The 72,089-nt window shown below is 39.7% G+C and overlaps 1 pseudogene; it reads right to left on the bottom strand.

The window, feature by feature from the left end:
- Window positions 49,758-57,388, bottom strand: SUMO1P5 (SUMO1 pseudogene 5; annotated as a pseudogene).

Below are 72,089 nucleotides of genomic sequence, written 5' to 3'. Positions count from 1 at the left end.
ACTCTCTCTCCGTTCAAGATGTGGGCTGTGAAGTTAGAACATAGTCTCAAAATAAGTCTCCTTGTGATAAGTACCAAAAGAGGAGTAGACAAGCCCTCTCTGCTTGTGGTAGATGGTGGAGAACTTTGTCATGGGTCAAGGAACATGGGGAAATTCATAATTACTCAGGTATGCTTCTCCCCCCTCCACCACGTCCAACATTTTGTTAATATATAAATAACTCTGAATGTATTTTTTCTTACCCTTCTGTCCTGTATTTGCTATTTTTCCTTCTAAAGGTTTGTTCTATAGTTTTATTGATAGAGGCAACTCAAATCATTTTCACAGTCTTAAAAATTTTCTTAGTCTTAACAAAATATCTTAACAATTGTAAATATAAAGAAGAGCTCTCATTGAAACAGTAAATGTTTTAATTAGTTCACATAAAATATATTCTTTTGGAAAAGAAATTAATATCTCCAAGAGATGTTTATACTCCCATGTTTATTACAGCATTATTCACAATAGCTAAGATATGAAATCAACCTAAGTGTCCATAAATAATATTACTATTATTCAGCTTTAAAAAGAAGGAAATCTTGCCGGGCATGGTGGCTCACGCCTGTAATCCCAGCACTTTGGGAGGCCGAGGCGGGCGGATCACAGGGTCAGGAGATGGAGACCATCCTGGCTAACACGGTGAAACCCCGTCTCCACTAAAAAATACAAAAAATTAGCAGGGCCTGGTGGTGGGCACCTGTAGTCCCAGATGCTCAGGAGGCTGAGGCAAGAGAATGGCGTGAACCTGGGAGGCGGATCTTGCAGTGAGCCTAGCTCCCGCCACTGCACTCCAGCCTGGGCGATAGGGCAAGACTCTGCCTCAAAAAAAAAAAAAAAGGAAAAAAAAAAGAAGGATATCTTGTCATTTGTGACAACATGGATGAACCTGGAGAACATTATGTTAAGTGAAATAAGTCAGGCACAGAAAGATAAATACTGCATGATTTCATTTCACTGAAGTGGAATTTTAAAATACTGCATGATTTCATTCGCTTAAGTGAAATCTTAAGTCAAACTTGTAGGAGCAGGGAGTAGAATGGTGGTGGCCAGGGGCTAGAGGAAATGGCAAGGTATTGGATAAAGGGTACATTTCAGTTATTCAGGATGAATAAGTTCTGGAGCCATGACATGGTGACTATAGTTAATAATACCGGATTGTATACTTAAAATTTGCTAAGAGAACAGCTCTTAGAAGAAATATTCTCACCACACACACAAACAAAAGGTAACTGGGAGGCTATAGGTACGTTAATTAGCTTATTGTGATAATCATTCCACAATGTACATACATATCATAACATCACATTGTATACCTTAAATATATACAATTTTATTTGTCAACTATACCTTAATAAAGGTAGAAAAAATAAAATGTATCCCTTTTGTTTTAAAGTAATTTGGTCTCTGTATTAGTGAATTACGATCATGCCATTGCACTCCAGCCTGGGCAGTAGAGTGAGACCCTGTCTCACACACACATGCAGTCATCATGCTGCCTACCCAGTGGCCTTCAGCCCTCTGTCTTCCTAGTTAGTAGAGCTCATCTCCCTAGAGAGGCCCCAAATGCCAAATAGTTTGATTCCCAGCCTGCCTTATAACACAGGCACAGGATTCAGGGGGGTGTGAGTAGAAGTCTGCTGAGTGGCTTCTGGGAAAGGCTTTTCTCCCTAATTACAAAATGATAATTAATAAACACATTTTTTTTTCTGCCTTGACATTGGTACTGAAGAATGTGAAGCCTAGAGCCATAGCAGCCGTCTTGGGACTCAAACATTAAAAACCAAATACTGAACATACTATAAAAGAAAGGAGGAAAGAATCTGGGCTTCTGATGACATCTCTAACTGCTACGCTCACCTTCTTGGTGTATGAGAAAATAAATGTGCTTGCTACTACCTACCCTTAATTGACTATTCTGTTACAAGCAGTCAAAACTATATGATGTATCAGGGTCGCTTGGCTGTCATACTGCAAGACCAAATAGTATCAACTAAGCAACTTATTTTCAAAATGGGCCTATGTGAACCAGTGAAACATTTAGAACAGGGCAATGGATTGGCCCATGGGAGTTAGGAATTCTGGTTTCTATCATTTCAGCTGTGGCATCAACTAGTTAAGTGATCGGTACTAGATAAGTCATATAACCTCTCTGGTGTGCAGTTTCTTTACCTGTAAAATGAGAGATTTGGATTGAGAAAGCACTTAGGTCCTCCCTTTCATCTCTAACATTCTCAGATGCTATGTTTAAAGTAGCATCTCAGATAGGGTTCCCGAAGAAACCAACTGAATCTGACATAAGCTTGAAGGAGGTTTATTAGGGAGAGCTCTTGGGATCAGCATCTGTGGAAGAGGTGGAGAAGGTACAAGATTGGCCAGAGGGAGAATATTAGCTGCAATGAAGTCTCAATGGAGGCCTCAGCCATGGGATTGCGGAGACTGGGATACGGGAGCAGGGAGGCTGGACCTTTGTTACTCTCACATCCATCAGTGGAGGAGGCTGCCCCAGGAGGAGGGGTGGGGTGGCTCTCTCTCCAGCAAGACCATCCACATGAGGGGTGGATGGCAGAGGGCTTTCTGCAGGGAGCACTCCCAGCAGCTGCAGAATGTGCTTCATTCCTGAATGGGGATCTGAGTAGTGCACCCACCATGAGTAGGAACCAAAGTTTACCTGTGTTAACAACACAAGGTTGACATCTTTCATTCCATTTTAATTGCTGAGTTTTTTTTCAGTATGGAAAATTTCAAGCCTCCACCAAAGTGGAGAGAATAGTATAATGAACACTCATCTATTTCTCTCCCATCCTCAATAAAGATCCACATTCTACCATTCTAGTTTCACATATTCCCCACCTCTATATTTTTCCCCTCTGCTGGAATATTTTTAAGCAAACTCAAAATATTCTAATAATCACTTAGGGTTGATGAAATTCAACAGGCCATAGATTGTTTAGGGTGTCCACATGTGTCTCCAGTCGTAAAGGTGTCATTGATTAGAATATTTTAAATCATAACAGATTGCTTTTCCCCCATCCACTATGAGTTTATTTCAAGGACTTCTCATGAAGCCCTGAAGGGACACTTTCAAGCCTCGGAGTTTTCACCTTCCCTTTCTTTCACCCAGTAGTAGGAAACTACAAAGTGTGGCACTGGGTTTTAAACTGGGAGCAGTATGTCTCATTATGAGCCAAGCCAATTAGGGGCTCCTAGTCAGTAGTATGTTTCACCACAGTATTTAGATGAGCAATGGCAAGCTGCAAAGCATTACTTGGTAAATGATGATTTTTAGGTTCCCAAGATCAGTAGATCCAGGTTTTAAAATAGTGTTTGTTTTTGCCATGCCCTCACTTTTCAAAAATTCTTCCACATAATGGCCCTGTTCAATCATTTCTATTTCCAAACATTCATGTCCACTGACACTTCTAATAAAATGGAGGGTCTCAGCCCTATTGCCATAAAAGGGATCCCAGACAAAAAGGGATCACTAACAAAGTGAAATGTTTAATTCCTTTCAAAAATCAACTGGGAGGTGTAGAAAGATAGACATTGAAGGAAAGTTCAGATTGAATGCATCTCCCAAGCCATGTGCTCTCAGGAGTTCCTCTGAGCTATCTGCTACTTACTTGCCACTTACATTGTTTTCTAGAGGACGCATCTTTAATTCAGTTTTGTTTTCTTCCTTATGGGAAGCCTGGCTACACAGACAGACAAAGAAGTTTTAATTCTTAAGTGATTGTTCAGAAGCATGAAAGCCTGAGGCAGTCTAGTTCATGTGTATTAATACTATAGAAGGACAGATGAGGACTAAAGACTGCAGTGCCTATCCTAAAAAAGCATATAATTCAATTGTGAGGAAAAGCCAGGCAAGCATGGAAATCCAATAAGAACAGTTAGTTGAAAGCACAAAAATAAATTGAGTGTAACTTATACATAGATACAACCACCTTCATGCAGTCTAAGAAATTTAGATGTTTCTCATGCTGCTTGAAAAGTTGGTCAAATAATGAATTCAAGGTTTAAAATTCAAAGAATACAGAATATACTTGGGAACTGAAATACCAACCTTACATGGTGCTTCCATGATGCTCATGAAAGAGGTTTTTATTTGGAAGTATATGTTTCAAGGTCACAAAGTGGAATATAATTTTAATAACTCTTCTAAGGCTCAGTATCACTGGGACTAGGCAAACACTACTGAAATTATTTTGCTTCTAAGAAACAAAGACTTGGGGCCGGGTGCGGTGGCTCACGCCTGTAATCCCAGTACTTTGGGAGGCCGAGGCAGGCAGATCATGAGGTCAGGAGATTGAGACAATCCTGGCTAACATGGTGAAACCCCGTCTCTACTAAAAATACAAAAAATTAGCCGGGCGTGGTGGCGGGTGCCTGTAGTCCCGGCTACTTGGGAGGCTGAGGCAGGAGAATGGCGTGAACCCAGGAGGCGGAGCTTGCAGTGAGCTGAGATCATGCCACTGCACTCCGGCCTGGGCGACAGAGCAAGACTCTGTCTCAAAAAAAAAAAAAAAGAAATAAACACTTGGAATATGAGATAGAATAGTACTAAGAGAAGCAGACAAAATCCAACAATATAAAATAAAATTATATATCACAATCAAGTGTTTCCTAGACTACATTAGAAAATCAGCTATAGAAAGTTACCACAGTAATAAACACATATGATTATCTCAATAATGAAAAACTGTTGACAAAATTGAATGTACATTTATAATAAAATATCTTATCAAGGAAGGCACAGAGCTATACTTACTGAACCTGATAACGTATATCCACAGGAAACATCATAATTAATGGTATTGTTGAGAGCCTTCCTTTTAAAGTCAGAAATGAGAGAAGATTGCCTATTATTAATTCTATTCAATCTTGTATTAGTGGTCTTCTCCAATGCAGTTACAGCAAAAATAAATAATAAGTAAAATGTGTAAGAATTGGATAATAACAAAACTATCTTATTCCCAAATAAAATCATTGTGTAGAAGAAAATCTACAGAAAAGATTTACAAGTTGCTGGATATAAAAATCAATGTATAAAAATCAATTACATTTCTATACTCCCAGCACTGAATAGTTAAGAAAATTTTAAATAGATCCCATTAATATATCATTAAAAACATAAAGATTCTATGAATAAATTTTTAAAAATATGTGTAAAACTTCTATGAATAAAATGACAAGGTTTTATTGAAATACAACAGAGAAGGCTTAATCACACCATATACCATGTTCATGGATTGGAAATTTCAATATTTTTAAGGACAGTGTTCCCCAAATTGGTATTTAGATTCAATATGATTTCATTAAAAATACCAAAGGTTTTTTTTTTTTTTCTGTGAAATGGACAAGCTGATTCTAATATTTATATGGACCAAGGGGAATTTAGTTTAACAGATATCACCACTTATAATAAATAATAATTGATTCAATATCTTATCAGTTTAGGGATGGTCAAATTGATCAAAGGAACAGAATAGAGAATGCAGGAAAAAATATGTACATAATATATTAGTCTGCTTGTGATGCCATAACAAAATATTATAGACTGGGGGGCTTACATAACATTTACTTCTCACAGTTCTAGAAACTGGAAATCCAAAATCAAGATGTGACTAAGTTGGTTTCTGGTAAGGGCCTTTTCCTGGCTTGCAGATGAGTGCCTTCTCATTGTATCCTCACATGGCAGAGAGACAGCAATCTCTCTCTTCCTCTTCTTATAAAGCCCTATCCTTATAACCTCATATAATTCTAATTGCCCCCTAAATGTCCTATCTTGAAACACCACCATACTGGGACTTAAGGCCTCAACACATGAATTTTTGGAAGACACCATTCAGCCTATAGCATATGGATAATTAGTTTATGACAGTAGCTATTAAGTTGCAGGGACTTTTCAATAAATGACGCTGGGATAACTGGATACCCACAGGATAAAAACCAAAAATTGGGTCTATACCTTATGCCACATATGACATCCATTCTAGTGGTTAAATGTGCAAGGTAAATTTATAAAACTCTTAGAAGACAATATAGACTGTCTTTATAACCTAGAATTAGAGAAGTTCTTAAGACACACAAAACCCACAAACCATATAGACAAAGATTAGTAAATTAAACTGACTTAAAACTAAGAACCGCAGTTCATCAAACTTCACCATAAAGATAGTGAAAGGAAAAGCCACAAATCAAGAGATAGTATTTGCAATATACATAACTAACAAACGGAAATAGGCAATGGAAAACAGACCCTTCATAGAAGAGGAAACCCAGATAGCCAATACACACACAGAAAGTTGTGCAACCTCTTTAGTTAACTGGAGAAATACAAGCTAAAATCCATAATGATTTGTTTTGTTACCACTAAATAGGCAAAAAAAATCTGGCAATATTAAATATTGGTGAGAGAATGCACAATTTCTATATGTATATTGCTAGTGAGAGAGTGAATCTGCAGATCCCGTAAAGAAAACAATTTGGCATTATCAGTGAAGATGCCCGTACCCGTGGCCCAGCAATTCCACTTCCAGCAAGACCTAGAGAAATTCTAGGGTATACATTTGGAGAATTCTTTATAAGTTAACAACAGCACTATCTGAATAGAAGATAATGGGAAGTAACCCAAATGTCTATCAGCAATAGAACACATGGATGCAGGAGTGAACATGAATGAACTTTAGACACATGTAGCAAAATGAATGACCCTTAAGAACATAACGTCACTTGGAAAAAAATAAGCCACAAAGAATATATCTAATATATATGTATATAAAGTTCTAAAACATGCAGAAATTTAAAGTCATATAATTTTTCAGATAGAAGCATGATAAAATTACACATTAAGGTAGTAAGTGATGGCTACTGGAAAATTCAGGATGGGAAAGGAGATGGGGATCAAGAAGGAATTCAAGGATATTAAAACGAAGTGGTTATATTATTTCCTTATGCTATCTATTCATTGTATCATTATTATTTATACCTCACATATATTTTAAATATTCTTTTGTATCAACTTAATAATCGATAAGTTTTTAAAAAGAGAAATACTGACCTGCAGCAATCTTTACATTGATTACATCTAATTTGTGGTTTTTAAGAGAATACTTTTCTATAGATATCATTTCCTGACAATATTGGAATAGAAGCAAAAAATAAATCCTCGTTATCCCAATAAACACGACAGAAAATCTTCAAAGACGAACTTCAGGCAGAGGGAGAGAGACAGAATAAAATCACCACCCGCCTACACGAAGCCAAAAGCCTCCCTTGAAAAAAGAGTCTTCGAGACGCACATCCCCCAGCCGACATCGCTTTCAATTCCAGTGATAAGGCTGTAAATTCCCTTCCCGGGCCTGGAGTTTAGTGTAAACACTCCAAGAGCCTGCAGGACCACAGAGAGAGAGAAATGGCTGGTCTCTGGCTGTTTTTCCTCTTGGGGGAATGCTCACTATCAACTGTTGAATCACAAAACCCAAACTCCCGGCATCTACCAAGGGCGGTGCGTCCCTGGCGTGGGGGAAGAGGGAGAGGGAGTCGGGGTAGAGGGAGTGGGGGGAGGGGCGGGAGGGTCGTAAGGGGGGAAGGGGAAGGGGAAGGGGAAGGGGAAGGGGAAGGGGAAGGGGAAGGGGTGGGTGGAGGGCAGGAGGGGCTGACAGCGCTGGGGCCCCGGGCAGTGGGTTCCTGCGCCTCAGGCCCTGGGATCCCGCTGCAGCGGCTAGGTTCTAGCTCCACACAACTGCCCACACCCCGCGCCGAGACCTTTCCAGCTTGCAGACTGCACATCATTTTAGGAGCTGGAACTGACCACGCGCACCTTTCTGCTCCGGGTCTAACTGGCCTCGGGGAATGGAAACATGGATAACAGTTCAGAACTGCCACTTGGGGAATGAAGCAAAAAAAAAAAAGACGCGCCAGGCACAAGGTTAATAGATCCTTATTTCCATGTTCATGTGGGAGATTAAAGCACATCTTGCAATTAATTTGGTTGCCCTGTGATCCATTACCGAGAATGCACACAGAGCAAGGCCAACTATGTGCAGCTCCGGGAGAGCGTGCGTCTCCGCCGGCAGAGCCTGCCTGAAACGTCTTCTCAGATAGCAGTTGCCAACAACAGCTCAGCCTGTCGGCTGCAGCACTTAAAGCTGATGGATATATATTATTTTTGTATGGAAAAAAAAATCCATTCTACTGTTAATGACTCCTGGAGTATTAGCTCAACTATTTTATGTTAAAATAAAGGATGATTTAGAGAAGTTTCCCATGGCACCTCAGTAACTTATGTCAGTATATTTTTAAAAATCAACTTTATTGAAGTACAATTTACATACAATAAAATGCAGTCATTTTAAGTGTACGGGTTGATGAGTTTGGTTTGTGCAACTAAGTACGATTAAGATGTAGAACATTTCCAACAGCCAGAAGTTCTGTGCTTCTTTTCTGTCCATCGTCCTCATCCCCTGCACTCCCGGCCCCAGAAAATCACTGATCTGCTTTCTGTCACTATACATAACGTTTTGCTGTTTCTAGAATTTCAAATAAATGGAGTCAGCTAATATATTTTAAATTCAGGGTCTCCCCCATTCTGAGAAACTTCAATTTTCTGAGGCGTTTTCTCTTGATTCTCATTGCTCAAAAGTGCAAGACTTCATTTTATTTCCCCTTACCCAATCTAAATTTAAACTTAAGAACCAGAAAAGTTGAAGATTTCTAAATTGAAGGGAAAATACATGCAACTCACACAGAACTTTAAAAAAAATGCTTTTATTTTACCTGTTTCATGTGAATTAACTGGACATGAGTTTCCCAACCTCATGGCTGACTGCAAGTGTCAGCTTCTGCGGGAATATGACAAAATCCATTTACGATAGCCACAAATAGAATAACAAAGAAAACTCTGAGAAGCCAGCCAATTATAAAATAGTAAAAAAATAAATAAATAAAATAAAAAATAAAAATAAAAATAAAGCTGTCTATCAGAATTACCTATGGAAATTTCTTCTGTGTCCAGTCACTGACTGGGGCCACGGAGTAAGGTGGTAACTCTCTTCACATTTCTGAAAAGCCTCTGAGAGGTCAGGGAACTTTGGGTGATGTAATGATATTCCACTGATTAACACCTGTGCCCAGTTCCAATAGAGCAGAAAGCTCTTCACGGTGAGCAACTCCGAGGTTCCCACTGTTCACAATCTTCCTAGGCACAAGGCTTCTTAGGAACTCAAGAATAGACTTGTCCCCAGGCACAATTTTAACTTATTCCCTACATCTTCTAGGCCATCACCTTTAGAGAGTTTTCAAGAGGCTGCAAGTCACAGGATTATAGAACTTCCATCTACCATGGCGGAAAATGAGAATACGGACTGTTTCCTGCCTTCTGTTTTTGTTACTCAACATATCTATTTTAATGGCAATTAAACTCTGGTACCCTCCCTTATCTCTGTTGGCTAATGTATTTAATTCCACCACTCCCATAGGGAATAATCCCAAATCTACAGCCTGTACTATATAAAAGACTCATGAATGCTTAATCAGAGCAAACAGAGGATTTGGTTTGTATAAACTGCAAAAGCTTGTGTCTTTTATGTCCAAAGAGCAGGACTGAAAGAAGAAAATGACAATAAATCATTTCAAGAAACAGCCTAACGTAAATGTTGTATGTTTATTTAAAACTTCATACAATCATTTGTCTAGAGCTACAGCCCAGTTTCAGAAAGTGACTTGCCATAATGAGATTCAGAGGAAAGCAGTATTCAAGAGCCAAAAAGACATATTACCTCCTTCCCAAACTGGCTTATGGAGAAAATAATAAGCTCTTAAATAGAAAGAACCACAGCATCCAAGAGAGTAATGCAACACTAACACAAACCTTTGATAATTTTAAAATAATTCTTAGTTAAGGGATTGGGATACACAAAATTAACATAGTTTTAAAGAGGGTGGAAGGAGGCGACTTCTTTTTTGTCTGAGTTGAAGCGAAAAAATCCAAGTTGATATCATCCTTAAGTTTGCTTCCAATAAAAAGAAACAAGAAGAATAGCGGCACGAGTCAGAGGTGGGGTGGGGATTTGGTTGTTTGTTAGGTATTTATTAAGTAAGAGGACGTGTTGTGCAGGGATTTAGAGCTTGAGCAGGCTCTGACTTCAGGGTGCCTCGGTTTGAATCTTGACTTTACCACTTCTCAGCTGAATAGCTTGTGCACGACCTTTCTTTTTCTCAGTCTCTTCATCTTTCACATTGGATGATGATAAAAACACCAGCCTCAGAGAATTGTTGTAAAGATTAAACATATATGGAGCGCTTTAATAGTGCCTGGCACCTAGTGAGTAAGTGTTGGGTTTTTGGAGAGATCTTCCATGTGTTTTAAATATAGCACGAGGGAAACTTTGGCAGTGGTTTCACTAGAAAGTGGAGATGGGTAGAGGTTGACAAAAAGTTACTTGCTCTGTGACCCAAAGACTAGATTTTTTGGAAAGAGTGAGCAAAATTATTCTCAAATTATTTTTCAGGCAAAGCGCAAATATAATTCTGTTCCTACATTGCCTCAAAACCAAGATATGTAAAAGCCAGCATCAATCCTTGTTTCATAGGTTTGCACTGTCTTTTAAAGTATGCATTGTTCTCTCTTTTATTGAGAACAGCATGGAATCAGCTGGCCATTATGTGCTTTCTCAATGCGCTATGGGCTTTCATAACTGGGTACACAGGATCACATAAATCCTGACTTCTCTAAGAGACAGTGCTGCCAACAAGTGCAACAAGGCTGACAAGTGCAAAGTCTGGCCCACAGCAATATCCTAAAATCTGGATTAATCTGTTTGTAATATCGTGCTGGCAGCTGATGTGGCGGTAGATTTTCTATTTTTTCTCATTGATTTGTTTGATTGGGAAGAAGGGAGGGGGAACCCTGATGAACTTTCAACTCTATAATAACCAAATAGAGAAGGTGGTAGGTAGTGGGGAGTTAATTTTATTATGTAGATGCTGATGTATAGTAATGCTTTCTGTCCTCACAGCTTCAAAGAGATACAAAAAATTTCTAAGGAATCAACCATAGAAATAGAAGACAGTTTATTTGTAGTTACATGAACTGATCCTGGGGAAGAAAACGGATATGAAGAATATATAATGCAACCTTACAAAAAAAAAAAACTTAAAATTTTGCAGTTTGTAAGGGTGTTAATAAAAATTTCAACATAACCATAAGGAAAAGTGCTATGTTTCATCAGTTTTACTGCCATCAAACACAGCTCTTCTAAATCAGAAAAAGTGAAGCTATTGTAATGCTAGGCTGCTGGCACTTATAGCTATGGATTTTCTTTTAATTTCCCCAAGAAAAGTCATAGCATATATGTGTGTGATTGTGCGTTGCTTGTCCAGATAAATAAGGACTATCCTGGTTTAAAAAAATCAATTATGTAATTCAATTGAGATTAGTGTGCTATAAATGATGAAACCGATTTAATCCAGCATATTCAAATCCCGTTTTTGAGACACACTGAAAGAGTAAGATAATGTACTTGGGGTCTTGATTTTTCCTTTCCCATTTAGTCTGCTTGAATATAAAAGTGAGAGTTTCTTATAAAATCCAATCAATATTTATATTTGTATGAAAAGCATTGAAGAAGCAAAGTTGTCAAGCCTCTACCTTTCTGACATTTATAATCCAGATGGGGAGATAAGATATAAACATATGGAACATTTTATGACAAAAGACAATATAACTAGCTTTTCAAAAAAACTTTCAAAGAGATTTCACTGTCTGTATATGATTAATTCTTCATAAAATTCCCTGTAGAAATTATATTGCTGGAGAATTTCAGAGGAGAAATTTACTTCCACTGGAGAGAACTGGTGGGAGAGAGAAGGTAGAAGGCTTGAGGGAGGAATGGGGATGCCAGAAAAGGGGGAGGTAAGAGCCTGGGGCATGCTCAGGAGCCTGCATTCATCCACCTAAGAAATACTGAGCTTTTACTACATGCCAGGCACTGTGCTCATGTATGAGTTGCAGGGGATACAAACAGGTTTAGTCCTTGCCTTCCTAGAACTTACAAAAATTTTTAAAAATATTTTTGTTATCGGACCCATTTGAACTTCTACTTTACATGTGCCAAATAGAAGGATACCTGCTGCTATTTACAATAGCAAAGAGTTGGAACCAACCCAAATGTCCATCAATGATAGACTGGATAAAGAAAATGTAGCACATATATACCATGGAATACTACACAGCCATAAAAAAGAATGAGTTCATGTCCTTTGCAGGGACATGGATGACACTGGAAACCATCATTCTCAGCAAACTAACACAAGAACAGAGAACCAAACACTGCATGTTCTCACTCATAAGTGGGAGTTGAACAGTGACAACACATGAACACAGGGAGGGGAACATCACACACCAGGGCCTGTCGGGGGGTTGGGGGCAAGGGGAGGGATAGCATTAGGAGAAATACCTAATGTAGATGATGGGTTGCTGGGTGCAGCAAACCTCCACGGGACATGTATACCTATGTAACAAAACTGCACGTTCTGCACATGTACCCCAGAACATAAATTATAATAATAATTAAAAAAAAGGACACCTGCTGGTTCACTTGCCTTCTCCCTCCTTTATAATCCCTGTCCTCACTCAGGAATGCAGGTCCTTATGGACTCCCTAATTATCTCCCTATTTTAAAAAAATGTTTTTATGAACACTTGGATATGTTCACATAGAAGCCTGAAGAGACTGAAGAGCTGTCTCTTTCAGAAAATGTATTTTAAAGGGACATAGTTAATGGTGTAATTCCAGGTGCCAGCAAGATGGCCCAGGAGGCAATTTTAGTGTGGGGAGAAGGGGGACAGTACAGAGAACCTTGACACCCCAATCCCCATATAAAATCACCTCTCCAGGCTAAAATACCTAGAATACTGATTTATCAAAGAGCTAATGTTTATTGAAAATAGCTTGAGTTTTTTCAACATGTCAACTAAGTTGTCCATCTCAAAGTATTTCTCAAAAGTCACTTAAGTAAAAAAAAAAAAAAAAAAAAAAAAAAAAAGATAATGATTTTAACAATAAAGTAAGAACCAAACTCTTTGGAGCAGATTTACTCTGGGCATATACCTTGTTTACCTTTTCTTTGTTTTCTTATTTGTGTTTCTTTAAACATTTTGAAGTACTATCCTTTTATTTGGGGAAACTTTTCACATGAAAAATATCAGTGGAAAATAACTTTAAATATTTTCCAAAAACAAGGGCAGTGCTGGAGTTATCTTTGCTAGAGACTCAGAGGAGGAGGGCCAGGAAGGTAATAGAATCTCAACGTGCAGCATAGCGTGGTGAGCCACGCAGGGCCTGTGGTTCGATTGCCCTAGATTGTATTTAGGTCTCGCCACTGAATAACTTGAATCACTTTGGGTAAGTTCTTTAACTTCTCTCGGCCTCAGCTTTCTCATTTGAAAAATGTGGATAATCCATCTCATTAGATTGGTATAAGAATTTGATGAACAAATTTATATCAAATTCGGAGCATAAATGAAGGGCTTTATAATTATTAGTTAGGATTCATTTATCTACGATGTGCCAGTTATTGTTTTAGGTATTGGGGATATTGCTGTGACCAAAAGTTTTTTCTCTCATGAAGATTGTGTTCTACAGGGAGTTCACAGACAATAAATGCATAAATATATAATAAGTAAAATGTCAGGGGTGATAAGTGCTATGAAGAAAACTAAAGCAGAAGAAGGGGACAGAGAATGGCTGTTGGGAAGAGGAATTACGGCAGATAGGAAGTTAGAGTAGGTCTTTCTGACATTTAGGCAGGGACCTGACTGAGGGGATGGAGGGAGCCATATGCACATCTGGAAGAAAACAAAGAGAGGCTGAAGTCACTGTTACAAGATTTTGCTTTCTTTTTGCCAGATCCGCTTTTGAGCTGTTCTGTGGCTTTTGGCATGTCTGTGGACACTTTTACATGTTTCCTTGGAATTACTGGGAGTGCTGAAGAGACAGAATCTGGGATGAGCTTTCAGGAATGAGCCCCAAAGTAACACCACAGCGCTACAGCCTGTGCTAGGAGGAGGAAGCAACCATGGGAACTAGGAGGCTTCCGCTAGTTGCTGGCTCCAGAACCATCCATGTCTGTAGAAATCTGCACCAGCAAAATGACTGTGCTGTTTCACATGCCTTGCTAACGTCGGGATACACCTCTCCATGACAGTAATCTTCCCCAGACCCTGAACCAGGAAACCCCTTGGCCATTTGGAATCTCAGTTAGCCTGAGTAAAAACAGGTGCTAGTAATAGCTTCCAAGAAAATTCGTTACCTAGCTGAATCCCAAATATGTTAAAACTAGTGTCAGTATCCAGCTTTGGGCCAAATATAAGCAATTTTTAAGCAAGAGGGTAAAGTTTCTCTTAGCCAGAGCATGATTCAATCCAGCTACCATTTATTATGTTTTTCTTATGCACCACTATGACTGTCGTAGAAGCTGGGGCTTAGGGGGACTTCACTAAAAGAGACCTTCCAAACACTCAGCGTGGTTAGTGGAAAGTACCTGATGCTTCGGGCAGGGATATCTGAGTATCAGGAAAAAGGTATAATTATTTTATACATGCTGCTCCCGCCTATTAGTGTCTATGACCTAGTTGACACCCTGCAATCTGTCCAGATTAATAGTTCCTCCTTCTGGGAAGAAATGAACCGGGAGATGGGAAGGGAAGAAAGGTGCGCAAGGTGTTGCAGAGTAGAGGAAGAGGGCTCTCTGTCCTGCTGCAATCGCAGTGTGGCAAGCCCTGGTTATGAGGCATGTATTGCATATGTCACGGCCCTCATGGAGTTATCCAAGTCCCTCAAAAGCCAAACTTGTGCAAGATGAGAGATGAGTCATTGTCACATTGTGTGCCAGGGCCTACAAGTGCGCCATAGCTTCCCACCTGCTGTTTTATCTTTACTTACAATGGTGTTCCCTGACTCCCCACCTGACAGGTGAGTTTCAAGGCTGCTCAGAATGTTTCCTCTTTCTGAGGCCCTACCCTGACCTCCCCAAGTCAGGGGGCTCCCCTGAACCACCTGCTTTCCCCGTTGGGCTTCTGAGGACTTAGGTCACATTTCTCTTAGAATGATCTTTCTGATCATTCCTGTAATTACTACTAATTGCTCCTGTAATTACTAGTCCACATGCCTGCCTTCCCAACTGGATTTGGATGTCCCAGAAGGGGGTGCCTATTCTAGAGTGAGGAGTCTCTGGTGTCAGGTGACTCACTTTATAATTTTCAGTCTTCACTTCAGTCTCTGAGGTAGGCCTTATAGCTACTAGCTTGTAGTGATAAGATTCACCCCCGGCCGGGCGCGGTGGCTCACGCCTGTAATCCCAGCACTTTGGGAGGCCGAGGCGGGTGGATCATGAGGTCAGGAGATCGAGACCATCCTGGCTAACAAGGTGAAACCCCGTCTCTACTAAAAATACAAAAAAAATTAGCCGGGCGCGGTGGCGGGCGCCTGTAGTCCCAGCTACTCGGGAGGCTGAGGCAGGAGAATGGCGTGAACCCGGGAAGCGGAGCTTGCAGTGAGCCGAGATTGCGCCACTGCAGTCCGCAGTCCCACCTGGGCGACAGAGCGAGACTCCGTCTCAAAAAAAAAAAAAAAAAAAAAAAAAAAAAAGATTCACCCCCAAGTCCACTCGGCTCCACCAGGAGCCTTATGTCATGACACTATGCTTATAGTGTCATAACACTTAGGAATATTCTGTATTAATTCTTTAACCCAAAGGAATGAATGAGGAATTTGATCAGCTAGTAGGGCAAAAAATTGCAGGAAGGTTTCCAAGTCCCACCGTCAAGATGTTCGCATAGTTGGGAAGGGGATAGGATGGGCTGAGGTATTAGAATAAAGGGCCACCCAAGGAGCTCAGGACCTCTAGGGTGACCTGGGGCTGTGGTACTTAAACACAGAGTGATTCTGGAAGCATCTCCTTCAGTGACTACATTTCTTTGTCACCCTGATGGAAGAGGTTTGGGCCCAGATAAATTAAATCTGTGCTATTTTGAAATCCACCTGTCGTAATTTCCCCTTTGCTTGACATGATTTGTGCTTACTAGTAGGTCCTTTCTATAGAGATTACCTCTGCTGTTAAGCTTTCCCACAGGTTGGAAGTTTGAGGCTGAGGCTTAATAAAAGCACACAGTGACATTTTCAGATTTGTAAACATAGTTTTTCTTGACCACTTTATCGAGTGTCACAATTAGGGCTTTGAGTTTTCTTTAATGGTTTTTACACACAGTGTAATGGGAAAAAAAAATCCACACAATAAGAGGTGCCGCTGGCAGGTGTTTTAACAACCCTAAAATTATAAAGCCAAGAGTTCATTCTCATATCTTTAAAAATGACCAGGTCCTTGTGGGCCCCTATTAATGTTTTCTCAATTCTATTAATAGACTTCCTTTGCTAGTGCCTTGCAATGTATAACACATGGCATGTTTTATGGAAACACTACCAGACTCTGTTTTGGAAGTTTCTTTTTCTTTCTTTCAGACTTGACATTACATGTTTGATCAGAAGGAATCATAATTTATACTTGTTTTTTTGGTACAAGCTACTTGTTTTAGTTTCTCAAAGTGGGGAATGTCGCTCCAGAGAAAGGTCTATTTGAGAGTTAAAATCCTTTGAAACACGGAACACATTTGATTCTTGAAAATGGTTCCAAAGTCTGGTTTCCCTCTTCAAAGTGGTCAAATGCAAGCTGAAAAGTGTTTCAAATGAAAATCCCTCTGCTATCTGACATCTCCCTTGCTTGACAAACACAGGCAAGAACTGAAAACTACTGGCTCGGCACTGTAGTGTTGCTGACAACCATTCAGTCCATGCCAATTTCCAAGGCATTAGTTAATTCAATTAGTTAATTTTTTAAAAAAGTAATTACATAGCTAAAATACATATACATAGCTAAAATTTCCAATGGTGAGAGAGGGTCTACAAGGAAAACACAAATTATTCTCTATACCAGACGTTGGTTCTCCAATTTTCCTAGTTTCTTAAGAATTCTTAAAATATTCCATGCATACAATAAACATTTTATTATACACAGACAGCCTGCTCTATATGCAGTCTCTACACACTATAACTTGACAATGGCATATTAGCACACGTAACTTTACAGAAATATTTTTAAAGGATTTTAGAATTCGATGACACTTAATGAGTCCCCTTCTGATGGGCATAGAGATCATTTCCAGTCTTCTGCTATTATAAACAGTGATTCAATAAAGCCTCAATTTACAGCGAGGGCAGACCTCTGGTAGCATGGGGGTGGAAGCCCTAATATAGCAGAGAAGCAGCTGCTTTTAACAGCTCATGGCAAGAGAAAGCCCTCAAAGGGTCAAGTATGGTTTCCTGGGCACACTTTCGTTTGAAGGCTGTGTAGCTGCCACACTAACATGATTTTAAAACAATACAATACAATAATTTGACCCCTTTTGACCTCAAAGGTATATGGCAGTGATTCCTGAAGTCAGGACTTACCATTTTGGAACAGATTTTTAGTGAAAATGGTGACCTTTGCATATTCTTTATTTCTTTCGTCTTGTTTTCTTTAGTCTATTTGAGTATTTGATATGCAAAATCAGATTGCCTCTACTAATTACCCAGGACAGTTTTCCTGTGTTGTTTAGTTCGCTTTAAAGGGAAAATAAATTGTTGGCTATTTCAGCATTTTAAAATTCAAACCTCAGTGAAATATTCTTGCCCAAAATACTGAATCTGAATCTAAACAAGCCCTCTAAATCTAATAACCAAATTACAGAAAATATGAGACAGAGAGAGAGAGAGAGAGACAGAGAGAGAGAAATTAACCTATATCATGAAGAAACAATCAGCCACTTCAGAACATAAGGTGTTCTATGGGACAAACGATCCAGTTTTTCTATAAATACAAACCACAAAAAAGGGGCAGGAACTGAGCTTTGTTCTAGAATAAGAGAGGCTTACAAGAAGTAATAATCAAAAACAAATTGGGTTTGGATTCAAACTATCTGTAAATGAATCACACCATCTGTGAGACAATTGGGGAAATTTGAATATGGCTTGGGTGATATTAGAAAATTATTTTTAGTTTTGTTAGGCAAGAAAATGACTTGATGAATATGTTTTTAAAAAGTCCCTAAACAGAGATGCATACTTCAATATTTATCAGTGAAATGATATGACACCTGGGATTTGTTTTAGAATATTCCAGAAGAGAACTGGAGACAATACATGAAACATAATTAGCAAATTCTTGATAGTTGCTGAAGTTAAGTGATAGGTAAATGGGATTCACTATATAATTCTTTGATTTGGGAGTACCGTGTTGGTTTTCTAGAAATTTCATAACAAAGTCCCATAGACTGGGTTTCCTCTGGGCATGTCTGTGTCCTCCCCTTTAAATATAGCTAATACTAATCATATTGGATTAGGGCCTACCCCAGTGGCCTCATTTAACCCTAATTACCTCCTTAAACCAAATCTCCAAATACAGTCACATTCTGAGGTTCTAGGGGTTAGGACTTCAACATGTGAATTTTGGGAGGTTACGATTAAGCCCATAACAGGTACCAATGAACTTTTCATAACAAACAAGTTTTATAAGTAAAAGCAATGTTAATTTGTGTAGGAGACAGTTTATCATGGGCAGCTTGTTTGCTAATACACACAACAATGTCAGGTGATCAGAGATCTCATGATCTCTTCTTCCCTGCTCTCCTCCCAGACAGAATAAAAAAGCCACTGATCACAACTGAAATAAGCTGATTTATTTGGTTCAGTTATTTGATAAGCACACAGACCTCAAACCCTAAAAACTCACTGTGGGAGGATTATGAATTTCATGATGTGAAAAGATCACTCCAGCCTTGGAAAGCACTTATATCTAAGAGGAGGGCAGCTAAGCTGTCCCCATTGAGACTGGGTATGTAGGGGTATGGGGCCAACTGGTTAAAGCAGATTGGTTATACCTGTTTAGTACCTGTTTTTCTTAAGTAAACTTTAATAGACTCCTTTAACCACACCACTCACTCTCCTTTTTCCTCCCGATGTTTTTTCCCCTCCCCATCTTACAAAGTAAACCAAGGACTCTGGATAAATTTTATACTGAGAATGATGTCAGACCTCTAGGTGTCAGTCTTTCAGAAACACAGAAAGGCAGTTTTCTTGGTATTCTCACAATTTGCTGGTGAATTTTCTTTTCGAGAAATTATTTTGACAATGTTTCAAGAACCATAATCCAGTAGTCCCATTTCGAAAATACATTCTTACCCAAAATATGGGGAAAAATTACATGTACACAGTTGTTCATCACAGTAGTATTTATATTACCTGAAAATTGGAAGCAACAGATACATGTTTAATGTTAAAATAGTTTAACTATAGCACATCTAATTGCTAGAAAATTCTATGACCCTTAAGGGAGAATCCTATTAAGAAAAGTCCATGAAATATTTATTTAAATAAATATTTTAAATTCTGGGAAAGAGGGAAAGGATAAACAAAGTCACAATACAGACAAATCTGTACAAAATTTTTGTGACACACAAAGAATTAACTTTCTTAATTTACAGCAAACTCTTACAAATCAACAATAACAGTAAAACACCGGTAACTCAATAAAGAAAGAAACAATGAGGATGAGCAATTTACAGAAAATGAAATATAAAGAGCCAACCATATGAAACAATGTCAAATGTACTCAACTAAAAATTGAAGAAATCCCTATTGCAATTACAATGAGATATTCTGTCTCACCCACATGGTGGCAAAGATCTGATGATCGAGGAAATGGTTTGAAGAAAGAGGAATCTTTGGTAGAAGCCTAAATGGGTGTGACCCTTTATGGAGCACAGTTTGACAATATCTATCAATTTTTAAATGCACATTCCCTTTCTCTTAGAGGTTCCACTGCTAATAATTCCAGAGAAACCTCTTTATGGTGCATAATGATCTGTGTGTGTGCATTATTACCACAGCATTTTTATGTAAATAGCAATCATTGCGGTATGGTTGGACAAATTACGCCATGTCTACATAGTGGAATGCTATGCAGCTGTTAATGGAAATGAGATAGCTTTGTGTTTACTGGCATAAATTCTGTGGGGCAGTAAGTATATATATATATATATATATATTTATAACACATAAACATATTTATATATAAAAAACACATAAACATATATATATATATATATATATGTGTGTGTGTGTGTGTGTGTTCATCTGTCCCTGCAAATGCTCAGCAGTATGTGAAAAGATGCACACTGGGCTGCAGGCATTGGCTGTCTGGGAAATGAAATGTGGTAGAGGAGAGTCAGATGGAGATAACCTTTTCCTTTCTGTAATTTTATGCCCTGATAGATTCAGGCAAGTATGTAGCACTTTTATAATACAAAAACTCAAAGTGACAGTTAAAAAGAATTTTTAGAGGATCATGGGAAATACTCAGAACGCTAAGTGATAAACAGGAGACAAAACTGAATTTGCAATGTATTAATAGTAAAAATTCACATGACAATTAAAAGGAATAGAACACTCCCAAATTATAATAGCTTATGATCCGGTAGTTGAATTATTGGGAAAGTTTTTTTCTCTATTACCTAAATTTTTGGCAACCTGTTTTCGTGACTTTTACTATTTCAAAATAATTGAAACAAAATAAAGCATACACAGTTTCTCGATTGACTTTAATTTCAAAAACTCACATGTGCACCTAGCAATGGGTCAGTGAAGAGCATATCAGAATGAGAGGAAGCCCACAGGTAACCAAGAAACCAAACTCTGCATCCAGAACCATCCTGAAATCAAGAAAAGGTTCTCAGAGGATTCTTGCATCCAGGCCATCCAGACTCACTGAGTGGTCTCAATTGAACATCCAAAGAAACCAGCATTTTTATCTTGAGAATTCTGAAAATTATCTAACTTTTCCTTGTCTCAAATCCATGGTGTCCTCAGCAATTTCTCAGGTTAGCCCCATAAACCGTAGCCCCATTTATTTCCCATAGTCCTATTGTAATTCTCTCTTGCCCTTAAATCAGTTCCTACCTTTCTCAGTATCCCACAAATCTCTTTCCATGTGCCATCTACAACTGTCCCATTTTGACCTCCAACACTCTGTCTTCAAAATCTTCTCTCGCTTCTTTGCCAGACATATTCATCAGGGTTCTCACAAGGAGGCTACTTATTTTCTCAGGTCCCACTCATCAGAACTTGGAGACAGGCCTACTTCTTTCTCTCCTGACGCTGCCACTTCCAAACCACCAAAACTCCCATATATATTTGTCTTCCAACCCAGTCTTCTCTTCTGAGCTCCAGATCCACATATCCTACAGCTCCCTTAACAGATCTGCTACTGGCAGATCTCATAGGCACCTAAATGGAAGAAATGCCTATTGCGTTTAAAAAATATGCACAAAATATCTTAAATGTGATCCTTCATCTTCTTTCCGCAATCCTACTTCTCCCTCTCTAGTGCTTTCCATCTTGGTAAATGGATCTGTTCATGCCAGAAAGCTGGGCTTCCTTGACACTTCCTTCCCTCTCACTTCTATATCTAACCATCATCAAATCTTACGGACTCCTAGATATTTCATAAGTCCAACCACTTTGCGCATCTTTACTCCATTATCCTGGTCCAAGCCCCGTCATGTCTCAAGGAGACTATTGTAATTGTCTCTACTTGGTCTTCCCATGTTTTCTCAGTCCTCTTTCTCATCTGGTCTCCACACAGTGGTTCTACATGTGTAACATGGAGATACGATCACATCCTCCTTGAGCCCCTTCAAATGCATGCCTTTGCTCACAGAATGAGACCCAAGCTCCTTAGCTGGCTCTGTAAGGCATTCCATAATCTGCCTCTACTCTAGCGTCCTCATACCCCAAATATTTAATGAAGAAACCCAGACTAATATGGGACCTGGCCTAGGAGAATAAATAAGTAAACAAAATAACTATGATCATGACAAGTGCTACGAACAGGCTCTGAGCTAGAGACTATCAGGGTGAGAAGAGCTGACCTCTTTGAGATGGGGTGATTAGAAAAGGCCTTGGGAAGAGACAACAGTTAAGTTCATCCCAGAAGTATGAGGAGGTATCAGGCATTGTGAGGACAGAGGGAAGTGTTTCAGCACCTGCAAATTCAGAAAGCTAAAATAGGTGACAGGATAGAGAAAAAGATAGAAGCCCATTGTGGATGGAGAAAAGTGAGGTGGGAATTTAGGCAAGGTCTCCTAGCCATGAGCAGGGAAGAGTTGGGATTTTATTCTAAGGACAATGGAAAACCACATCTCCTTCACTGATCATACTCTGTCCCGCTGGGGCTCTTTCATTTCTTTAAATGGTTCAATATCTTTCCTGACCCACAGCCATCCAAACATAGTGTTCTGTCTGGAACCCCATTTTTTCTTCTGTCATCCATTTGGTGCCAACACATCTTTTGGGTCTCAGCTGAAATGCCACTTTGTCCCAAAGCCCATCCCTGGCCTCCCAGTTGAGGTCAGGCCCTATCACATACTCTCATATGTCCCTCTGTTTTTCCTTCGTGGCTCTTCTCACAATAGAAATGACTTGATATAACATGTCTGTTTGCCAGCCACTCTATCCCTAGGACTGGGCACAGCCCAGATTCTTTAAAAGCATTCTTAAATAAATGAACAAATGCCTAAGTTAATGAAAATTGGGCAAGCTTAGAGTGTGTTTGGCCGAGGCTGACAATGACAATAGAAACTTTTAAAGTTGGAAGTGATCTGGAATCCCTTTAAGCTAAGCCACTCATTTATTGATAAATGATGGATCCAGAAAGGAGAAGTCATCTGTCCAAGGTCACTGAGCTGCTCACCGGCAGATCCTGCTTCTGGATCCAGAGACAGACCCTCCCATTTTTCTCATAGAACTCTGTGGCACTTGAAAAAGGTCCTCGGGGAAGTAAATTCTTTGAGACAAACTGTTTCTGGCTGCTAATAACTGACTAGGAAAGAAAAAATAACGTAGGCAGCATTAGTATTTTCCTGATGGATTTAGTTACAGAGATTAAAGTGTCAGCTTGGTAAAGTTCCAGCATGTCTCGGGTTTGACACTAGTTTTAGAGTGAAGGTAAAGACGTCCAGAGCAGACTTTTTGACATGTTGGGGAGCAGCGTCCCAGGGGTCTCTCCCTCAGAACCTAGGCTCAGTTTGTACGGTGGGTCTGGTTGGCTCTGGGAGGCCCACAGCTAGAAAGAATAACAGGGTTGTGCCGTCCAGGCCTGAGACCTGTTGGCACTGAAGTGTGGGAAAAGTTCTCACAAGGCCTGCCCACGGTCAGCCCTGTCCAGACCGAGGTTATTAATCTTTCATGTCCCCAAACACTCAAGTCACAGCATTTTGAAAGGGAAAAATAAAGTGGGATGTCATGGGGGCAGTGTGGTAGAGTAGAAAGAACAGCAGAAGGTGACTTGGGAGCCTGGACTTAAGTTCCTTGAAAGAAATCAAGAGTATTGGACCAGGTGATGTACAAGCTGTCTACTGGCTTTAGGATTGGGCTTGAAGCTTTTAAATCCTGTCCAAATCCAATATATCTAAACACGTTTTCAGGAAGTGGGAATAGGGCTTAGGATCATGGAGTCAGACTGCCTAGAGTCCAGTGTTGGCTTTACCATATATTAGCTGTATGCTTTTGACCTCTTAGTGCCTCAATTTCCTCTTCTGTAAAATGGGCTTCATAGGGTTGTTTTGAAAATTACAAGAGAACTCTATTAAGGTGGTTAACATATACTAAGTGTTTGATGAATGTTATCTATAACTAGTATTATCTTCTGACACAGGAAAAGCATGCCCAGAAAAGACGAGGGACTACAGCAAGCCCAAGGCTTACGGTCACTTACACGGAAGAAAGATAGTTCCTCAGCTGTCATCTGTATCCAAATCGTATAAAAAAAAAAATGGTATTCAGGACATAACAAATAGATAAGCACAGTCCAAAACTGTTCGTACAGCCTGATCTCATTTTTGAAAAATTCAATATGAAACCCAATTCTATGTATATAGGTAAGGAGGCACAAAAAAGAATGTTAGCAGCAATTACCTCTGGGAGGCGATGATGGGGCAATCTGTGGCCTATATTTTCTTTTTTATTTCTTATTTGCTTATTTATGCTTTCTAAATTTGCTCAGCAAACACTTCGTGAAAACAAGGATTTTTTTTAATGCTAACATCAGAGGAATTGGAGAAAATAAATCAAATTTTTGTCAATAGCTTTATTATACTTATAGGTTACTCATCATCTGGGACCCTGAATCATTCTCATTTTGTAACTTTTCATTTGGAAGTTATTCCTACAACTGCTTCTGGGCTTTTAGTTGCAAAACAAAACAATGCAAAAATTGAAGGAGTCAAGTGTCAGTGGGAAACTGAAACATGTGGAGAGGGAACACGACAATAACTATTCGTTAAATGGCCAGGCGCGGTGGCTCACACCTGTAATCCCAGCACTTTAGGAGGCCGAGGCGGGCGGATCACTAGGTCAGGAGATCGAGACCATCCTGGCTAACACAGTGAAAACCCAACTCTACTAAAAAAAAAAAGAAAGAAAGAAAAGAAAAAAATTATCTGGGCATGGTGGCAGGTGCTTGTAGTCCCAGCTACTCGGGAGGCTGAGGCAGGAGAATCGCTTGAACCCGGGAGGCAGAGGTTGCAGTGAGCCGAGATTGCACCACTGCACTCTAGCCTGGGTGACAGAGTGAGACTTTGTCTCAAAAACAAAATAATTATCATTTGTTAGATGAATGCAAGAATTAGCGAGATTCACTCAAAATCTCCATGGCATGGAAACTGATTGCACATGGGGTAATATCCATGCTCCTTAATATGAATCACAGTGTGACTCCAATCTTGCAGATACACACACACCCTGAGTTTCTTCAGGCCTGTAGGTACACACAGAGTTACATTAAAGGTAATAATTCAAATTCCACTGGCATTTGTCCCTACCTGCTTAACACAAATCCCCTGAAAGCAATGAAGTCAATGGATAATGAGAAAGTAGAGACTAAATAAAAAGAGAATTATAGTCTGCTATCTTTAAAATGATTTTCTCAGTTGTTTTCTAACATATCAAATTTTAAAAATGTATTTCAAAATGTACGCTTTGGAAGGACGATTACATATTTGTTTCTTTGAAATATGAGGGTTGCATGAATTTGGACGTGCATGTATTTCCTTTCCTATAGTTTGTGTACTTCAGGCAGTCTCTTCCTGGAAAAGGATGGATGGTCTTAAATGTGTTCTATCTCCCATGGCCCTAAGGCGATGCTGGGCAAATGATATCCCAGAATAATCACTTTTTTTTTTTTTTTTTCTTGAGGCAGGGTCTTCCTCTCTCACTCAGTCTGGAGTGCAGTGGTGTGATCATGGCTCACTGCAGCCTCAGCCTCCTGGGTTCAATCAATCCTCCTACCTTGGCCTCCCTAGTAGCTGGGACCACAGGCAGATGCCACTATTCCCAGTTACAACCACATTTTAAAGCTGGCAAAAAAAAAAAAAAAAAAAAGCTTCATGCTTCAAAATCTCTCCTGCCCTTTGACCTAGTGAGGTTACCTGGAATCTCCAAAAGCCAGATGGTCCCTTCATGGCAAGGCTGGGCTCTTTGTGCTCATACTGGCCGTTTTCTTTTTTTCTGCACTAAATACTTATTACAATTAATACTGAATTGAAATAGGAGCCCAAAGCAGTAGCTGGGAATGTCCCAAATCATTTCTCTCACGAAACCTCAATTCTTCTTCCTCCCAGTAATCCAAGGAGTAGAGTGGATCAGATTGAACTTAAAGGTATAATGAGTAAAAAAAGAAAAATTCAAAAGCACTTCTGCCTTTCAACACCTCATCCCTTCTGAAATATTTTAAATAGTGTTTTGGGGAAAAGCAAAGTTGAAGATGGGTAAATAAAGTGTTGAATTAAATTATTCTTTTCCTAGTCATCTGAAGTATTTTATTAGATTACTGCATATCTAGAAAGACCTAGAAACCTACAGGGCCCTTTGTTCTGTGAGGGCCTTCCCTTTGCATTCCTTCTGACCCACCAGTGCCCACTCCCCACCACTTATCCCTAACAGAGGCCTGTCTTAGTGCATTAATGAAATCACTAATGTCCAGCAATAGACACCCTAATACCACTGTTCCTAGAATGACATATATATTACGCTCTGCCTCCGTATCTTTCATGAGGGAGTTTTTATGTGTCACTAAAAAATACTGTATAACACTCTTTATTAGCCCCATGATACCCCAGCCCATCAATACTTGTCCAGGCCTGATGAGATCATGCTATGCTTCTTAATCAGAGTGAAAGACAGCAAGAAATAACTTTATTAAAAAATCAATTAAAAACCAGTTGCCCAGGTGAACAAAACACATCTTTGGGGCATGAGAAGAGGAGTAATAAGGAAATGAAGTGGCAGGAGGCACTGCTGAGAAAAAGGCCTAGTGATTACTGGTCATCTTGGTGTATGTCACTTTTCTTTTTGTTTTGTTTACATAAAACCCTTTCATTCAAACACAAAAAACAGTCACTATTCTCAGGTACCCTGAATGAGGTTTTTAGGAACAGCAATGGGTTTTTGCAGAACCATCTATAGACTCACCTGGTCCACAACACACCCAGCCACAGGCAAGAAGTCAAACTAAAAGCAAGGTAGTGCAGACCTTGGATTTCTGCTTCAGAAATGTTGCAGCAATGATGGCTTAGTATATGTGCTGCTGCTGAAACAAGCACAGAAATGATGGCTTAAAGTGCAGATTTCAGGGTCTATTCCTAGAGAATCTTTTTTAGTCATGTTGAGAAGAACACAGACATCTGAATTTTAAGTAAACATTCCAGGTGAGTTGCATGCAAAAATAAAGCCTGTGCACCACTCTTGTAAGAGGCATGACCCATAAGCCTGCAGTCTTCTTAGTGCAGAAAGTTCACCAGATAGCCACCAGATGGTTAGGTCTCCCAATGTATCCACCCATGTAACCACGCACCCCAACCAAGATATGGAACATTTTCCTCCCTAGAAAGTTCCCACAAACCCCATTACAGTTCTGCCTCATCCCCCGCCCAGACAACCAATGATCTGACTTTCATCTCCCTAGGTTAGTTTTGCCTGTTGCAGAACTTTGTACAAGTAGAACCATACTCTGTTGTGTCTTGCTTCTTCTGCACAGTCATATCTATGAGATGTCATGATATAATGAATGGATAGCACTTAGCACAGTGTAAGGCCATTGTGCATGAATGCCAGCTGCTATCATCATCATTATTAATATCATTGTATCCTCTGAAGATTTATTATGGTTTTCTTTACTATTCAAAAATAATGGGAGTAATTATGGTGGCTGCACAGCCTGGGAAAATACTTTTATTATGGGTTGTTAGGCTTCTTGCTAAAAGGTCAAACTTCTTTAGGAACACCCTGAGACAGCAGACGTAAGTTGGCCAGGTAGCTTGGTTGCAATACAGCTACCACATAGTGATCACCAGAGCTCTGAGACACTGCTCATAGCAGTTTTATCATGGGTTCCTAGAGAGCCAAGCCACAATTGTTACATAAATATTCCTGCTTAAGAAATACTGGCTCATGGAGCTCATGAGTAATGAAACCAGATTCCTTCAGAGGTAGGAAGAGGCCTTTAAGGAGAGAACAGCCCTACCTATACCTCGGCTTCTAGAAAGCTGACAGTGGAGTTGTATGTGTTCCTTTTAATTGTTTTCCATCTATAATTATGACACTTAGAATATAATTATTTAGAAAAACAGGAAGAATGTGACAGGACACAATTATTACTCTTGTGTTCATTTCTGGTTCAACTGGGGTTCTATGGGAATGTAGATAGCAGAGAAACTAGATTAGGCTTACTCATTTTATTATTTATTTATTTGTTTGTGTCAAGAAGGCTTTCAACCCAGAGCAGATTAGAAACTCTTTCCAGGAAAATTAAATCTGGGCTTAAAAAAATATATGGCACTAAGCTCTATTTAGCAAGGTGAATTCCCCTGGTAGAAAGCCCAGTATTAGACATTATGCCCTGCTTGGAAAAAATAACATTCATATTAAATAGTTTGCATTTGTTGGGGGAAGAGGGATAGCATAAAACGAACAAAAAAGCAGAAATAAGTAAGGGCAACATTTTGCTGGCATGCTAATGGTAACACAACAAACTAGCTCATGGAGATGGCATATTTTATCCCATGGCAGCCAATGTATTAGACAGTGATGGACCATAAGGGAGAGAAAGTGAGGAGTCTGAAACTCTCTCATGACACTTGGAACAAGCACTCTGTGGCCCTAGCAGTCCTGTTCACTGGTGGCTGCATTGGAAAAATCCCTTTGGTCTGCTTTTATTACATGATTTTGTGGGCATTCCTATTCAGTAATCTTTTTGATAAATATTTATTCGGTGCCATTTTTTTTTTGCCAGGTACTGTGCAAACTTCAAACTTCTTTTGGCTCTAACGGAAAAGCAAAAAAGAATATCATTTTAATATGGACTCTTATTTCCATGTAGCATTCCAATGTCCAATATAAACATGCTAATTCCATGGAAACTTTGTCTTGGGTGTATTTTTAGATTTGTAGAACTATTATTTCTTTCAAACAGATAAAACTGTAGAGTTTGATTTGTGTCTCGTTCCTTCATGGCCTCATCACATTGTGTTCTGCATATTTTACTCTGTCATCTCCCTTGGGATTTGATCTGCTTGAAGACAGTGACTAGGTCTTATTCTAATCTCCCCACTTAGCACAGGGCCTGGAATGCAGGAATTACTCAAAAACTTATTGACTGGATGAATGAACAAGAACAGAGAAGCTTTTCTAATTTGCCTCATAAAAATACTTGCAGAAATAAACACGTAGTAGTAGGTGGTTAAGAATCACCTGGATTTTAAATGTGTATCCTCCAGAAATTAGAAATCCTAATTAGGTCTAGGGAGGGTCTCAGGAATGCCAGTGTTTAACAAGCTCCCAAGTAGTTCTTATCATCAGGCACATTTGAGAAACTCTGCTCTAAAGTAAAATATTATTGACAGAAGATACTTTGGAAAATCAAGAATGATACTTCACCTGGAGCCATATTTGTACGGACAATAAGCATTCGTACCTAAAGCACACATAAAGATTAAGCTAATGCCAGTATTCAAGTAGAAGCTCTGTTTTAGAGCCAGCCTTCCTCTCCATAGTAGCATATCACTAAGTGATTTTGACTCTGACTCAGTGCACAGAGGCCTGAAGCCCCACCTTCTCAGGGTGCTGGACTATAGTAATCCCATTTCTACTACTTCCATCTCCTTGTTTCAATTTCTGATGTAAATGAGGGCCATTCTGAGGTTGTCTGAGAGGTAAATTTACTGCCCATTGATTTTCACAAATCCTGTGGGTCCTGTGAAATCCTCTTAAATGAGTATGAGATACAGGAACAAAACTGAGAAATTGAATAGGAAATGCCATAGTTCAGAGTGAAAGGCGAATGTTCATCTGTTCTGCTGAAAAACATAGGCCCAGTGTGATCTGGCATAAGCCCAGGCTGATGTTGGTAAACACATATTTTAAGGAAAAGCCTCAGATATGCCCCAATTATTGTACAGATGTCCAGGTTAGAGCACGACAAATGGGGCAGTGACTCTAATTGGCTCCTTGGACAAATTCAAATTTTGAATAAGCCAGGGAAAGGGTGAGATCGTGGCATCATATAGCAGTAACTTCTTGCAAAAGTATTACTTAACTGACATCCTAAAACAATATGGCTTCTCCTAGAATCAGTCACCAAATGCCACTTGCATGGTTAAAAAGCCACAGTGATATGCAATGATACCTCTGCCAGTGAATGGTTGGCAACTTGAGTTAGTCATCTTTCCCCCACCCCAGCCCCCAATGCAATAGGCTTTCATGCAAAATTGCCCATTTGCATTTCAGTGTAATTGAACACATTGAGTATAGCTACTCTGTTAGCATTTCCTCTGCTAGGTGCTAGAAGTATAAAACAAAATGAGCCATGATGTGTGACCATGCAGGGTTTATAATTTGATAGAATAGTTGCCTAAAATAAACAACATCATAAGGATAGAATGTGTTAAATCCCCAATTGTGACATAGACCAGTGCTTCTCAAACTTTAATGTGCATATGAATCTGGGGATCTTGTTATAATGCAGATTCTGATTCAGCCGGTGTAAGATAGAGCCCAAGGTTCTGCATTTCTATTATAACAAGGTGTCAGGCAATATGATGCTGATCTGAGGATCACACTTTAAGTAACAAGGCATTCAACATTCAAGTGGGAGTATCAGGAAGGTAGCCAGAAATATGCATGTGGAATTCAGCAGAAAGGTGAAGATACAATCTGGGGAGTTACAGATATCAAGATGACACTTAAAGTCATTAGATTGGCTGAAGTGACCAAGAGAGTGAGTGTGGAGAAAGAAGATGAAGGAGTGGGACATTGATGCTGCATTTTAAGCAAGCAAATTTGGCTGCGTCCAAAGGTTCTTTTTGAGAGTAGTGAAAAACAGGAGAGCAAGTCTGGAGTTCAGTTGTAAAGAGACTCAAATGCCACTTTAAGAAGTTTGGACTTGAAGGAACAATTCTTGTTCTTGACAGTCTTGGGGGAAACTAACTCATGGCAAGATGACATCAGCCTCATGTAGTAACACCACCCGGTCCTTACACAAACAGAGTCGTATAAAACAACTTAGGCTAATATGCTACTCTGGGGCTCTGATAATTCCACAAAACATTTAAGCGAGCAATTTTGAGTGACTTTCTCCATGTGGCAAACAAGTTATTCCTGTAACTGAGGGCAGACTATAAATATGACAAATCTCTGTTTGGTAATTGCTTATTTCGGATTAAGACTAGCAATTTTCTTGTCAGAGACAGGCATGCAGTAAAGGGAGTGGGGAAATTTGGACAGCGCAGGCAGTTTTTGCAACTTGAAAAGCCATCTGCAGTTATTTTCTTTTAATGTGGCAGATTTGGCATTAGCATCAACTTTCTTTTCTCTTGTGGTCTTTTTTGTTTTTTTTTTTTTTGGTTTGATACTCGGTAGAGCTCAAAACTTTATTAACTCTGTTAAGCACAGACTCGTTGTGTCTTGTTATTCCTCTCTAAACTGGACTCTATTCCAAGAGTTCTTGGTGGAAGTGGTTGAGAAACTTGGGAAAACCTGGATGCTGGTAAGGGGCACTCAGGTTTTAATAACCTTATTCACCTTAGTCATTAAACCAAATGTGCAAATCCCCAGAATTGCACTGAGCTCTGTGTAACCAGCTAGTCACCATGTGTTTAGGTGTCTTTTAGATCTTAACATGTGTGTGTTAATCCAGCCTTCCCACAGACACCTACTGCAGACATCCATACCCAGTGATGACGTGATCAACATGACTAACTCACTTCATTTACTGAAAAGAGCAGTCATCATTTTCCCAGAATTCTTGGCCTACTCTATTCTTTTTCAAAGCCATTTTTGGAGGTAGTAGAATGTACCAAGAGAAGAGAAGACAGGAGATTTCCCTTTACCTACAACATTCTACATTATTTACATATAAAAATATGATGCAAAATGATACAATATTAATATTTGTTAGTCCTGGGCAGTGACTAGTCTCCTGTTTGTTATATTCATCTTGCCTCCTTTTTAATATTGTGACTTTTTTTTTTTTTCAAAATAATAACAATGAAAGCTCTGCTGATAACTCAGGGTAAACAGACCTGGAGGCACAGAGCAGTTTCCCTTTGACTTGTCTTTCTTGCCTCCACTTGCCTTCAATCAGAAATCATGTCAAGAGATGAAACAAGTACTCATGAACTTTTGCACCTTAATTTAAAACTACTTTTGGATATGATTTTTAACACTTTTTTAAAATTAATTTCCATGCAATAAAATTCACTCTTTTTGATGTTCAGTTCAATGCATTTTGGTGAATGCAGTCTGTAGCCACCACGGTCAAGTTACAAGATGGCTCCATCACCTTTTGTACTCAACTCCCTCTCTCACCTTGACTATTGGCAACCACTGAACTGTCTCTGCTCATATAGTTTGCTTTTCCCAGAATTAAAAAAAAATGTACAGTCAATTCCTCTACTTTTTATTTTCAGGTGACTTCAATTTCCTGTATTCTAATTATGAGAGGATTCGGTAAGCACACTATCACTCTAAATTTTCCAAACCCATCATTGAGAGTAAAAGTCATTTGGCTTCTTATCATAAAGCACACACTTGATCATTCAGGCCCAAAATATCAAATCCGTATCTTCTGATATTTGCATTTAATTCACTTATCTTTTGTGTAAGTGGATTTCACATGGATCTCCCATAGAGAGCTAATTGCAGCTCGCATTTAGCCATTAGATTCTCACATGTAATTTCTGTCAACATCCCTGGGAAGGGTGCAGCATGAACTAAAGGCAAAATTTATTTCACCCTCAAAGGTTAACCAGCACTTCCTTTCCAGTTTCCATTTTGTGTCAGAGCCCCTAGTAAGCTGATCTGACACAAAGGTGACAGCATTTCTTTTATTCCTTTGTTCCATTTAATTATTTTTAAAAGAGACATAAAAAAGTTTTAAGATTGCTTTCAGCACCTCCTTTTCAAATGCTATGTTCCAAGTTTAAGCCCGAACTTAAGTGTAATGAGATTGTTATCAACACCTGGCAGAAAAAAAAGCATCATGAATGAATATATTCAACCTCCCTCTTGACAAGACCACTTACATCTTCTCTTATGAAAGCGCAATATAGATTGTTTCTGTCTGCTTTTTATGCATATCATTTTCATAACCTACCTAGGTGTCTAAACCATTCTAGGGATTTCTGAGAAAACTGACTTCATTCTACAAATGCTGTGGAGGGAAAAAAATAGAAATGAGGAGTGGAAAGAATCACTCCACCTTTGTGCTCCCTTAGAAGTAACTTTGAGTTTTTGCCAGAAGCAATTAGAAGACACATTTCTGTTTGGGAAATACATATGCTCTATCAATGGAAGTCAGGAAGCAAGCATGATTATTTTCTTTAGTAATTTAGAAAAGACAGTTTTACATCATGCTTTAGGAATTAAAAAAGCCCCAAACCGTCCAGAAATTCAGAAATCATAAGAGGTAGCATACAAACAGACAGAGAAATGACTTTGTAAGGACTTTCATCATTTTAGCACACATTATTTTAAAGTGCTTAATGTACATATCACATGATAGTTTTAATTTACCATAATGTTTTTATGATATCAAATGAACAGAAACTCATCTTTTTCTATAAGGAACAAATCTAACACATACGCACAAAAATTAATTTTATAGCATAAAATGCAAAAAAGAAAAACCCAGTAAACAGCTGTGTGGTCTGTCATGTTTTAATTTAATAGTAATGCATTGTTTAACGATAGAGATACGTTCTAAGAAATGTGTTACTGTTGTCACTGTGCAAACATCATAGAGTGTATTTACACAAACCTAGATGATACAACCTACTACACACCTAGGCTAGATGTATAGCACATTGTTTCTAGGCTACAAACCAGTACAGCATGTGACTGCACTGAATACTGTAAGCAACTGTAACACAATGGTAAGTATTTGTATATCTAAGGTAAGTTTTTGTTCAGCAAACATATTGTTAAAAGATACAAAATGGTACACCTGTATAGGGCACTTAATGGAGCTTACAGGACTGGAAGTTGCTCTGGGTGAGTCAGTGAATGAGTGGTGAGTGAATGTGAAGGCCTAGGATAATACTGCTACCGTGGACTTTATGAACACTCTACACTTAGTCTACACTAAATTTATTTTTAAAACCTTCTTTCTTCATTAAATTAACCTTATCTTACTGTAACATTTTTTACTTCATAAACTTTTTAATTTTTTAAAACTTTTTGGAGTGGTCAGGCAAGATGGCCGAATAGGAACAGCTCTAGTCTGCAACTGCCTGCAAGATCCACGCAGAAGGCAGGTGATTTCTGCATTTCCAACTGAGGTACCTGGTTCATCTCACTGGGGCTGGTTGGACAGTGGGTGCAGCCCATGGAGGGTGAGCTGAAGCAGGGCAGGGAGTCGCCTCACCTGGGAAGTGCAAGGGGTTGGGGGATTTCCCTTTCCTAGCCAAGGGAAGCTGTGAGAGACTGTTCTGGGAGGAACGGTACACTCCTGCCCAGATACTGCGCTTTTCCCATGGTCTTCACAACTGGCAAACCAGGAGATTCCCTCCGCTGCCTGGCTCGGTGGGTCCCATGCCCATGAAGCCCAGCAAGCTAAGATCCATTGGCTTGAAATTCTCACTGCTGACGCAGCAGTCTGAGATCAACCTGGGACACTCGAGCTTGGTTGGGGGAGGGGTGTCCACCATTGCTGGGGCTTCAGTAGATGGTTTTATGCTCACAGTGTAAACAAAACTTCTGGGGAAGTCTGAACTGGGTGGAGCCCACCATAGCTCAGCAAGGCTAACTGCCTGTCTAGATTCCACCTCTGTGGGCAGGGCATCTCTGAACAGAAGGCATCAGCCCCAGTCAGGGACTTATAGATAAAATTCCCATCTCCCTGGGACAGATCACCTGGGGGAAGGGGCGGCTGTGGGCACAACTTCAGTAGACTTAAATGTCCCTGCCTGATAGCTCTGAAGAGAGCAGTCGTTCTCCCAGCACAGCGTTAAGAGCTCGGATAATGAACAGACTGCCTACTCAAGTGGGTCCCTGACCCCCGTGTAGCCTGACTGGGAGATACCTCCCAGTAGGGGCCAACAGACACCTCATACAGGAGAGCTCTGGCTGGCATCTAGTGGGTGCCCCTCTGGGACAAAGCTTCCAGAGGAAGGATCAGGCAGCAATATTTGTTGTTCTGCAGCCTCTGCTAGTGATACCTAGGCAAACAGAGTCTGGAGGGGACCTCCAGCAAACTCCAACAGAACTGCAGCAGAGAGGTCTGACTGTTAGAAGGAAAACTAACCAACAGAAAGGAATAGCATCAACATCAACAGAAAGGACGTCCGCAACAAAACCCCATCTGTAGGTCACCAACATCAAAGACCAAAGGTAGATAAAACCACAAAAATGGGGAGAAACCAGCGCAGAAAGGATGAAAATTCCAAAAACCAGAATGCCTTTTCTCCTCCAAAGGATAACAACTCCTCTCCAGCAAGGGAACAAAACTGGATGAAGAATGAGTTTGACAAATTGACAGAAGTACGCTTCAGAAGGTGGGTAATAACAAACAACTCCGAGCTAAAGGAGCATGTTCTAACCCAATTCAAGGAAGCTAAGAACCTTGACAAAAGATTAGACGAATTACTAACTATAATAACCATTGTAGAGAAGAACATAAACGACCTGATGGAGCTGAAAAACACAGCACCAGAACTTCGAGAAGCATACACAAGTTTCAATAGCCAAATCGATCAAGCGGAAGAAAGGATATCAGAGATTGAAGAGCAACCCAATGAAATAAAGTGTGACATCAAGATTAAAGAAAAAAGAGTGAAAAGAAATGAACAAAGCCTCCAAGAAATATGGGACTATGTGAAAAGACCAAATCTACATTTGATTGATATACCTGAAAGTGACAAGGAGAATGGAACCAAGTTGGAAAACACTCTTCAGGATATTATCCAGGAGAACTTCCCCAATCTAGCAAGGCAAGCCAACAGTCAAATTCAGAAAATACAGAGAACACCACAAAGATATTCCTCAAAAAGAGCAACTCCAAGACACATTAATTGTCAGATTCACCAAGGTTGAAACGAAGGAAAAAATGTTAAGGGTAGACAGAGAGAAAGGTCAGGTTACCAACAAAGGGAAGCCCATCAGACTAACAGCGGATCTTTCTGCAGAAACCCTACAAGCCAGAAGAGAGTAGGGGCCAATATTCAACATTCTTAAAGGAAGAATTTTCAACCCAGAATTTCATATCCAGCCAAACTAAGCTTCATAAGTGAAAGAGTAATAAAGTCCTTTACAGACAAGCAAATGCTGACAGATTATGTGACCACCAGGGCTGCCTTACAAGAGCTCCTGAAGGAAGCAGTAAATACGGAAAGGAAAAACCAGTACCAGCCACTGCAAAAACATGCCAAATTGTAAAGACCATCCATGCTATGAAGAAACTGCATCAACTAATGAGCAAAATAACCAGCTAGCATTATAATGGCAGAATAAAATTCACACATAACAATATGAATCTTAAATGTAAATGGGCTAACTGCCCCAATTAAAAGACACAGACTGGCAAATTAGATAAAGAGTCAAGACCAGAGGAGCCAAGATGGCCGAATAGGAACCGCTCCAGTCTACAGCTCCCAGCGTGAGCGACACAGAAGATAGGTGATTTCTGCATTTCCAACTGAGGTACTGGGTTCATCTCACTGGGGAGTGTCAGACAGTGTGTGCAGGACAGTGGGTGCAGCACACCATGTGTGAGCCAAAGCAGGGCGAGGCATTGCCTCACCTGGGAAGCGCAAGGGGTCAGGGAATTCTCTTTCCTAGTCAAAGAAAGGGGTGACAGACGGCACCTGGAAAATTGGGTCACTGCCACCATAATACTGCACTTTTCCAACGGTCTTAGCAAACAGCACACCAGGAGATTATATCCTGTGCCTGGCTCAGAGGGTCCTACACCCACAGAGCCTTGCTCATTGCTAGCACAGCAGTCTGAGATCAAACTGCAAGGTGGCAGCAAGGCTGGGGGAGGGGTGCCCGCCATTGCCAAGGCTTGAGTAGGTAAACAAAGTGGCCAGGAAGCTCAAACTGGGTGGAGCCCACCGCAGCTCAAAGAGGCCTGGCTGCTCTCTGTAGACTCTTCCTCTGGGGGCAGGGCATAGCCAAACAAAAGGCAGCAGAAACCTCTGCAGACTTAAATGTCCCTGGCTGACAGCTTTGAAGAGAGTAGTGGTTCCCCCAGCATGCAGCTGGAGATCTGAGGATGGACAGACTGCCTCCTCAAGTGGGTCCCTGACCCCTGAGGAGCCTAACTGGGAGGCATCCCCCAGTAGGGGCAGACTGACACCTCACATGGCCGGTACTCCTCTGAGACAAAACTTCCAGAGGACCGATCAGGCAGCAACATTTGCTGTTCACCAGTATCTGCTGTTCTGCAGCCTCCGCTGCTGATACCCAGGCAAATGGTCTGGAGTGGACCTCCAGCAAACTCCAACAGACCTGCAGCTGAGGGTCCTGACTGTTAGAAGGAAAACTAACAAACAGAAAGGACATCCACACCAAAACCCCATCTGTACGTCACCATCATCAAAGACCAAAGGTAGATAAAACCACAAAGATGGGGGAAAAACAGAGCAGAAAAACTGGAAACTCTAAAAATCAGAACACCTGTCCGTCTCCAAGGGAACTCAGCTTCTCACCAGCAATGGAACAAAGCTGGACGGAGAATAACTTTGACAAGTTGAGAGAAGAAGGCTTCAGATGATCAAACTACTCTGAGTTAAGGAGGAAGTTCAAACCCACAGCAAAGAAGTTAAAAACCTTGAAAAAAATTAGATAAATGACTAACTAGAGTAACCAATGCAGAGAAGTCTTTAAAAGACCTTATGGAGCTGAAAACCATGGCACGAGAACTACGTGACAAATGCACAAGCCTCAGTAGCCAATTCAATCAACTGGAAGAAAGGGTATCAGTGATGGAAGATCAAATGAATGAAATGAAGTGAGAAGAGAAGTTTAGAGAAAAAAGAATAAAAAGAAACGAACAAAGCCTCCAAGAAATATGGGACTATGTGAAAAGACCAAATCTATGTCTGATTGGTGTACCTGAAAGAGACGGGGAGAATGGATCCAAGTTGGAAAACACTCTGCAGGATATTATCCAGGAGAACTTCCCCAATCTAGCAAGGCAGGCCAACATTCAAATTCAGGAAATGCAGAGAACAATGCCACAAAGATACTCCTCGAGAAGAGCAACTCCAAGACACATAATTGACAGATTCACCAAAGCTGAAATGAAGGAAAAAAATGTTAAGGACAGCCAGAGAGAAAGGTCGGGTTACCCACAAAGGGAAGCCCATCAGACTAACAGCTGATCTCTTGGCAGAGACTCTACAAGCCAGAAGAGAGCGGGGGCCAATATTCAACATTCTTAAAGGAAAGAATTTTCAACCCAGAATTTCATATCCAGCCAAACTAAGCTTCATAAGTGAAGGAGAAATAAAATACTTTACAGAAAAGCAAATGCTGAGAGATTTTATCACCACCAGGCCTGCCCTAAAAGAACTCCTGAAGGAAGCACTAAACATGGAAAGGAACAACTGGTACCAGCCACTGCAAAAACATGCCAAATTGTAAAGACCATCAAGGCTAGGAAGAAACTGCATCAACTAATGAGCAAAATAACCAGCTAACATCATAATGACAGGATTAAATTCACACATAACAATATTAACCTTAAATGTAAATGGGCTAAATGCTCCAATTAAAAGACACAGACTGGCAAATTGGATAAAGAGTCAAGACCTGTCAGTGTGCTGTATTCAGAAAACCCATATCACGTGCAGAGACACACACAGGCTCAAAACAAAGGGATGGAAGAAGATCTACCAAGCAAATGGAAAACAAAAAAAGGCAGGAATTGCAATCCTAGTCTCTGATAAAACAGACTTTAAACCAACAAAGATCAAAAGAGACAAAGAAGGCCATTACATAATGGTAAAGGGATCAATTCAACAAGAAGAGCTAACTATCCTAAATATTATATGCACCCAATACAGGAGCACCCAGATTCATAAAGCAAGTCGTTAGAGACTTACAAGGAGACTTAGACTCCCACACAATAATAATGGGAGACTTTAACACCCCACTGTCAACATTAGACAGATCAACGAGTCAGAAAGTTAAAAATGATATCCAGGAATTGAACTTAGCTCTGCACCAAGTGGACCTAATAGACATCTACAGAACTCTCCACCCCAAATCAACAGAATATACATTCTTCTCAGCACCACATCACACTTATTCCAAAACTGACCACATAGTTGGAAGTAAAGCATTCTTTAGCATATGCTAAAGAACAGAAATTATAACAAACTGTCTCTCAGACCACAGTGCAATCAAACTAGAACTCAGGATTAAGAAACTCACTCAAAACCACTCAACTAATGGAAACTGAACACCCTGCTCCTGAATGACTACTGGGTACATAATGAAATGAAGGCAGAAATAAAGATGTTCTTTGAAACCAACAAGAACAAAGACACAACATACCAGAATCTCTGGGACATATTTAAAGCAGCGTGTAGAGGGAAATTTATAGCACTAAATGCCCACAAGAGAAAGCAGGAAAGATCTAAAATTAACACCCTAACATCACGATTAAAAGAACTAGAGAAGCAAGAGCAAACACATTCAAAAGCTAGCAGAAGACAAGAAATAACTAAGATCAGAGCAGAACTGAAGGAGATAGAGACACAAAATACTCTTCAAAAAATCAATGAATCCAGGAGCTGGTTTTTTTAAAAGATCAGCAAAATTGATAGACCGCTAGCAAGACTAATAAAGAAGAAAAGAGAGAAGAATCAAATAGATGCAATAAAAAATGATAAAGGGGATATCACCACCGATCCCACAGAAATACAAACTACCATCAGAGAATACCATAAACACCTCTATGCAAATAAACTAGAAAATCTAGAAGAAATGGATAAATTCCTGGACACATACACCCTCCCAAGACTAAACCAGGAAGAAGCTGAATCCCTGAATAGACCAATAACAGGCTCTGAAATTGAGGCAATAATTAATAGCCTACCAACCAAAAAAAGTCCAGGAACAGACGGATTCACTGCCAAATTCTACCAGAGGTATAAGGAGGAGCTGGTACCATTCCTTCTGAAACTATTCCAATCAATAGAAAAAGAGGAAATCCTCCCTAACTCATTTTATGAGGCCAGCATCATCCTGATACCAAAGCCTGACAGAGACACAACAAAAAAAGAGAATTTTAGACAAATATCCCCGATGAACATTGATGCAAAAATCCTCAATAAAACACTGGCAAACCGAATCCAGCAGCACATCAAAAAGCTTATCCACCATGATCAAGTGGGCTTCATCCCTGCAATGCAAGACTGGTTCAACACATGCAAATCAATAAACGTAATCCAGCATATAAATAGAACCAAAGACAAAAACCACATGATTATCTCAATAGATGCAGAAAAGGCCTTTGACAAAATTCAACAGCCCTTCATGCTAAAACCTCTCAATAAATTAGGTATTGATGGGATGTATCTCAAAATAATAAGAGCTATTTATGACAAACCCACAGCCAATATCATACTGAATGGGCAAAAACTGGAAGCATTCCCTTTGAAAACTGGCACAAGATAAAGATGCCCTCTCTCACCACTCCTATTCAACATAGTGTTGGAAGTTCTGGCCAGGGCAATCAGGCAGGAGAAGGAAATAAAGGGTATTCAATTAGGAAAAGAGGAAGTCAAATTGTCCCTGTTTGCAGATGACATGATTGTATATTTAGAAAACCCCATCGTCTCAGACCAAAATCTCCTTAAGCTGATAAGCAACTTCAGCAAAGTCTCAGGATACAAAATCAATGTGCTAAACTCACAAGCATTCTTATACACCAATAACAGACAAACAGAGAGCCAAATCATGAGTGAAGTCCCATTCACAATTGCTTCAAAGAGAATAAAATACCTAGGAATCCAACTTACAAGGGATGTGAAGGACCTCTTCAAGGAGAACTACAAACCACTGCTCAAAGAAATAAAAGAGGACACAACATTCCATGCTCATGGATAGGAAGAATCAATATCGTGAAAATGGCCATACTGCCCAAGGTAATTTATAGATTCAATGCCATCCCCATCAAGCTACCAATGACTTTCTTCACAGAATTGGAAAAAACTACTTTGAGATTCATATGGAACCAAAAAAGAGCCCACATTGCCAAGACAATCCTAAGCCAAAAGAACAAAGCTAGAGACATCATGCAACCTAACTTCAAACTATACTACATGGCTACAGTAACCAAAACAGCATGGTACTGGTACCAGAGATGTAGACCAATGGAACAGAACAGAGCCTTCAGAAATAATACCACACATCTACAACCATCTGATCTTTGACAAACCTGACAAAACCAAGAAATGGGGAAAGGATTCCCTATTTAACGAATAGTGCTGGGAAAACTGGCTAGCCATATGTAGAAAGCTGAAACTAGATCCCTTCTTTATACCTTATACAAAAATTAATTCAAGATGGATTAAAGACTTAAACATTAGACCTAAAACCATAAGAACCCTAGAAGAAAACCTAGGCAATACCATTCAGGACATAGGCATGGGCAAAGACTTCATGTCTAAAATACCAAAAGCAATGGCAACAAAAGCCAAAATTGACAAATGGGATCTAATTAAACTAAAGAGCTTCTGCACAGCAAAAGAAACTACCATCAGAGTGAGCAGGCAACCTACAGAATGGGAGAAAATTTTTGCAATCTACTCACCTGACAAAGGGCTAATATCCAGAATCTACAAAAAACTCAAACAAATTTACAAGAAAAAAACAAACGACCTCATCAACAATTGGGCGAAGGATATGAACAGACACTTCTCAAAAGAAGACATTTATGCAGTCAAAACACACATGAAAAAAATGCTCATCATCACTGGCCATCAGAGAAATGCAAATCAAAACCACAGTGAGATACTATCTCACACCAGTTAGAATGGCGATCATTAAATAGTCAGGAAACAACAGGTGCTGGAGAGGATATGGAGAAATAGGAACACTTTTACACTGTTGGTGGGACTGTTAACTAGTTCAACCATTGTGGAAGACAGTGTGGCGATTCCTCAGGGATCTAGAACTAGAAATACCATTTGACCCAGCCATCCCATTAGTGGGTATATACCCAAAGGAATATAAATCATGCTGCCTTAAAGACACATGCACACGTATGTTTATTGTGGCACTATTCACAATAGCAAAGACTTGGAACCAACCCAAATGTACATCAATGATAGACTGGATTAAGAAAATGTGGCACATATACACCATGGAATACTATGCAGCCATAAAAAAGGATGAGTTCATATCCTTTGTAGCGACATGGATGAAGCTGGAAACCATCATTCTCAGCAAACTATCGCAAGGACAAAAAACCAATCACCGCATGTTCTCACTCATAGGTGGAAATTGAACAATGATAACACTTGGACACAAGAAGGGGAACATCACATACTGGGGCCTGTCATGGGGTGGGGGGAGAGGGGAGGGATAGTATTAGGAGACATACTTAATGTAAATGACGAGTTAATGAGTGCAGCACACCAACATGGCACATGTATGCATATGTAACAAACCTGCACGTTGTGCACATGTACCCTAGAACTTAAAGTGTAACACACAAAAAAATTAAAAAAAGAAAATGTGGCACATATACACCATGGAATACTATGCAGCCATAAGAAAGAATGAGTTAATGAGTTAATGTCCTTTGGAGGGACATGGATGTATCTGGAAAACATCATTCTCAGCAAAGTAACACAAGAAGAGAAAAAACCAAACACTGCATGTTCTCACTCATAAGTGGGAGCTGAACAATGAGAACACATGGACACAAGGAGGGGAACATCACACACTGGGGCCTGTCAGGGGGTAGGGGGCTGGAGGAGGGATAGCATTGGGAGAAATACCTAATGTAAACGACGAGTTAATGAGTGCAGCACACCAACATGGCACATGTATACATATGTAACAAACCTGCACATTGTGCACATGTACCTCAGAACTTAAAGTATAATAATACAAAAAAACTTTTTGACTCTTGCAATACTTACTATAAAGTTATTTTAAAAATACAAATACATTGTACAGCTGTAAAAAAAAGTTTTTTTCTTTATGTCCTTATTCGATAAACTTTTTCTTCTAATTTTTTTTGTTTTACTTTTTAAAATTTTTGTTTAAAACTAAAACACACCATTAGCCTAGGCCTACACAGGGTCAGGATCATCAATATCACTGTCATCCACCTCTACATCTTGTCCCATTGGAAAGTCTTCAGGGGCAATAGCAGTTCCATTATAATCTCATAGTATCACCATCATAGATGTGGTTCATCATGGACCAAAACATTGTTATGTAGCACATGACTCAGTCATGCCACTTATCATAGAGTGTGCTTACACCGACCTAGATGGAATAGATATTTTTATTTATATATTTTTAATATGGAAAACCAAATGTCTCAGGGCCATTGCTGAATATCAATTTCCCCTACTTGTTCTGCAATGCCAATATCAACTGTGACATATCAGGTTTCTATATATGTTCTACTATAATCTTATGGGACCACCGTCATACATGTGATCCATTGTTGACTGAAATACCACTACGTAGCACATGATTGTACGTATAGCTTTACATGATTTTTAAATCTTTAATATGAAAATTGTATTTGTATGCATTCTTTAGATAAAGCAAGAAGCAGTTTAATGTATTTTTTAAAACTGGAAGCCAAAATAATCAGCTCCTTATCTACATTCCCATTATAACACTTTGGACTTTTAAAATTTACACATATGGTCTACTTGAATATGCAAGCAAATACATCCCTGCAAAGAAAAGACAAATATTTATGTACAAATAAATAGTGTTTTAGCGAACAGGCACTCAGATGTGAGAGCTGATGTTTTATGGCTTGACTCTTAGCCTCAATAAAACATGCTCAAGAGGCAGCATTTTTCTTTAGGGATAAGTCATAACTTTGCCATAGAGGGCTATTAGGAGACCATTTACTGACATGGGACTGAACCTACAATTCCCACAGAGAAATGTTATTTTAAAAGGAAGGCTAATATAGGAGATTTTCGGGAAAATCCCCCCTGGAGACCTGAAGTTCCCCTGGTGCCAGGCATGTAATGCCAATTTTCCTTATTGAAATAGACAACATCTTGTTGCAGCAATTGTTCTTAAGTGAGATGTAGCATAAGCACATCACTTCTGCATGTACAGTATCTGCAGGTCTACACTTTGGAAGACTAGTAACATGAAATTGCAGGCTGTTTTTAGAGCTCTTCTGGCTTGCATGAGAGAATGTTTATTTCTTTATCTGTATATGGAGAGACATGTCGTTTAGTTTAAGGTCAAATAATATCTCCTAGGGGGAAGACCTGATTAACTGTCTAATGGGATTGAGTCCTTGGGGCTAGTAAATCAATTTCATCATAAAACTGCAACTTCTGCCCTCTAATGCTCCAGAGTGGTTTTAAAAAGTGGCCAGGGCCCTCTCCCCTCCATCAGTAGCTGGACCTGTGATAAGAACTTCAGGGCATAGATTCATCTGGCAGCTCCCTTCTCCTGTCTTCATCCAAACATGGAATCAGGCCCTAGGGAAGTGTATCATTTTTTTTGTCAGGGGACTAAAAGCAATATGGGTAATAACCGTTAATTGGACATTGTATTTAATATAGAATAAAGCTGGTAAAACCCTTTGTCTAGTTCCTCTATATCACTTGATCTGCTGAAATTTCTTTTCTGTGCTTTGAAAACAGCCAAAACACAGACTAGCTAGAGGGAAGCAACCTTGATTTGGCCCAGCCTTCTAGCTCATCGGAAACCATGTAATAAACATGGTAGGCAGGATCTCAAACACTGGGCAGAGCTTATCATCAGTCAGTGTTTACTGAAGAGTGAGCAAGAGGAAATGAGCTAAAGTCACAGTATGAAACTTTGGGTTTCATGTAAGATATAATTGGAAAATATCTTACATTTACATATGGGACTCCGTTTTCCAAATCATTATCTTGTTTGATCCATCCAGCAACCCATCATGGGAAGAAGGGGGCTTATGATGACTGTTAAGTTTACCATAAGGGCACTAAAGAGATTCTTCACTTTCTTCTCAATAGACAAACTCCTTGCAGAGTTCATCTACTCCTATGACTAACATTCCAAAAACAACAGCTAACATTTTTTGAGTGTTTACTATGTGCAAGTTATTCTGCTTCGTGCTTTACATGCATTTATCTAACTTATTCCTCTCAACACCTGTGAGATATACATAGGATGGCATAGAAGTGATAGATAAGACAAATGATGTCCTTTAATTGAAACATCTCTGGGCTCAGAGTCTGATTAAAAGTGTAGGTGCACAGGTAGTATGGCTTACAGGTAACCTAAAGGAAACCTAGAGGCAGCCTGCTTGCCCTTGAAGCCCATCTTCACCTCCCAGTTCTCTGATCTTTGGCATGTTACTCAATCATTGTTACCTTCCCTTTCCTCATCTGTTTAAATGTGGATTAAGCCTCACTGAGTTTTGAGTGGATTGAAGGAGTTTATACAAATAACCCGCTTGGAGCAGTGCTTAGCACATAATTAGTGCCCCGTTAAGTGTCAGTAACATTATTTTTACTTCTTGCTGGATGCCATTGGACACACCACTTTACCTCTCTGAACCTCAAGGTTCTTACCTAAGAAAATACTTATATTAATACTTGTTTACCTCGTAGGCTTAATAGGTATAATATATATGAAAATGAAAATAGTATTTTAATTATATAATTTTAGAGTGATTTGGTATCATTTTATGACTTCCAAGTTTGTCTCTAGCCCTGACCAGTCTCCTAAGATATACTCCTGAATTTTCTACTGACCATTTTCATGTGGAATGAAAAGGCATTAATTCCTTGATTTATTCTCTAAATAAATACTAAGCAGTTGCTCTGGGCCAAAAGGTGGGACATAGAGAAAAACATGCGGTATGTGTTCTCAAAGAGTTTGCAATCCTGGAGTAGACACACACAAGAAACCAATGTTAACAACACAGTATCCTAAATGTTATGAATGACGAGACTAAAGGAAGAAGACTCAGCTTGCAGGGGACAGAGGGACCACAAAATGCCCCACAGGAGGTAGCATTTCAACATCACTATGGCCCAAAACAACCTTGCGGTCGATATAATCATCCTTTCTTTCTCTATATGTCTTTTTAAAAAAATGTGAATTTATATCTGTCTCAAATGCCTTATGATGGCTTGCTATATACAACAGGAACAATGGCTAAGGCCCTTTCGAATAATTTCTTTATGTTGTAACTCTATTAGGGTTGGGCTTAAAGGATATGAAGAATCAAGCAACTCATCATAAACCTTCAACCACAATTTGTTTGGCAGGCAAAAATCTAGATTCTTTCAAACAGGTTTCAGAAAATGGAGTCTATGGCCATTCTTTCATTAGGTATCTTAATAACTTGATAATTAGCCAGAAAGAGTCATGGAATGATTATTTTTAACACACCTGATATCTCATTCCACCATTTCAAGACTTACCCCAGTGTTTCTCAATTTCTTTCTTGGAAGTGTACTAACGGCAGCCAACAGGAGCCAGGTATCCTTACAGGGCCTGGGCGGAGCTTGGGACCATCCACAAACACAATATTTTTTGAAGTTTCAAGATTACTGTGGATTTTGTAGCCTAAGCCATAAGCTACACATACTTATGTAAATATCCTATTATTTTACATCTTATACTATTTAACAATATAAGATTATTTTCTCTCCAAATCTGGTTTCATTTCTTAGTACTTTTTTTTTCAGTCATAAAAGCTATGTCATTGTGGGAAATTAGAAAACTACATCAAATTACAAATTTAAAATTAAGCGTTTCTGGCTGGGCATGGTGGCTCATGCCTGTAATCCCAGCACTTTGGGAGGCTGAGGTGGGCAGATCACCTGAGGTCAAGAGTTCGAGACCAGCCTGGCCAACATGGTGAAACCCCATCTCTACTAAAAATACAAAAATTAGCTGGGTGTCGTGGCACATGCCTGTAATCGCAGCTACTTGGGATGCTGAGGCAGGAGAATCACTTGAACCCGGGAGGTGGAGGTTGCAGTGAGCCGAGATCGTGCCATTGCACTCCAGCCTGGGCGACAGAGTGAGACTCTGTCTCAAACAAACAAACAAAAATTAAATTAAGCTTTTCTATAATATAATTCCCAAACTACTAACCATTGTTGGTGCTTTTCCTTCTAAGTATTGTAATATACAGATATAAATATATAATTATGTAAATACATACATACAATTTGAAGTCATCTCTATATCTTTCAGGGTCATATCCTGCTTTTTTTTTTTAACTTAACAGTAATTATTTGATGATTTGGTGCACATTTTTATTTAATGGTTTGATGAGTGTAAAAGTTTAAAGTACAGGATCTATAGCTTGGATTTGAATCCAAACTTAGCTCATTTACTAGCCTTGGGCTCCTCATCTATAAATGGAAGTTAATAATATTGCCTTCTGCAGACAGTTGTAAGAATGAAACGATTTAATGTATGTGAAGTGCTTAGACACAGCCTGGCACAGAGTGAAGGCCTAGATAAGGGTTAGTGCAATTTCTTCTAAATGATTTCAGAAGCTACTTTTGTCATATACTGAATTCCCTTATGTATTTTGGTCTGCTTCCAGATGTTCTGTTTTCTTCCATTGACAGCAATCTATTTAAGTAGCCAAACTACCTTGTTTTACATGTTCTTTATACAAAGAGGCCAAACTGGTGTAGCTAATTCTCTTGATTACTCTTCTTTTTCAGGATTTTTCTGGCTATTTTTGTGGTCCATTTTCCACATGAACTTTAGAATAACTTGCTTAATTAAAATACTTTTAATATTTGCCTTTAAATTGCATTTGTGGAATATCTGAATATATGAGCCTTTACAATGCTCTTATAACTTATTGCTCTTCATTTTCATTATATACGCCTTTATTTTTATCTTAGTCTACTCTATTATAGGGGCCTTTTTCTACCATAGTGGCTCCCAGCTCAGATACCTAGTTATTTCTTAAAAATTTGCTCTCAAACTTGACATTAAAAAAGAGAGAGAAAAAGAGAAACAACATTCTGGCATTTAGAAAGCAGCATCTATGCAGCTACGCACCAGGTAGCATTCCCAAGTATGCCCCTTGGAACTGGTGTTGTAGGATGTTAACAGGTTGTATTTTGCAGAAAAAATAAGGAGTTGTGTGATTAAACACATTTAGAAATTCTAAGTTAAACACAACTAAATACATTTTTTACTCTGTAAGAACATCCAGAAACTTTAATACTGGTAATTTTTTTTCTGATTCTCTAAAAGGAGATATATTTTGCATAAGGGCCCAAATTTTGGCTATGTGAGCTTTTCTAGAAGAAACAACTCTTCATAATTAAGCTCCTGGATATACTGGTTTGGGAAACTCTGCCGAAAGGGGCTGCCTCCAAGATTTTGGTACCGAAGGTGACTTCTTTTTCCTCTTTCTATAAGCACTGTTCAAAGAGGTGGACTAATGGTTTTAAAATCTAGGATAATTGATCTTAAATCTAAATGAAATTCCTCTCAGATTTGGTCTGTGGGTTGACTGAGTTCCCCTTTCTGATGATGATGCGCATTTTCGTTTCTTTCAATGTCTTTGTGTGTGTTTCAGTGGGAAGTCGGGAGAGAATAAACTGGTCAAATGCTGACCTAAATGAGAAACCTGGTCTCATATTCCATCAGTTACACACTCGACTAACTTAACACTAAGTCTGAATTGTTGACTAACACAGAGCAAATGGTTCCTAAAATTTACAGCGAATGTATTTTTAAAACTCAACATTTGATAGAGAATACTTTTTCTCCTTCAGGGAATTTTTATTATTTAAACAAAACAACAGCCTGCACAAGTATTAGGCAATGTACCAAAATAAAGGGTTTCTTTTTTTCTTTTCTTTTTTCTTTTTGGCAGGAGAGAAATTATTTTCATGTAGTCATTTGTTGGACCTTGGGGTAAAATTATATTTCATAGTTCCCTTGTTCCCAGGCTGTGGTTAAAAAAAAAAGAGATTGATGTCTGAAATTTCAAGTGTATTTGTCTTACAAATTTGTTTGATTCTCTTGAGAATAATTATCTCATATCATTTGAAGGTTAGTAACTCCTTAGGAATGACCCTTCTGTTATAATTAGTAACTTACATGCAGCTAAGAAAAGTGAAAGTTAATGGACTTAGTTTCTTGCATTGCTGTTTTATTAAACTGCTAATCTTTGAAACAAATAACAGTCCTAGAGACACTGCTCAGTGGAGTAATCATGTTTCCTTTCATTTGCTGAGAATAGGTAATGTGGACATAGATGGTAACATAACAATGGTCAGTAAGAAAAACCTCATTATATAATACTACATCTATATATACAAGGGAAAGGTGTGTCCAATGGCTGTTGGGAGGAACTTCCAATGATTTCTTCTTTCCCAATTTCCCAGACATTAGATTCAAGACTTCAGTGGAACAGGAAAGAAGGAAAAAACAAAGGTAGAAAGGAAGGGAGAGGAAATACAAAAAAAGAAAGAAAAAAATGATCTTATAAATGGCGAATCCAGAAAGTCACAATCCTTTAATAAGAAACCAAAAATAGAAAGAAGGAAAAGAAAAGAAAAATTTAAAAAAGACTTAGCTTCATGTAACCCACTCACAACATTGGTCAATGTATAAGCTAGAAAAAATGGTATGTGAATTTGAAAGAGTCTTCAAGTTCCCAACAGAGGATGGGAGCAACCTACCTTTGGGACTTTGAATGAAGTGGTTCTTTTCTGAGTCTTAGGTGAAGATTACAGTTTAATGTTAGATCTTTGCATACACTGAGATTTCTCCATAGTCACAGGCTGTTGGTCATATGCCCTCAGGACACCAAGAAAACTCTTTAACCCAGCCACAAGATAAATGGATTATTTTTCTTTTTTTACAGTTTTTACAAATATTGTTTAATAAAGCAGGTACAGACAACGTCCACTTAAAACCCATAGCCCAGGCCAAAAATTACAAATAAAATAAAGAAGAACAGTATTCTGTTGTATTCATTTCTACATGAAAACTTTTTAAATTGCTAATGAGAATTAGAACTTTTCTGGGATCTTCTGACAAGATTTTTTGAGATGGGGTCTCGTTCTGTCACCCAGGCTGGAGTGCAGTGGCATGATCTTGGCTCACTGCAAACTTTGCCTCCCAGGTTCAAGCGATTCTCCTGCCTCAGCCTCCAAAGTAGCTGAGACTACAGGTGTGCACCACCACACCCAGATAATTTTTTTTTTTGTATTTTTAGTAGAGATGGGGTTTTGCCATATTGGCCAGGTTGGTCTCGAACTCCTGAGCCCGAGCAATCCACCTGCCTCGACCTCTCAAAATGCTGAGACTACACGCATGAACCACCATGCCCGGCCCTAACAAGATTTTTAAAAAAATCTTAAAATGCCTTTTCTTCAATGAAGCCATCTTTGGAGTTAGACATTACTCTCACTTTATCTGTCATCTTGACTTCAACCTGATATTCCTCTTCTTTTGGTCCAGACCCTCAAATTTTTGAAGTAGCTTCAAGTTAAGAAAAGGTCATTTTTCCTCAGTCCAGTTCTCTGAAAAATTTCTACCTCCCACTGAAAGTCATAATCCAGGAGTGAAGCCATCACATGCTAGAACTTCAGGGCCAACTGGAGAGTCCTTATGAACCCTTGGATTGGTCAATCTCGTTTATCACCAAAAGCCCAAAAACGCATGGTTCTGAGAAAGCTGGTCTCTCTGTGCACATGTGTACTATTTTAAAAGAGGGGGCAATACAAAGGGGATGGGGCTTGATCACCAAAAGTCAGCACAATGAAAACAAACAATAATGGATAATGAGCACTAGAATTCAAATTAGCAGCTGTTTTAAAAAGATGGGTTTCCAGGAGCCAAGATGGCCGAATAGGAACAGCTCCGGTCTACAGCTCCCAGCGTGAGTGACGCAGAAGACGGGTGATTTCTGCATTTCCATCTGAGGTACCGGGTTCATCTCACTAGGGAGTGCCAGACAGTGGGCGCAGGTCAGTGGGTGCACGCACCGTGTGCGAGCCGAAGCAGGGCGAGGCATTGCCTCACTTGGGAAGTGCAAGGGGTCAGGGAGTTCCCTTTCCGAGTCAAAGAAAGGGGTGGAAAATCGGGTCACACCCACCCGAATACTGCGCTATTCCGACAGGCTTAAAAAACGGCGCATCACGAGATTATATCCCGCACCTGGCTTGGAGGGTTCTACCCCACAGAGTCTCGCTGATTGCTAGCACAGCAGTCTGAGATCAAACTGCAAGGCGGCAGCGAGGCTGGGGGAGGGGCGCCCGCCATTGCCCAGGCTTGCTTAGGTAAACAAAGCAGCCCGGAAGCTCCAACTGGGTGGAGCCCACCACAGCTCAAGGAGGCCTGCCTGCCTCTGTAGGCTCCACCTCTGGGGGCAGGGCACAGACAAACAAAAAGACAGCAGTAACCTCTGCAGACTTAAATGTCCCTGTCTGACAGCTTTGAAGAGAGCAGTGGTTCTCCCAGCACGCAGCTGGAGATCTGAGAACGGGCAGACTGCCTCCTCAAGTGGGTCCCTGACCCCTGACCCCTGAGCAGCCTAACTGGGAGGCACCTCCCCAGCAGGGGCACACTGACACCTCACACGACAGGGTATTCCAACAGACCTGCAGCTGAAGGGTCCTGTCTGTTAGAAGGAAAACTAACAAACAGAAAGGACATCCACACCAAAAACCCATCTGTATATCACCATCAAAGACCAAAAGTAGATAAAACCACAAAGATGGGGAAAAAACAGAACAGAAAAACTGGAAACTCTAAAACGCAGAGCGCCTCTCCTCCTCCAAAGGAACGCAGTTCCTCACCAGCAACGGAACAAAGCTGGATGGAGAATGACTTTGACGAGCTGAGAGAAGAAGGCTTCAGACGATCAAATTACTCTGAGCTACGTGAGGACATTCAAACCAAAGGCAAAGAAGTTGAAAACTTTGAAAAAAATTTAGAAGAATGTATAACTAGAATAACCAATACAGAGAAGTGCTTAAAGGAGCTGATGGAGCTGAAAACCAAGGCTCTAGAACTACGTGAAGAACACAGAAGCCTCAGGAGCCAATGTGATCAACTGGAAGAAAGCGTATCAGCAATGGAAGATGAAATGAATGAAATGAAGCGAGAAGGGAAGTTTAGAGAAAAAAGAATAAAAAGAAATGAGCAAAGCCTCCAAGAAATATGGGACTGTGTGAAAAGACCAAATCTACGTCTGATTGGTGTACCTGAAAGTGATGGGGAGAATGGAACCAAGTTGGAAAACACTCTGCAGGATATTATCCAGGAGAACTTCCCCAATCTAGCAAGGCAGGCCAACGTTCAGATTCCGGAAATACAGAGAACGCCACAAAGATACTCCTCGAGAAGAGCAACTCCAAGACACATAATTGTCAGATTCACCAAAGTTGAAATGAAGGAAAAAATGTTAAGGGCAGCCAGAGAGAAAGGTCGGGTTACCCTCAAAGGAAAGCCCATCAGACTAACAGCGGATCTCTCGGCAGAAACCCTACAAGCCAGAAGAGAGTGGGGGCCAATATTCAACATTCTTAAAGACAAGAATTTTCAACCCAGAATTTCATATCCAGCCAAACTAAGCTTCATAAGTGAAGGAGAAATAAAATACTTTACAGAAAAGCAAATGCTGAGAGATTTTGTCATCACCAGGCCTGCCCTAAAAGAGCTCCTGAAGGAAGCGCTAAACATGGAAAGGAACAACCGGTACCAGCCGCTGCAAAATCATGCCAAAACGTAAAGACCATCAAGACTAGGAAGAAACTGCATCAACTAACGAGCAAAATAACCAGCTAACATCATAATGACAGGATTAAATTCACACATAACAATATTAACTTTAAATGTAAATGGACTAAATGCTCCAATTAAAAGACACAGACTGGCAAATTGGATAAAGAGTCAAGACCCATCAGTGTGCTGTATTCAGGAAACCCATCTCACGTGCAGAGACACACATAGGCTCAAAATAAAGGGATAGAGGAAGATCTACCAAGCAAATGGAAAACAAAAAAAAGGCAGGGGTTGCAATCCTAGTCTCTGATAAAACAGACTTTAAACCAACAAAGATCAAAAGAGACAAAGAAGGCCATTACATAATGGTAAAGGGATCAATTCAACAAGAAGAGCTAACTATCCTAAATATATATGCACCCAATACAGGAGCACCAAGATTCACAAAGCAAGTCCTGAGTGACCTACAAAGAGACTTAGACACCCACACATTAATAATGGGAGACTTTAACACCCCACTGTCAACATTAGACAGATCAACGAGACAGAAAGTCAACAAGGATACCCAGGAATTGAACTCAGCTCTGCACCAAGCAGACCTGATAGACATTTACAGAATTCTCCACCCCAAATCAACAGAATATACATTTTTTTCAGCACCACACCACATCTATTCCAAAATTGACTACATACTTGGAAGTAAAGCTCTCCTCAGCAAATGAAAAAGAACAGAAATTATAACAAACTATCTCTCAGACCACAGTGCAATCAAACTAGAACTCAGGATTAAGAATCTCACCCAAAACCGCTCAACTACATGGAAACTGAACAACCTGCTCCTGAATGACTACTGGGTACATAATGAAATGAAGGCAGAAATAAAGATGTTCTTTGAAACCAACAAGAACAAAGACACAACATACCAGAATCTCTGGGACACATTCAAAGCAGTGTGTAGAGGGAAATTTATAGCACTAAATGCCCACAAGAGAAAGTAGGAAAGATCCAAAATTGACACCCTAACATCACAATTAAAAGAACTAGAAAAGCAAGAGCAAACACATTCAAAAGCTAGCAGAAGGCAAGAAATAACCAAAATCAGAGCAGAACTGAAGGAAATAGAGACACAAAAAACCCTTCAAAAAATTAATGAATCCAGGAGCTGGTTTTTTTGAAAGGATCAACAAAATTGATAGACTGCTAGCAAGACTAATAAAGAAAAAAAGAGAGAAGAATCTAATACATGCAATAAAAAATGATAAAGGGGATATCACCACCAATCCCACAGAAATACAAACTACCATCAGAGAATACTACAAACACCTCTACGCAAATAAACTAGAAAATCTAGAAGAAATGGATAAATTCCTGGACACCCTCCCAAGACTAAACCAGGAAGAAGTTGAATCTCTGAATAGACCGATAACAGGAGCTGAAATTGTGGCAATAATCAATAGCTTACCAACCAAAAAGAGTCCAGGACCAGATGGATTCACAGCTGAATTCTACCAGAGGTACAAGGAGGAACTGGTACCATTCCTTCTGAAACTATTCCAATCAATAGAAAAAGACAGAATCCTCCCTAACTCATTTTATGAGGCCAGCATCATTCTGACACCAAAGCCAGGCAGAGACACAACAAAAAAAGAGAATTTTAGACCAATATCCTTGATGAACATTGATGCAAAAATCCTCAATAAAATACTGGCAGACCAAATCCAGCAGCACATCAAAAAGCTTATCCGCCATGATCAAGTGGGCTTCATCCCTGGGATGCAAGGCTGGTTCAATATACGCAAACCCATAAATGTAATCCAGCATATAAACAGAGCCAAAGACAAAAACCACATGATTATCTCAATAGATGCAGAAAAAGCCTTTGACAAAATTCAACAACCCTTCATGCTAAAAACTCTCAATAAATTAGGTATTGATGGGACGTATTTCAAAATAATAAGAGCTATCTATGACAAACCCACAGCCAATATCATACTGAATGGGCAAAAACTGGAAGCATTCCCTTTGAAAACTGGCACAAAACAGGGATGCCCTCTCTCACCACTCCTATTCAACATAGTGTTGGAAGTTCTGGCCAGGGCAATCAGGCAGGAGAAGGAAATAAAGGGTATTCAATTAGGAAAAGAGGAAGTCAAATTGTCCCTGTTTGCAGAGGACATGATTGTATATCTAGAAAACCCCATTGTCTCAGCCCAAAATCTCCTTAAGCTGATAAGCAACTTCAGCAAAGTCTCAGGATACAAAATCAATGTACAAAAATCACAAGCATTCTTATACACCAGCAACAGACAAACAGAGAGCCAAATCATGAGTGAACTCCCATTCACAATTGCTTCAAAGAGAATAAAATACCTAGGAATCCAACTTACAAGGGATGTGAAGGACCTCTTCAAGGAGAACTACAAACCACTGCTCAAGGAAATAAAAGAGGATACAAACAAATGGAAGAACATTCCATGCTCATGGGTAGGAAGAATCAATATCGTGAAAATGGCCATACTGCCCAAGGTAATTTACAGATTCAATGCCATCCCCATCAAGCTACCAATGACTTTCTTCACAGAATTGGAAAAAACTACTTTAAAGTTCATATGGAACCAAAAAAGAGCCCGCATCGCCAAGTCAATCCTAAGCCAAAAGAACAAAGCTGGAGGCATCACACTACCTGACTTCAAACTATACTACAAGGCTACAGTAACCAAAACAGCATGGTACTGGTACCAAAACAGATATATAGATCAATGGAACAGAACAGAGCCCTCAGAAATAACGCTGCATATCTACAGCTATCTGATCTTTGACAAACCTGAGAAAAACAAGCAATGGGGAAAGGATTCCCTATTTAATAAATGGTGCTGGGAGAACTGGCTAGCCATATGTAGAAAGCTGAAACTGGATCCCTTCCTTACACCTGATACAAAAATCAATTCAAGATGGATTAAAGACTTAAATGTTAGACCTAAAACCATAAAAACCCTAGAAGAAAACCTAGGCATTACCATTCAGGACATAGGCATGGGCAAGGACTTCATGTCTAAAACACCAAAAGCAATGGCAACAAAAGACAAAATTGACAAATGGGATCTAATTAAACTAAAGAGCTTCTGCACAGCAAAAGAAACTACCATCAGAGTGAACAGGCAACCTACAAAATGGGAGAAAATTTTCGCAACCTACTCATCTGACAAAGGGCTAATATCCAGAATCTACAATGAACTCAAACAAATTGACAAGAAAAAAACAAACAACCCCATCAAAAAGTGGGCGAAGTACATGAACAGACACTTCTCAAAAGAAGACATTTATGCAGTCAAAAAACACATGAAAAAATGCTCATCATCACTGGCCATCAGAGAAATGCAAATCAAAACCACAATGAGATACCATCTCACACCAGTTAGAATGGCGATCATTAAAAAGTCAGGAAACAACAGGTGCTGGAGAGGATGTGGAGAAATAGGAACACTTTTACACTGTTGGTGGGACTGTAAACTAGTTCAACCATTGTGGAAGTCAGTGTGGCGATTCCTCAGGGATCTAGAACTAGAAATACCATTTGACCCAGCCATCCCATTACTGGGTATATACCCAAAGGACTATAAATCATGCTGCTATAAAGACACATGCACACGTATGTTTATTGCGGCATTATTCACAATAGCAAAGACTTGGAACCAACCCAAATGTCCAACAATGATAGACTGGATTAAGAAAATGTGGCACATATACACCATGGAATACTATGCAGCCATAAAAAATGATGAGTTCATGTCCTTTGTAGGGACATGGATGAAATTGGAAAACATCATTCTCAGTAAACTATCGCAAGAACAAAAAACCAAACACCGCATATTCTCACTCATAGGTGGGAATTGAACAATGAGATCACATGGACACAGGAAGGGGAATATCACACTCTGGGGACTGTTGTGGGGTGGGGGGAGGGGGAGGGATAGCATTGGGAGATATACCTAATGCTAGATGACGAGTTAGTGGGTGCAGTGCACCAGCGTGGCACATGTGTACATATGTAACTAACCTGCACAATGTGCACATGTACCCTAAAACTTAAAGTATAATAAAAAAAAAAAGATAAAAAACAAAAAAACAAAAAAAAAAGAAATAACCATGAAAATAGCTAACTAGCAGCCCTCAGGGCTGCTCTGCCTACGGGGTTGCCATTCTTTTGTTTCTCCACTTCTCTAATAAACTTGCTTTCATTTAAAAAAAAAAAAAAAAGATGGGTTTCCAGTCTCAATTTCATTTTGAACACATTACAAAAACATTTTTAAAGATTGAGGGCAGAAGAAAAATAATAAAAAGAATATCTAAACTGTTGAATGACCCCATTGGTTCCTGATAAATTTCAATCACGTATTCTTCCTCCATTCCCATTTCTTTCGAAATATGATTATCAGCACTTCTCTGACTTTCAAAGAGAAACCCGAGTAAATTCATTGGACCGCTCTTTGACAGTATAATTCTTTGAGTTTCTTGATATGTGTTGTCATTTTCTCTTTGAAGTGAATCTCACTGTTATCCCATCTAATGACTTTGAGTTTAATGTATTTTGTTTCCTTCTTATTCCCTAAGTCCTCAGTTGAAGGTTTTGCCTCCTGGTCAATGGCGACAATGGTTTCACCCAGGGGATCTCCACACGGCAGCAGCCTCGGGTAGGGAGAACCTCGCTCCGGGGTTGACAAATCCATCTTCCTTCCCCATGGGACAACACCACAGCAGCCATAAATGAATTCTTTTCCTATGTGTCCTTAAGTTCAAATAAAAAGCTCAACTATGGAATGCATTATTCACTGTCGTTTATCTTATGGGTTTCAACAATTTAATGTAGGATCCATAAATAGTTCTAATCATCAGATAAAAAACTAAGACTTAGTAGAAACATCGAATGGATGGCATCTACTTTCATCTCCCACTTCATAAGGGGATGTCCTTTCATGCCAGGTAGGTACTAGCCTGTTGTGCTTAAGCTGATACAGTATTTCTCCAGGTCATGATGGTATCTGGCTGTAGACCCTATCTATTAGGATGAGCTTTTAAAGACCATACATGGGACCTGCATCAGTTGAAGAGTAGTTAGTGAGAACTTTTCATAAAGGACTGGTCCTCCATTTAAAACAAAAGCTCTTTCCCAGGGCAAAATGAATCAGTAAGAAAACTCCAATGTCTTCTAAGAAAAAATCCAGAAACCTGAAGCCTAGATCACTTGCAAATGTTGAATCTGAATTTATATCACCATGTGTTGTGGGAGTCTCATTCTGAAAATTTAAACACTGGTCTTGGGCCTATGAACTTCTAAGGGTACCCAACAGAAGCAAACTGTATGGGAGAATACTCCCATAATCTAGGATGTACTGAACTGCTTTAAAAAAAAAAATCCCTACTAATAATGAGTACCTTCTAAGAAAACCATAAAGCAATAAGGAAAAAATCCACAATAACTGAGAGTCATCAGACTTAACTAATAGGATAATCGGAGTTCAATAATGTTAAAAGAACTATAAAATAAGCCCTCTTTAACATTGTTAAAAAACAAAGAAAAAAGTAGAAACCATAATGAAGTAATAGAATACAATGAAATTAACTAAAACATTTTGAACAGAACCAAATAAAACTTCTACGAATAAAAATGTAGGCACTGAATTAAAAACTCAATGACTGCATTAAAAGCAAACCAGCCACTCCTAAAGAGAGAATTAATTAGGAGATGGATTTGGGGAAATTATCTGGATAATGGCAGAGAGAGATTCAGAAAATAAAGATGGAACACACAAGAGTTTAAGCAGCACACAGAATAGAAAGCAAAAGTCCAGCATGCAGACAAATTCTAGAAATAGAGAATAGGAAGAATGGTGGTGTGGAACTAAATTATCATAATCCCTGAATAATTTTAATGGACATTTGTTACAATTGTCGTTGAAAAGTAGAGGACATGTGTTTCATGAACAGTTAATGAAAATCATAGAATGAGAAGACAGCTCCAGTAGAGCTTTCAAGGATACAGAATACTAGGTTAGCCATTCATCTTTTAGTTTACTAACAAGAGTGAAAAACTTTTCTGTAATACACAATAGTTTCTTCTTTTCATGTTTCCAAGGACTGCTGACTTATGAACTTGAAACCATGAATATTTGTTTTAGGGAACTGCATGTGGTACATTGTTATTGCAGAGAATCATATTTGTTTACTTCAAATTGTGACTACAGCTTGTGATTTTGATATTTCCCATTTTCTTATTAAGAAAACAACACATTTTCCAACTAAAATAAAAAAGATTCAGTTATTTTAAAGACATTTTTTAGTTATAGGAAAAATATCTTATTCTTCCACAACTGACATGAGTGAAAAGCTGGAGAATATTCTACAATTGAGGAAAGACATGAATCCTTATGTTAGGAAGCAAATGAGTCCAGCAGCAGAAATAAGAATTAATGCACACCTAGATGTACCATAGGATATAGTAAAACACCCAGGATACAAAGAAAGCCTTCAAAATGACCAGGATGAAAAATCCAATTACCTACCAACGAGCAACAATTACAGTGGCATAAAACTTATTATTCATTTATTCATGCATTCTACATGGTCCCCCAATATTTCTCAAACCCCTACTTTATGCCAGACCCTATTCTAGGTAGCTCGGGTAAATCCGTAAACGGGAAAGGGGAAGGGGAAAGAGAAAGGGGGAAAGGAGAGAAAGGGAGTAAAGGAAGGAAGAAAAATAGAAAAGAAAGAAAGAAAAATAAAGAGAAAGAAGGAAGGAAAGAGGGAGGGAGGGAAGAAGGAAGGAAAAACAAGGGGAAAAAAGGAAAAGGTCAGAAGTTGAGAGAATAATATCTTTAAATTGAAATAACCTTGTGATAATTAACTTACTAATTGTAGCCTCTGTGATCTGGTTACATTGAACTCAATCTGCCTAGTTTCCTTTTTACTAATATACAGTCCTTACTGGTTGTAATAATTTTCTAGTGCTGCTGTAACAAATTATCACACAATATGGCTTAATACAACACAAATTATTACCTTACCTTTCTGGAAGTCAGAAGTCCAAAACCGGTCTCACTCAGCTAAAATCAAGGAGTCATTTTTGTAGGCTGTCTCCTACAGAGATTCTAGAGGTAAATCTGTTTTCTTGCCTTTTCTGGCATTTAAAGGCTTCCTGTATTCCTTGGCTCAGGGCCCCTTCCTCCATCTTCAAAGCCAGCAGTATAGAATCTTTCCATTTCTCTCTCTCTCTCTCTCTGCCCCCCTTTCTCTCTCCATCTGTACTTCTCTTCCTCCCTTTTCTCTCCCTCACATGCACATAACTCTCCTTCCCCGATCACATCTACTCCCCTACTTCTGACTTCCCTGCCTTCCTCTTATAAGGACCCTTGTGATTACATTCAGCACACCTGGATAATACAGGATACCCTCCCCCTCTCAATATCCTTAATTTGATAGATCTGCAAAGATCCTTTGCTATATAATGTGATATTCACAGGTTCCAGGGATTAGGATGTGGATGTAGACATCTTTTGGTGGGCGGGAGGGGCACTATTTTGTCTTCTAGAGTAGTTGTTTCACTGTCACTTTTGAATAATAGTCGTTCTAAAACTCTGTATCCAGCTAAAGTAAACCATTCAAAGAGTGAAGGTAAACCAATATTTCGGACAAAGACAGTTTGACAGTTACAGACCATTGCTGAAAGAATCACTAAGGGCTTTTCTGCAGTAAGAAGAAAATTGAATGCAGAAGGAAGGATTGAGAAGGAAGATGCAAAAATAAAATAAAATAAATATATGCATTATATTAAAACAAACTGGTGTAAAAATACTGGAAGGCAATAATATGGAAGATGAGGAGGAGGCACGGTAGTGATAGGAGTCACAGCACCCTGCGTTTCTTATGCGGCGTGGAGGGAAGGGAGCAAGGTTGATTAACTGCAGAGGTCAATGTTAACATCTGAATAACCTCCAAAAGAAAAAATAGCACTTAAAGAACACAGCAACCCTCAGACTCAAAACATAGCACATGCACCTAACAACATAGCCTCAAAATATAGAAAGCAAAAATAGAATTGCAAGAAGAAATTAATAAATGTACACTTCTAGTAGGAAGTGTGCATGTATCATACTTCTAGTAGGAAGTTTTTTTAACATACCTCTCTTAGAATCTGATAGACAAAGAAGGCAAAAAAAATTAGTAAGGCCATAGGATAGATGAGTAATCCAATTAACAGGCTTAATCTAATGAACATGTATACAGCTCTTTACCCACCAATGCGGTCTGAATTTCTTTGCAAGTACACAAGAATATTTACAAACATTGACTACACAGTGAGCCAAAAGCAAGTGTTAAAAATACAAAATAATCAATATCATTGCTGTCCAATGGACATATAATGTGAGTCATATATATAATTTTAGAGTTTCTAGTATCCACCTTAAAAATATTTTAGAAAGCAGGTAAAATTAATTTTATTATAAATTATTGTATTGATTATTTTAATAATATGGTGATTATATTACTGGACATTATTTTAATTAATAATATACTTTATTTTACCAATATATCCAGATATTACTGCTTTTTCATATTAAGTCTTAGAGATACAGGACATCTCAGTTTGGATAGCCCCATGTGACGTGCTCACTAGCCACATGTTGCTAATGACTATTATAATGGACAGAGCAGCACTGTGTCTTACAGACCACACTCTCCCACCTCAGTGTAATACCTAGAAATCAAATGATAGTTTAAACAATAATGAATTCTGATGCTTGGAAATTTCAATAATAAATTTAAACAAATTGTAAATCTAGACATTTGGAAAATTTAAAAACTTCCTTCAAAATAATTCAAGGACAAAGAGGAAATCAAATGAAAATTATGAAATATTTATAACTGAACAACAATAAAAACCTAGAAGACAAAATGTGGGGGACAAAATGTAAATATCTAGAGACAGGTGTATGACTCATATGGGAACTTGGTATATGACTGAGGCAGCATTTAAAGTTAGTAGGGAAAGAATGGGTTATTCATTAAATGGTGCTTTTCACATGGGAAAAACATATATGATTGGAATCTTGTCTCACACCATACACAGAAAATGATTTTTTTTTTTTTTTTTTGGAGACAGAGTCTTGGTCTGTTGCCCAGCCTGGAGTGCAGTGGCTCAATCTTGACTCACTGCAGCTTCTGCCTGCTGGGTTCAAGCGGTTCTCCTGCCTCAGCCTCCCAAGTAGCTGGGATCATAGGTGCGTGCCACCATGCCGGCTAATATTTGTATTTTTAGTAGAGATGGGGTTTTGCCATGTTGGCCAGGCTGGTCTTGAGCTGGCCTCAAGCAATCTGCCTGCCTCAGCCTCCCAAAGTGCTGGGATTACAGGCGTGAGCCACCATGCCCAGCCAGAAAATGAATTTTTTGTTGAATGGAAGAAAGTCTTTCTACTTGGAAAATGTAACAGTCCTATGAACCTGCTTAAATCATGAGTCAAGAATATTAAACGAGGCAAAAGATACTCGCTCTAGCCCCAAACCTTCAATGATTACATTATTCTTTCCCACATTATTGTGTGACATCAGCAGACAGAAAAAATGGCCATAACTTATAGCTCCTCATAGGGACCTAGAATTTGTGGACAGGCAACAGGAGACAAAAGTGCTTAGGCTTGGAATTATCTGGAATTGGGTGTGACCTTGGGCAAGAAATAACCTCATTTGTTTAGTCTTGGTTTTCTCAGCTGTAAAACAGTGATAATGATGACTACCTTTCAAGGCACTCATAGGAATTTAAATAGATTAAATGCATCAAGGGCTTAGAAAATATTAATTCACTTTCCCTAAACTGGAAGGTCCAGAGTGTATTGGGGGCATTTGTCCTAGTGCCCTGCATCCTCCTGCAACACTGCAAGGCCTGAGGGGTTCTGTAGTGATATGGAATATCGCAGGGGTGCTCTGAGGTGGACATGAAGGGCAAGGGCTCTGAAATTAGGCAGACTTGGCTTTGAATCCAAGGTCTGTCTTTCGCCAGCTCTTAGACCTTAGGCAAGTTACTTAACACCTCTCGCCTCAGTATTTACATCTGTAAGCAGAGTTGAAAATAGTTCCTGTGCTGATGGTGGGAATGTAAGTTAGTTCAACCACTGTGGAAGACAGTGTGGTGATTCCTCAAAGACTAGAACCAGAAATAGCATTTGACCCAGCAATCCCACCACTGGGTATATACCCAAAGGAATATGAATCATTTTATTATAAAGATACATACACACATGTTTATTGCAGCATTATTCACAATAGCAAAGACATGGAATCAACCCAAATGCTCATCAGCGATAGACTGGATAAAGAAAATGTGGCACATATACACCATGGAATACGATGCAGCCATAAAAAGGAACAAGATCTTGTCCTTTGCAGGGACATGGATAGATCTGGAAGCCATTATCCTCAGCAAACTAACGCGGGAACAGAAAACCAAACACCACATGTTCTCACTTCTAAGTGAGAGCTGAACAATGAGAACACATGGACACAGGGAGGGGAACAACACACACTGGAGCCTGTTGCGGGGTGTAGGGGGAGGGAGAGCATCAGTAAAAATAGCTAATGCATGTGGAGCTTAACACCTAGGTGATGGGTTGACAGGTGCAGCAAACCACCATGGCACATGTTTACCTATGTAGCAACATGCTGCACATGCACCCCAGAACTTAAAATAAAAAATTTAAAAAATATTTCCTGTGTCTTGGTCAAGATTCTTAGTTGCAGCAACAGACACCAACTCTGGCTATCCTTCAGCAGCAGAAAGAAGCTGTGTTAAGAATACTGAGTAGTCATGGGTTCCCCAGGCTTCACAGCTGGGTACTAGGTCCAAAGTCATGTCTCAGATTGGCCCCATGAAGATGCCATGTTGACTCCAGTGTTCACTGGCTGCTGACACTAGAATCATTTCTGCTATTGGAAACTGGCTGTGTCTCTGTGGGCCAGAGCAGGCTCCAGGCCGTCTCTGCTTTTTGTGTCATTGGCTCTCTGGTCCAGGTCTGACTGATGGAGCCTGTCACTTGTCCAAATCCTAGCTGTAGGGGAGGCTGAGAAAGTAAGTTTCCCACTTTTCTGTGGGAATAAGCCTCCTCCTGCAGAGACTCCCTGCCTCCACTGAGACCTCAGCTTGGGTAGCCCTCCAAGAGAAAGGGAGTTCGGATGCTGGTTGGCCACAGAGAATACCCACTACACCTGTCTCAAGGATTCCTGGGAGGATAAAATGACCTGGTGAATGTGAAGCACATAGCACAGTGTAGGGTTTCAGGGCTCAGCGGGGAGACTTTCAATACAGAGGACAGAAGAGCAGTTTTGGAAGAACATCAGAGCATGTTCTGACCAGGAACTGGGGTGGATTTGTTAAAAAGCTCTCCTAATGTTCCTTTCTGCCAACCTAACCAATGTTTCCAGAGATTCTGACTCCTAAATTCACATGGGAAACATGAAGGACCTTGAACAATGTTGAAGGTTAGGGAAGATGGAAAAAAAAAAACTGTGTGTGACTTGTTTTTGGAGTGGACTCACCTGTGACTGAGCCAACAGAGAGCAGTCTTGCTTCCACTGCTCCCAGATCATCAGCTTTACTGCGTGTGGCTTTTCTGAGCACAAGAAATAAACAAGTAAACCCTCCTTTATTCCTGTGAGTTTTCTTTTTAAAACAGGACTTTGAAGAGTTTTATGGAGATACTTTTAGCAGAAACATAGAAAGTCTTATAATTGCTTTTTAGGTGAAAGAATTGAATTCACAGAAAAAGATACTTCCTTCCAGATGCTTTTCTTCCTACAGAGAAGCTTAATCACACACACATTAGAAAGTGATGCTTTTCTTCCTACCAGGAATCTTCACCACACACTCACTTTCCATTGTCAGTTCTTCAAATGCTTTCCTGCATCAGAATGAAGCAGCAAAATATGAGTACTTTGAAGGCAGTGACCGATTGTGTGGATTTTCATAATTTTTATTAAAGTCATTTCTGCCTAGATCTGTTTGTTCAGCTCTGCCCTCATTTTCTGCAAACTCTGGGTCTAAGATTTATATTAGATCGTAAGCAGCTTTGAGGGAGAATAATCGTGAGTTCTATGTTCTTATTACTTCCCACAAAAGTTGGTGCAGGATCTCACTGCCCAAAAGGAGAGTTCAGCAAATATTATTTACTGTGAGCAGTCTGTGTGCTGCGTCTGGTGGGCCAGGCCCGGCACATGGCTCCCAGGGGCACGCTGAGAGCCCCACACTCCCATGCTGGGAGAGCAATCATCATTAAACAATATTTATTAAATAGCCCCATGCATGTGGCACTGGGCTATTTAAGTAAGGAGAGCAGTCGCAGTCCACACCCTTTGGGAGCTTACAATATCAAACAGGACATTTTTTAGAGCCTGAAGGTACCCCGGTGAGGTACGGCACTGAAAGAGTTCATTCACACCAGAGGGCTGGGCTTTTCTCTCAGCCTGTGGTTCACTCTGTCTGCCTTCCCAGGCTCTAGGCTGTAGGTCAGTTCACTTAAAAGGTCCATTATTGGGAGAATTCACTGAAAATCTCTATGCTAAAATAGCCCTTATACCAGAACCTCCACAAACCTAGCATTTCCTTTCCACAAGATCCATTGAGCCCCACGTGCAGGTTACAGAGGTAAATGTCACATTGTTTCTTCTATCCAGAAGCTGACTGGGGACCCAGTGGGAGTGGGGAATGCTCAGTTACCCTGGATTATGGGAGAGGCCAGTAGGTATAACACAGCCTCGGTAACACATGTCCTACACAGTGCAGAACATGTGAATGAGCACATGAAAAAGAAAACTGCTCATTCTGACTTGTGGGGATCAGAAAAGGCTGCAAGGAGAAGAGAGCACCTGAATTAGCTCTTGAAGGTAAGTGAGACTTCAATGGGCAAAGACCATGGCCAAGCATTCCAAACTTTTGCATGGGTCCTGGAAGAGTTGGGGGAAATGATGAATTTATTTAACTGGCTTTCAAATAGTTCCTCTCACATGGGGCCTGTTTCATCTATTTCCAAAATTCTTGGATCTATAGGTTGGAAGCAGAATTGGGACATATTCCACTTGGGGCTAGGAGCCAACTCCTTTCCCTGCTGCTACTGCTCACTCCCTCTGTCTCATCGAGGAGAATGCTCCACCCAGGAGCACAGAATGAAAGGTAAAGGAATGGCTGTAGCCCAGACTTCAGCTGTGCCAGATGAACAACAACTTTTGGGATCATTCAGAAATATAAAATAATCCAGCCCTCCCCGCCATTCTAGGTCACAGCCAGATGACTGAAAACAAGGCATTCTCATATGCTGTTAAACAGATGTGATCATTTTCTCCACATCCTGGGAGTTAACAAAGAGACCTCTAGGGACGTTTTGTCTGCCAGGTGTTTGGCAGTGGCATTGACAGGAAAAGAAGGCTCGTAATGTTTAGAGGTCAAGCGGACCTCAGTGAGCCCTTTAGTCCAGCCCTTGCCTTTAGTCCTGAGAGCACACAAGCCATGAAGCTGGGATAGTTGTGCCTTACTTACAGAGTGTCTCAAGAAGATGCAGTTTAGAAATTGGGGTGTCTAGCCTGATACTCGATGCTGCTCTCTCTTGAGCCTCCCTATACCCCATGCAACCCCTTTACTTTTCATGTTGATTTGAGGCCACACATTCAAGATGCACCTGCCTGTTCTTCCACTCCACTTTGCCATAGTTATCATGGAAAAGGGGGGTCTTAACCAAGTGTCACCCTCTTGGGACAAGAATCCTCTGCTTTGCCCCAATTCCCATGTAGTTTCATCCTACAACTTCCTCTGTACATGGTGATCTCAAATGACAGCACACAATCATACATAAGTCTTTCTATCAAAAGTAAGCTATTCTTACCTCTCTTTTTTTTTTCTAAAGCCAAAGTCAAATGATGCCTTAGTTCAAAGGACTTCACATCTTCACGTGCAAAACCAGCCAAGTTTTAATGAAAACATTTCATCTACATAAAATGAGACCTGTAACATGTGTAGAGCCAAGTCTGGAAAGGACTCCTTCTTTGTGTGGAAATTCTTGAAATTCTTCCCGACTTTGCTGGAAGCTTGCAGCCTTTCCATGTGTCTCTACATCTTAATCAGTCCAACTCACAACTTTTTTTATTTTTATTTTTTTGACGTTTGATGTTTTATATCATATCAATAACAACGTACTGTACAAAACCTGCCTCCCAGCTCGTGGGGCAGGCAGTGTGGTGGCCAAGGGCAGCGTAGAAAACCAGGGCTCTTGTCCCAAAAGAGGAGAGGAAAGAGGGTTTTGCAGTCAAGGAAAAACAGAATCAAAACCCAACATGATCGAAGAGAAGCCCTGAATCTGCATCAGAGGGAGGGGCCGTGGGCAGTGTCGCAACTTGGCTACTGCGGCGGCACCAGTACGGGGAGCTGTGATTGCTAGGAGGGGTTGGGGCCAGCTCACAAGTTTATTTATTTATTTTTTTGAGAAGGAGGAGTCTCCCTCTGTTACCCAGGCTGGAGTGCAGTGGCACGATCTCTGCTCACTGCAACCTCCATCTCCCGGGTTCAAGAGATTCTCACGCCTCAGCCTCCCAAGTAGCTGGGATTACAGGCAGCCGCCACCTAATTTTTGTATTTTAGTAGATATGGGGTTTCGCCATTTTGGCCAGGCTGGCCTCCAACTTTTTTTTAATGTGGTCACTTACTAAAACCAAGTATGTTCTGCTTCTATAATGTAGTAACAACACATGTTTGCATGCTATTTAGAAAAAATTGGATAGTGTTATTATAAATGGAGTTCCTCTGGAAGCCTGACGACTTGTACACTGTGATGCCATCTTTCCACCTATAAAATGGAAACAATCCTATAGACTTGATGGTATTAAGTGAGCAGTTGTATAGAAATTATTTGAAAATTATCTGGCAAATAACAAGTAGAATTTGGGGTTTTTTGATGTTATTGTTGTGATCTTTAAGTCTTTATTATAATCATGCTGGCTGACCTTGTTTCTTTTATCTGTAAGACAGATAAAAGTCAAGTAAAACAGATAGAAAGTTCTCCATCAGTAAATGTACAATTCAGGTCCAGCACTCCAGATTGAAGCTACCACTAAGATTTCTTTTCTTTTGAAAAATAAATGGTTATTATTTAACCAGGGTAGCATGAATAGAAGAAATAAATATTTTATTATTTTTATATTGTTAATATTTTGCTCTTTAACTTTTGAAATAACAATTTTTGGCAGATGAGTGGTCAAAATCATTAATCTAACAGTCAAGTATCTCCAATAGATGAGTGAAGAAAAGATTAGGTTAAAGACCATTCTCTGTTAAAAAATAAAGATTTTCCCCTTCACTGTAAACATTAAAAATGTACACATTTGTAATATTTACTATACATTATAATGTATAGGAAAGTAGAGGCAAAAATTATGCATAATTCAAACATCCCCAAAGCAACACAGTTTCAATGTTGGCCAATTTGTCTCTGCTCTTTTCTGTATTCATGGTTATTGGTTTATGAATGTTTCTGATCACACTGTATTTAAAACTTTACATTTTAATTTAACATTACAACATGACAACTCTCCAAGCCTTTATTAATTCTTTGTAAACCTTATTTTAAATGGCTGCATAATATTGCATTAAGCAAATGATTTACTTAAAGGCATCAGATTGTTTGGTCTTTTAAAGTTAATTATATTGGACTCTGTGCATAAAGCTATTTCCTTCTTTTTTTATTTTTTTCTGAGACAGAGTCTCACTCTATTGCCCAAGCTGGAGTGCAGTGGCACGATCTTGGCTTACTGCAACCTCCGCCTCCCAGGTTCAAAACATTCTCCTGCCTCAGCCTCCCGAGTAGCTGGAATTACAGGGGCGCACCACCATGCCTGGCTAATTTTTGTATTTTTAGTGGAGACGGGGATTCACCATGTTGGCCAGGCTAGTCTCAAACTCCTGACCTCGAGTGATCCACTCGCCTCGTCCTCCAAAATTCTGGGATTATGGGGAGCTTTTTCCTTCTTTAGAATTAATTTTTATTATATAAATTCTCAGAAGTGAGAGTAAAATGCTGGTGCATTTTTCATATTTATTTACAAGACTATTTAAATAAAGTCCATAATCATTTTATTTAAGTAGAATTTTTGTCCCTACCATAGTGAGCACTCATGAATCTGCCATATGAGAAGAAATGATCTCAAGGCTGCAATGTATAATTTTATAATTTTCAGAGGATTCCCTCTCCCAGTGTCCCCGTTTTTAGGGAAATCACATCATAATATGATTGCACTGTTCTTTTCCAAATTCAGCATTTCCATGTTCAGTTTTGAAAATATCTAGGGCTTGACCCAGTGTTTAGTGTAGAAAAGGAACTCATTAAAGATCTGAAGGGGAAAAAAAGAGAGAGAGACAACGTCTCTTGGCAGTACTAAAGCATTATTTATGCGGTGGGACCAGAGTAATTTTATTTTGTTTTTGCACCATTATGTTATATGTTTCCCGGGAAGAGTATGACACCAGGGTATGGGAATGTCCTTGTGCACACATTTCACATCTGCTTGTCCATGTGAACATAACTGTGCCAGGAGCCCTGGATGTTAGTTTTTAGCATAGAAATCATGACGTTCAGCTTTAGTTCCTGAGCAACTGTAAGGGAGATTCCAGCGGGACAAGTTCAAGAATGACTTAGAAATTATAGACCAGATCATACAACTGTCATAAAGCTATCATCAGTTAATAAAACAGGGTTTTCTTTTCATTTAAAAAAAGTTGGCTTTTTTTCCTCCTTTAAAAAAAATATTGATGTTGGACTCTTTGAAACTTTGTCTGACCTTCTTTCTGCTGATTTTTCATTTCCTGTTTCTTTTCTTTCATTTCTTTTCTTTTTTTCATATGTTGGGGAGGTGGGGTTCTAAAGCAATCTTCCAATGTGCTAAAAACAAATATACATCCCCTAAAAGTAGTATAGCTGCGATGTCCTTGCTCCCAGAGCCCTGCGCTGCCAGGGCCCATTTCTGCTGTGAATCAGGTTTCTCAAAAATGTGGTTTCTCACCCCTGTCCCTCTTCCCTTTGGCTCCCACAGAAACTAGAATGTGCAGACATTTGTAGGAAGAAGTCCAAGAATAAATACGAGAATATTCTGAATGAAAAGCAAATCTGTAGTAAGGATGATGATAATGGTATCTATAGAATGTTTCATAGATGAGCTTAGTTTAAATGCAAATTTAACCACACACACACACACGTGCCCACTCCAGCACTTCTGTGCACCAAATTGCCCAATAGTAAGATGCACCGAGACAGTGCTCCTGGAGCAGCCTAGACCCCACACTAATGGCTGGAATAGAGCAGTAATAAGACAGACGCCATCACCACCGTACAGAACCTGCAGACACTGAATAGCTCACAGCAAGTAGTTTGTAGCATGAAGTCCAGGGAAGGAGAAGTACAGGTGCTGTGTGAGGTCACAGAACAGGAGATCAGACCTTGTTGGGGCCATATTGAAATCATTCCTGGAACTTAGATAGCAGTTGGGCAAGGAGTGGGTGAGGGAAGAGCAATCCAGGCCTAGAAACAAGGTATTTGAAGAACCCAATGCGGTTCAGTGTGCAAGGAGCAGAGGGGGGTGGGCAGAGGAGCTGCAGAGGTGGGCAGGGATAACATCATGCGGTGGCCCAAAGACCATGAGAGATGCCAAGGGCAATAGGAAGCAAGGAAGTGGTGAGTGACGGCAGATTTACACCTGGGGCCTGACAGGCTTTTGGAACAGTTTAAGTGGTTTTTTCTTCTTTCCCGCATTTTCTTTATCTTTTTCCCTTCCAAATAGATATTTGACTGCACTTTCCATTACTTTAGGAGAGGTATGTGGGAGAGCAGTAAGATATACCATGTAAGAGTTTCTGGTTTTTATTTTCAAAAGCCTAAGCACTTAAGAGTGAACTTGGAGATTTGCAAATGAATTAGAAAGAATTGTGGGAAGAAGGGCAGAGACAGGGGCTCCCCTCCAGATCAGAAAAATAAGTTCCTCTGGAGTGACAGAAGATGGGGGAGTGGTCTGTGGGTCCTAGAATGGGGGTCTACGGGACTACCTCTCAGCAGCAGCCTGAGAAGGGAGCACCCCGAGACTCTGCATCACTCCTAAAATAGAAATGCACACAGGGCAATGGATGTCCAGAGGCCTCCCCAGCTGACCCCCAAGCCTGATCACACGAGACCTTGGAAGCCACAATTCCAGGGAGTCAGGAAAACCCTAAGAATATCTGATGATCAAGTTTCCTTCAGCCTGGAGAAATAGGGCTTCAAAATCAAGAGAAAAGTGATACATGAAAAATAAAGAGCTGGGATATTTCCTGCACTGCGGACATTGTGACTATAATTCATATCACGTATGCAGATTGAAAGGCTTATTCTGGCTCCCGTGTGAAAAATGGGTGAGAGAGAAGCATGAGATGATGCCGATGAAAAATCATAGTAGCCTCTACCGGGGTGATAGAAGTGAGAATGAAAAGAAGTGGACGGATTTGGAGAATATTTAGAAAATAGAAGAGCAAGTACTTTGTGATTGGTCAGATGTGACAGTGAATAAGTCAGAGGATTCAAGGATACCTCCCAGGTTTCAAGACTGAACAATTGGGTGGGCAGTAGTATAATAGATGAGTCCATTTCCTGCAGTAACTAACTTCACAGTGGGGTTTAAGGAAGCTCACTTGGAGATTTTACTGGGGTAGCATATGAACATAGAGTTAGTAAATACTCCCAAAGGCAAAAACTGTAGTTATTAACTGAGGGGAGATAGTCTCAGAGGTCAACACATTGCTGCAGATATCACCAGTCAAAGGGTCGTTTCTCTCCACCATTTCATACGGAAAATGAAATATTAATATTCAAAGAGACCTAAGGAATCCTATGGTGTTCTCTCAGGCAGGAATCTTCCTTCTAAGATATGTGATGGCAGCCTCTGCCTTTGTGCTCCCAGTGACCCAGCACTTCCTATCTTTAAAGCAACACTGTATGTGGGATTCGTTCCTAATTATAAAAAAGTTCTCACCTTCAATGGAAAACTGCCTCATTCACTGGCTGCTCCCAGTCTTGTCCTCTGGAGCTACACAGAATAAGTCCAATTCCTCTTTTACATTACATTTAGAAGTTTCTGTCACGTTTTTGCTAAGTCCTCTTTATTGCAGCCTAGAACTATACATCACTTCCTTCATCTATTATTTCCAATGGACATTCAGTAACAAGAACACCAAGTGTATTTATTGAGTGTTGTGAGCAAAGTGTGTTACACATGTGGCTGGGGCTGCTATGAGTTCATCAAAACCCATTTCCTTTCCTTCCTGGGCACACAATTAGACTATACCTCATGACTGAGTTCTCGCCAACAGAAAGCAAGTGGAAGCAGTGAGGAAGTAGAATTGTCTTCCTCAGGT

Source organism: Homo sapiens, chromosome 5 (assembly GCF_000001405.40).
Source record: "Homo sapiens chromosome 5, GRCh38.p14 Primary Assembly".
In the NCBI taxonomy this organism is placed as follows: domain Eukaryota; kingdom Metazoa; phylum Chordata; class Mammalia; order Primates; family Hominidae; genus Homo; species Homo sapiens.
Note: the sequence above shows the minus strand (reverse complement) of the source record. Positions and strands in the feature narration are given on the sequence as shown.